General features: G+C 34.8%; 15 protein-coding genes across 15 annotated transcripts; 9 read left to right on the plus strand and 6 right to left on the minus strand.

Moving 5' to 3' along the window:
* Positions 1-180: 180 nt before the first annotated feature.
* Positions 181-550, minus strand: CABS01_12754 (uncharacterized protein; the record flags this gene model as incomplete). Its single annotated transcript, XM_060546106.1, has 2 exons — positions 181-446; positions 508-550. Coding segments are annotated over 2 exons (309 nt in total), but the record flags the coding sequence as incomplete, so codon positions are not given.
* An 865-nt stretch (positions 551-1415) lies between these two features.
* CABS01_12755 (uncharacterized protein) lies at positions 1416-2400 on the plus strand (the record flags this gene model as incomplete). Its single annotated transcript, XM_060546107.1, has 3 exons — positions 1416-1556; positions 1694-2233; positions 2290-2400. The coding sequence occupies 3 exons, from the start codon at positions 1416-1418 to the stop codon at positions 2398-2400; spliced, it is 792 nt and encodes a 263-aa protein (XP_060395496.1).
* A 2732-nt stretch (positions 2401-5132) lies between these two features.
* On the plus strand, positions 5133-5300 carry CABS01_12756 (major facilitator superfamily transporter; the record flags this gene model as incomplete). The annotated part of the gene is made up of 1 exon (XM_060546108.1): positions 5133-5300. The coding sequence occupies one exon, from the start codon at positions 5133-5135 to the stop codon at positions 5298-5300; it is 168 nt and encodes a 55-aa protein (XP_060395497.1).
* A 3530-nt stretch (positions 5301-8830) lies between these two features.
* Positions 8831-9499, plus strand: CABS01_12757 (uncharacterized protein; the record flags this gene model as incomplete). The annotated part of the gene is made up of 2 exons (XM_060546109.1): positions 8831-8902; positions 9038-9499. Coding segments are annotated over 2 exons (534 nt in total), but the record flags the coding sequence as incomplete, so codon positions are not given.
* Positions 9500-12213: 2714 nt separating this feature from the next.
* On the plus strand, positions 12214-14636 carry CABS01_12758 (uncharacterized protein; the record flags this gene model as incomplete). The annotated part of the gene is made up of 2 exons (XM_060546110.1): positions 12214-12731; positions 12800-14636. 2 exons carry the CDS (start codon positions 12214-12216, stop codon positions 14634-14636), a joined length of 2355 nt encoding a protein of 784 aa, XP_060395499.1.
* Positions 14637-15633: 997 nt separating this feature from the next.
* Positions 15634-16403, minus strand: CABS01_12759 (uncharacterized protein; the record flags this gene model as incomplete). The annotated part of the gene is made up of 3 exons (XM_060546111.1): positions 15634-15955; positions 16035-16119; positions 16181-16403. The coding sequence occupies 3 exons, from the start codon at positions 16401-16403 to the stop codon at positions 15634-15636; spliced, it is 630 nt and encodes a 209-aa protein (XP_060395500.1).
* A 3054-nt stretch (positions 16404-19457) lies between these two features.
* CABS01_12760 (major facilitator superfamily transporter) lies at positions 19458-21052 on the plus strand (the record flags this gene model as incomplete). The annotated part of the gene is made up of 6 exons (XM_060546112.1): positions 19458-19504; positions 19569-19658; positions 19736-20004; positions 20055-20247; positions 20299-20845; positions 20900-21052. 6 exons carry the CDS (start codon positions 19458-19460, stop codon positions 21050-21052), a joined length of 1299 nt encoding a protein of 432 aa, XP_060395501.1.
* A 757-nt stretch (positions 21053-21809) lies between these two features.
* CABS01_12761 (uncharacterized protein) lies at positions 21810-22088 on the minus strand (the record flags this gene model as incomplete). Its single annotated transcript, XM_060546113.1, has 1 exon — positions 21810-22088. The coding sequence occupies one exon, from the start codon at positions 22086-22088 to the stop codon at positions 21810-21812; it is 279 nt and encodes a 92-aa protein (XP_060395502.1).
* A 1572-nt stretch (positions 22089-23660) lies between these two features.
* Positions 23661-23903, plus strand: CABS01_12762 (uncharacterized protein; the record flags this gene model as incomplete). The annotated part of the gene is made up of 1 exon (XM_060546114.1): positions 23661-23903. The coding sequence occupies one exon, from the start codon at positions 23661-23663 to the stop codon at positions 23901-23903; it is 243 nt and encodes an 80-aa protein (XP_060395503.1).
* Positions 23904-24198: 295 nt separating this feature from the next.
* On the plus strand, positions 24199-25649 carry CABS01_12763 (uncharacterized protein; the record flags this gene model as incomplete). Its single annotated transcript, XM_060546115.1, has 3 exons — positions 24199-25078; positions 25166-25445; positions 25511-25649. The coding sequence occupies 3 exons, from the start codon at positions 24199-24201 to the stop codon at positions 25647-25649; spliced, it is 1299 nt and encodes a 432-aa protein (XP_060395504.1).
* Positions 25650-29187: 3538 nt separating this feature from the next.
* Positions 29188-29698, plus strand: CABS01_12764 (uncharacterized protein; the record flags this gene model as incomplete). The annotated part of the gene is made up of 2 exons (XM_060546116.1): positions 29188-29245; positions 29334-29698. The coding sequence occupies 2 exons, from the start codon at positions 29188-29190 to the stop codon at positions 29696-29698; spliced, it is 423 nt and encodes a 140-aa protein (XP_060395505.1).
* Positions 29699-29717: 19 nt separating this feature from the next.
* CABS01_12765 (uncharacterized protein) lies at positions 29718-30834 on the plus strand (the record flags this gene model as incomplete). The annotated part of the gene is made up of 4 exons (XM_060546117.1): positions 29718-29861; positions 29910-30193; positions 30303-30493; positions 30527-30834. The coding sequence occupies 4 exons, from the start codon at positions 29718-29720 to the stop codon at positions 30832-30834; spliced, it is 927 nt and encodes a 308-aa protein (XP_060395506.1).
* A 608-nt stretch (positions 30835-31442) lies between these two features.
* CABS01_12766 (ricin B lectin) lies at positions 31443-31970 on the minus strand (the record flags this gene model as incomplete). Its single annotated transcript, XM_060546118.1, has 1 exon — positions 31443-31970. One exon carries the CDS (start codon positions 31968-31970, stop codon positions 31443-31445), a length of 528 nt encoding a protein of 175 aa, XP_060395507.1.
* A 1552-nt stretch (positions 31971-33522) lies between these two features.
* CABS01_12767 (uncharacterized protein) lies at positions 33523-35314 on the minus strand (the record flags this gene model as incomplete). The annotated part of the gene is made up of 2 exons (XM_060546119.1): positions 33523-34696; positions 34812-35314. The coding sequence occupies 2 exons, from the start codon at positions 35312-35314 to the stop codon at positions 33523-33525; spliced, it is 1677 nt and encodes a 558-aa protein (XP_060395508.1).
* Positions 35315-37503: 2189 nt separating this feature from the next.
* Positions 37504-38323, minus strand: CABS01_12768 (uncharacterized protein; the record flags this gene model as incomplete). The annotated part of the gene is made up of 5 exons (XM_060546120.1): positions 37504-37545; positions 37597-37733; positions 37791-37922; positions 37972-38087; positions 38166-38323. 5 exons carry the CDS (start codon positions 38321-38323, stop codon positions 37504-37506), a joined length of 585 nt encoding a protein of 194 aa, XP_060395509.1.
* Between the last annotated feature and the right edge of the window lie 33766 nt (positions 38324-72089).

Here is a 72089-nt window from a genome sequence, read left to right on the forward strand (position 1 = left end):
TAATGAGTGTATGACCCCCTTGTATAAGGTTACCCTTGCTAGCCTTATTCATACTTCTGGTTAAGCATGAGTCATGTCTCTTGAGGCGAAACAAGTACCGTAACGAATGTCCTGGGGCAGTCTGACAGTAAGTTATCTAAGAAGGCCCGATGGTCAGATTTAATGACACAATTCTAAAAGTTATATGACATACCTCGTCTCCGCCGATATGCTAGGCATTGGAAAGGCACTGAAGACCATCGAAGTGACAGTTGGGGCATTTGTCCCATTGGTTGTTGCCGGTGCTGCGATTTTTATAGTGATTGCAGGCACACTGAGTTCCCGCAGTGTCGATCTCTTATTCCGTCCATGAGCCGTAAGTGATGCCGTAGGGAGTCCCATTCCCGGTGCTGCCACGCTGCCTGTTCTTAACGCAGACAGCTGCGTTATGCATCTTTGCAAAAGCGCTGAAGTCGAGTTAGCGATGGGGCATGAATGATTAATTGCCTAACGGCTGTGTGTACATAAACCGTGGCAAAGACGGCAAAAGTCGCAAACGTGGAGATTTGCATCTTGACGTTTGTAAAAGAAATTGAAGTAAGATAATAGTGAGTAATGGACTAAGGGGAACACTCGTTTAACCACAAGTGAAGAATTTGATGAAGAGATTTGCTCTGAGAGTGATTTGATCTCTTTCCAGCACAACAGCAAAACCACAGGTTGAAGTATCTCTGCGGTCTGTTATCCTAGGATGAGGGAGAGTGAATGATGGTGGCTCTCCAAAGATCATGAGGTTGGAATATCGTATATCATGGTCAAATTCCCTTTCCGCCTCAGGGAGTTTGTAATCTATCAGATACTGTCTAGTGAAAGTATTACTCGCTCATCCAGCCGTTGAACTCCACGAATTTGGTCCCCAAGACGAATCGATGTGTAGATGGTTGCTTGATCTATCAGAAAGAAGCTTAGTGGTTGCGGTTTCCTTCTCGTGACGGCTGCTGAGTCGTGTTGTACTGGAAATTGCTAAACTCGATTAAGCAGGTAATTCACCTGTGTATGAGAACAGCACTCCAGCGGTAATTACACGAGACATCACGTCTTGACACCACATGGGTAGGTAAAACTCCACCTGGCCGTTAGGGCACTTAGCAACCATATGTTGGACTAGGCCTACAGGGACCATGCCTGACTAGTGACAGACGTTCGGATGAGCACAACCGCGCTCCCGTGGATTCAACGATCATGATGAGAATGCTGCCAGTAGTTCACCAGCCGATCAGAGAGTATTGCATGAGTCGGTAAGAAGAAGAATACATACCATTCCAAGAATATATATAAAGCCTCGGAATAATCCCACAAAGAGTCATTTGCTATTTCCAACTCTCCTCATGTCCTCATCTACTCGCGTGTGATACTTCTCCGTCGTTTCCCTTAAGATGGTTTCTATATGGATTCCCTTCCTCTCTGCATTGGCTGCCGCAGTCAGCGCTGCGCCAACCGCCATTGCTGACAACAATTATGGTGCCCTTAACATCACCGATACCTTAGATCGCAATCTTCGCAACGGAGAGATTGTCGTTTTTGGAACGAGTGGTCGAATCACGCAACTCAATCTGTGGTAAATAAGGCGTAATTGCCGGCCAGCAATTACGCCTTATTTACCACACAATCTGAATCGTTGATTTACCATGCTAACTTTTCAATTTGTTTTGAGGCTGCCATCATCACCCAGAACACTTGGGAACTCCTGTTGAAGGTCGAGGGTATTGAGGCCGAGACTCCAGACATTGATCATGATTTCCTTAGGTCTGGTGATGAGTTCTCGGAGATATCCGTGAACCACACCAGTCTCGCCCTTGAAAAACGTGACTGCAATAGCAACTATCAGGCCGTAGTTGATCGCACTCAGCGCTTTGTTGACTGGGATGTCCAAATGTCCCCTGTTGTCATCGGTGCTGGCAGTAAGGGTATTGACATTACCATTTCCAAGTCATACTCCATTGCGAACAGTGTCCAGGTTTGCGCTGGCATTGATCTGGGTCTCATCAAGGACCGACTCAAGACTAGCTTTGGGATCAACTACTCGCGTACTTGGACGACGGGCCGGGGCTACCTCATTCGCGGCACCGTTGATGATGGTTACACTGGTGTCGTTATCACTCGCTCCGGGACTAACCGCAAATACGGCCGCACCTTCCAGGGTTGCATTGGAAGCCTCCGACAGACTGGAACTTTTATGGCTGACAGCCACGAGGTGCGCGAATCCTTGCGTTGTAATAGTATTGACCGAGGCTAATTACTCTATCGCAGAATGGCTCCTACGAGGGCGTTACTTGGGTCGCTGGCGCCATTACTGCCTGCATCAAGAGGCAGAGCTCTATCCCATTGTCCCGGTGTAATGGTAGCGGCAACTTCCGATAATCATTTTGGTGCTGTCTTTCGGAAGAGTTACGTTCACTGAACTGGTCTGTGTCGCAGTCACTCAACCTAATGACGTCCTCCACTGTGGTCTGCGTCATGGTGCCTCAAAAAACATACTGGGAGGGATTGATAGATCGTGTCCAATGTACATACACGAAAAGTTCGGGCTGGGCCTTTCGACTTTCATTTGAATGTAACAAACACTGAATTCTGTTGGCTGTTAGTGGATAGCTACTATAATTAGTGCCAACATTGTTTGGCTGGAATGCTTCTATAAACGCACCTACCCTTTGACTAAATGACCTACTTATGATCGGGGGCTTTTAAGAGCCCGTTGTCGGAGTCAACATGGCGTAAGCAGCATTGAAATTTGTAGGGGGCTTCTATACGGCTTGCGCCATCGCGATAAGTAGCTACTCGCAACTTCCCTAACTAATCTACGTAGGTAAGTAAGCCTGGGGTACGTTTATCTGGGAGAAAATCTTGCTCTACATACTCTCGTATCTAACATAGGCAGACTATCGGACGTCTAGTATCTAGGCACTCTCGATGCGTTCATGATACCGGCCTCCTCGAGACGCAGACAAATAACATCGCCCCGGTCTTATCTGAAGCCATCCATTTCATTAAGACGCAAGTCTTAGATGAAAGATCGCGGCATCGTGACATTGTCAGCTGAGGGCGGAGCAAGGTCGAGCAGTCTCTGGTCTTACTACGTAGTTCATCGCTGCATCTTTGCGAATGCTATCAGACCCATACTTGAATCGAACCAGCATTACACCGGCAATGCCTTGTGCCGATGTCAACCGCCCAGAGCTTATCGTAGGACCATGATCGGCAAGCAGGCTGGTCTGAGTCCCGTTTCATTTTGAGGCCACGTACCAATAGCATCGCCATAGGACGCTAGAGACAGTCCATAGATGGGGAACTATCTTTCCGCGGGAAAGTTCGCCGAATGCCGGGTAAGTTGTGCGGGAAACCTTTAATCAGCACATCATCTAATGGTTTCGTCCGGAAAACTCGCACGCCTCAGGAGCCAATTACAGGGGCATGTGGAATATTACATTACAAGGTGATGAAAAAGATTGTCGGAACATGGGGCAATCATTTCGGTTTGTTACGGCAAGAGTAAGGGTGATGAATACGAAGAAATTCACACTAGTAATCTTGCGTGTTAGAGGATTCTGTCTGGCGAATTCTTTAAAAGATGCTATATAGCGGTCATAGAATTGCAACAGTCAAGCTTTCAGGGTTTCAATCTCATTGGGCTTTCTTTGAGTGGCCCTAAACTTTCCTGTCTCGTTTTGTTATTCATCCTATCACATCTTAACATGGCTAAAGCCAGTCCTGTATTTGTCACGGCTGGCTCGGGAAACAACGAGCCGAAAGATAAGTTAACCTACGAAAGCATTAGGCCTTCTCGATCCATTATATTTGATACGTCCGACGAAGAAACCGACACTAAGAAATTGGCAAGAGATTACCTCTGCGTTGGGTATGAGAACAAGTTTAATGGACCGCCCCCCGACGGCGGCGTCAAGGCCTGGACACAGGCTCTCATGGCCCATTTTGTTGTTTTCAATACTTGGGGAACAATTAACTCTTTTGGTATTTTTCAAACATTCTATCGAGATTATCTTTCTCGGTCGGCTTCTGAAATTAGCTGGATTGGTTCTATGCAAGTCTTTTTTCTTTTCGTCGTTAGTGTATTTACCGGGCGTCTCACCGATGCTGGATATTTTCGAGCAGTCTTTGCCTCAGGATCTACGCTGGTGGTACTGGGAAGCTTGACCGCATCGTTCTCGAATCAGTATTGGCAACTATTCTTATCCCAAGGGCTTTGCGTGGGACTTGGCATGGGAGGTTTGTTTTGCCCTGTTATAGCTGTGTTGTTGACATACTTCAGCAGGCGTAGAAACCTCGCTATCGGAGTTGCTATTAGTGGCTTAGCTACTAGAGGGATGATTTATCCCATTATTACACGCTAGCTTTTACCTATGATTAGATTCAGTTGGATAATGCGTGTCATAGCACTGATCTAACTTATCACTCTCTTAATTACTAACTTCTCGATACGATCTAGAATACGACCGAGGCGGTCCGGTTCGGTAATTAAGTTTTCCGCTTTTATAGAGAAGGCTTATCTTCTTTTTACGATTAGTATATTTTTTATAAGTTAATCCTAATTTAATCTTCGTGTATTACTAATATCTTTAGAACTTCTGGGGCGTCTATTTTGCGTTTTATTAGTATATTAGATAGCTAAAGCTGCTTTATCTCCTGTACCTTACTAAAGCTAACAGACTATATAGTATTAGTCTATTTAGTCGTAATAGGCTTTTATTTTCGTATAATAGTTCGATTAATATTCTTATAGTTATAAATAGGGTCGGCGCGATCGGTCGTGTGATTCCTAGCTTACTTATAGACCTCTATTTAGGGCCATTAAATGTTATTATTCCGGCCGCGGCTATTTATATAACTCTTTTATTCTATTAGATAGTAATCCAGAGTTCTACTACCTTATATACTTAGGCTATGTTTTATAGTAAGTTACCCATTCCTTTCTATGTCCACTATTTAAGGATTCTAGACAAACAATCCCCGCTTTAACAAAACTAACTATTCTTTTTACACCTCTAGGTATCTTTAGGGCTATAGTTTAGGGCCTCTTCCCAGCAGCATTGTCATTATTAACAACCGATCTTCAAAAAGCAGGCACAAGGATAGGAATGGTCTATACAATTATTAGTTTCGCAAACTTAACCGGCCCTCCACTAGCCGGACTTCTAATCAAGGCCGGTGAGGGTCGGTATATTTATACGTTTATATTTAGAGGGCTATGTCTGGCTCTAGGTACATCATTCTTAGTCGCCTCTCGTATTACTAAAGGAGGCTAGGGGTTAGCAAAAGTCTAAGTAATTAAAACCGTAGTACATTTTACATAGGGCATATTATTTTTTTATCTTTTAAGAATTTTTAAAATATATAAATCTTAAAGACCCTTTAGGGTCCGGTCCGCCTTATTAGGGGCCATTTTTACTTTTTTAAATAAGCTAGTTTGCCGTTAATCCGTAATTATAAACTTTATAAGAGGGAAAGTTTAAAAAAGTAAAAAATCTAAAAGAAAATAGTCTAACGAGACAGTAGGAGTATTCACTAATACTATGTGTTAATACTATATAGCTAATATTAAGAATCGCCCGAGCAGCTAGTAAAAGTAAAAATAAAAAACAAATAAGCTAGTTTATTAAAGTTAATATTAAGTATTTTTATTATATATTTTAATAAAACTTTATAACTAATTATAACTAGCTATAGCTATTATTAAGTAGCTATTAATACTAACTAAACTTAAAATACTAACGACCTTATTATAATATTATAAATTACTTTCTAAATAACTAATATTACCCCTTACTTTCTCTTTTTATTATATTTAATAATAACCTCTCCTTATTAATATTCCTATTTAATATACTTATTTATACTCTTTTTAAGCTCTTAATTATATTATTAAGTTTAGGCTTATTTATATTATTTTATTATATTAAAAAGGTATTAATAAAAGTAATACTTATTATAATATATTTATTTATTTTTTATAAATTGATATTATTAATATTTAATTTTATATTCTACCTTTACTAATTACTCGGGCGGTTTTCGATATTAATTATATAATATTAATATATAGTATTAATATAGTGGTTTTTTTCCAGCTTTATAAGTACAAAAGATCGACCTTAACAGGATCACGCTTTTAAAAAAAATTATACAATACAGTATACTTTTTAACTATATAATATACGTAATATATCCTTAGTACGCGCTTAACGTAATATAATAATTTCGATATAAAAACCGCTATTTAATTTAGAATAAGTAAGCTACTATAATAGCGCTAGTTAAAAAGATTAATAATAAAGGTCAGCCGTAATAATTAGCTATAATAGTTAGTTATAATAATTAAAAGCGGCCTTTTTTAATTATAAAGGTTCTAAACTTTAATAATAACATAGAGGTTTTTAAAAAAAAAAGGGCTAAATAGGTTAATATTTATTATTTTATCGTACTAAAGCTTATAAAGATTTTTTTTATCCCTATCGCTTCTAATATTACCTAAAGCTACTCTCTATTTAAACTAAATAAATTTACTAAATAAATTTACTAACTAAATCTACTAAATAAATCTACTAAATAAACTTATTAATATATTAACTACTACCTTAATAAGAACCTAAAAACACTTATTAATAAGTCTACCCCTCTTAAACTAGGCGCCCTCTTTAACTAACTTAATATTATAGCTATTATAACTAATATAAATATACTTAAGGATTAGTAAAATACTTTTTAATAATACGGAATTTAACTAAGTAATATTATAAATATTATAAATAACTAGGTTAATATAAATATTAAAATTTAATATATCGATACTAGCCTAGTTATAATAATTATAATAAACGGGCTAGAAGTATATAAAATTAAAATAATAAATTAGTATTTTAAATAGCTCTTATAAAACTCCCTAAATAATAATAATACTTATATAAAAAAATAGATTATATTAGACCTAGCTACTTATATAAGCTAGTATTAAGAGGTTTTATATATATTAAAATAAGTAAAGCTCGCCCTATAAGCGGGCGGTAAAAAGTTAGGAGTTTTAATTAGTAATTAGGTATAGAACGTATTATACCTAGTTTTTCTTAATACGTAATATACGGTACGGCCCCGGTAAATTGCTCTATCGGGGGGAATATAAGCTTTATATTAAAGTAATTATTTATAAATAGTTATGTATTTTATAATATATTAGCTAGGAGCTTAGTAATAAGGTTATACTACTTTTTAAAATTACTAATTTTATAAAATTAGCTAATATTAAGGTAATTACTTTTTAAAAAGGGAGATAATAGTAATTAGCTAAATAATAATAAGAGGCCGTAATTAATTAATAATCGCTTTTATAAAAAGGGAAGTCTTTTCATAAGGGTATTATTTTAAAATTAGCCTTAAAAAACGTTTTTAACTCTAATTATAAAAACTATTATAAATAAATATTATAAATTAAATTTCAAAGCTTAATAATATAACTTAAGTATAAAGGGAGTAAAGAAATAAAAACTTAGGATATTTTATAAGTATTTAATAGAATTTAACTATATTAATATTTTTTTAAACTAATTAAAAAATAAAATAGCAACGCCTATATAAGAGCGATGCTTATATATTAATTTATAACGCCTATATATTAATTCCCTAAAAATATTAGCGTAGTTATAAACTTTATAAAAGGGAAAGTTAAAAAAGTAAAAATTTTAAAAAAAATAGTTTATTAAGATAGTAAGAGTATTTATTAATACTATATATTAATACTATATAACCGATATTAAGAATCGCCCGAGTAGCTAGTAAAGGTAGAATATTAAAATAAATAAAAATATTAGCGGGCTTTTAATTATATTTATAAATTATTATAATTCTTTTATTTTACCTATTTATCTATTTTATTTACTTATTATTTACGTTATAATATATTTAATTTCATTCTTTTTCTTTTAAAAATATTATCATATTACTATATAACTTTCTTTTATTAAAATTTACTTATTTAATAAACATTTTCAAAATCTTTAATTATTTTAAAGACTTTTAAACCCCGAAATATTTTAAAGTTAAGATTTTAAATAAGACCGATATTAACTTATTAAAGCCTTACCCTTAAGCTATATAGAACTTTTTATCGGAATCGACTTTACCTAAAGTCGGTAATTAGGCTTTATTAAATATACTAGAAAATCACTCGTTAATATTCTAGTCGCTAGGTGAATAAGCTCAGGCAGAAAATTCCCACGTCAAGGTATTTAAAATTTCTTAAGATCAAATATACTCTTCATATATTTTATAGGAAATAATCGTCGATTAAGTAGTACAAAGTATTTAGGTCTAGACGTCCTAACGTAACACGTACTCAATATTCTTTAACTAAGTTAAAGTATAACGTAAAGGTAATGCCTAAAGAAGTTCTAAAAGTTTAAGCATTTACTTTAGCATAGAAATTGAAAATCCTGCTCTCAAATATCCGAAGCTTTTTATCTCCCTTATCAAAACAGGTTCGTCCATCTAGTTAATTAGCGAGACGGACCCCTTTAGAACCTTAAATAAATCTTTTTTTCGCTTAACGCCATAAGGTTCGTATCTCGCAGAAGAGTGCGTTATATTACAATACAATAATCGCTAAAATTTCAACACACCCATTCAAGCTTCCGTTATCGACTAGACTAGACGAGAGGTATATTATACCTCCATTACGCGGCGGAACAACAAGCTTAAACTACTAATACGCCGAGACCCCTTCTTAACGTTTATCTTCGCTCCAGATATCTTTTTACCAATACTCTCGCGGAGCCGCTTTATCGCAATAAAGCTTTTCTCACTCTCAAGCCTTCTTTTTGCAACTGTTGTGCTTCGGCCTGTTTTTTATAAAGTAAGTGTCAACTTCCCTAAGACATGACGAACACCTTAGGGAAAAGTACCCGTGCTTACGAATTGTCTTTTGCAGCTTGCGGTATGCAACCATAATGATGTGGAAGCTTCGAAGTTACTATAAGACTCACTATCTACTTAGGGCCATAGCGCGTACGATGTCACGGAAGATGGAAATAAATATTCCGTCTTTACCAATAGTTACGAGAGAGGTCGGATCGCTGTGACTAGGGTCATCATCAAGAAGCCAAAGACACTCGAGATCAAGACGGCATATAACGGCAAGGATACGACCAACTCGAAACTACACCTTAATCAAATTCTGATGGCGCTGTGGACGGAAAAGGGAGGTTTACGAGCTTCGTCTTTAAAACGCGTCAAGTTTCTTGAGGTGGCAAACGACAGTGTCAAGGCTGCCATACAAGCAGCTCGACAAGAATTAGAACTAGAGGATGTTAATAACTTCGAGTTGGACGTAGAAGACGCCAATGAGGATCTCTTGTCTAATTTCCGAAACTCTATGTTTAGTAAGGTCGTCGCCAGATTGTGTGAGGCTTCTGGGCATACACCGGAGTCTATTTCAATTAAGCACACGGCTGGCTAGGACGATATCACCTAGGATCTCGCGTAAGACTCGCCGGCTACCAGTTCTCAGACATTTTCTTTCACTAGTGGCACCTATTCATCATAGACTTTGAGGTCTTAAGTCAACAGTGAATAAATAATAGCTAAGATGCCAGCATCAATAATTTCCAACCGGCATTCAGATATTAACAGAAGCACCCTTATTCTCAAGCCAACCACATCCGTCTATAGCAATACTCAGTAATAACACAGAACTTTCTTTTCCTGTTTTCCTACCAACTACGTCTAACTACCTTCCATAATTTAAAACCTCCAGTCGACTAGCTTCTATTATGATCAAGGTAGGTATATCATATAAAGCATCAACGCAGCCGAGAACTTAGTAAAAGATATTGAACGCAGTTTTATACTTGCCTACGATTGCTCTTAACGTAGTATACAAGTAAAAGGGCCGTTTTCATAGCTTAACTACCGTACAGATTCATAAATCTTCGAACTATGCAATTAAACAGTCTTATCTATGCCATCTTCCGGTGCCAATTATTCTAAATAACGGCAGTCCGAGGGCTTTTGAATAGGCTCGGAGAAGGGCTAATAAAAGCTACCAAAGTTACATTACAGCTTCATACATTCGTTTATCTCGCGGGCGGACCCCAAAACGGACTACGTAGTAGTTTAGCTTAAAAAGTCCCCTCGTAAGTCAGATCACCTCATGTCTCGGTAATCGCTTCAGAATAAACTCCAAAAGAAAGAAAGTTCGATATATTACAGCACATAATCGTTCAAAGTGTTTAAAAAGAAATAGGACCAGTCTCAGATCTCTATAGCTCAGCTAGGGCAGACAACTCATCGGTTTCTCTTCCAATTAATTAGCTCAAGCTAGTATACTCTTTCACTCTCAATTAGAATTTCCCTAAGCATCTTATACTCATGATCCTTACTAATCGATAGAGAAAACATTCTACATCACCACATAAGTACATAGATTAAGCTAAGCAATTTAAGGATAGCTACTACGAGGGCACGACCAGTAGTACAATGCGAGGGAAAAGATAACAAGATATCACTTAAATAAGTTAAATAGCTACTTCATTTACCGTAGCAAAAGGATTTAAAATGCAATATTTATCAGTAAGTAAGCGCGTATAAAAAAGAGAGAGAAGGAAGGGCTTAATATGGGACGCGAGATCTAAAGTATAAGGTCTCAAGTCGACGATCAGTCGAGACATTAAAATACACGCACATAATAAATAGATATCACAAAAATATTTAAACTTTCCCTTTTCCTTCCCAAGAAATACGCAAGTACTTTCCCCTTAGATACCTATTTAGGACGCTCAGAAATTTCGGCAGAAAGATTAGCTAAGCAATTTAGGTAGTACGGCAGATAAGAGTCCTGCTACAGGTTGAATCATCTACTATTCCGCCTTAATTCCTCTAAAGTTATTACGAAAATCGAGTCAGCAAAGCACCGAAGAGCAATAACAACAGCGTGGCCTACAGGAATATGCACATAGTTCACGGTTAGTATACTAACTTATATACGTAACCTAGGGTCAATCTAACTATTCTTCTTACCACATCTAGTAGAAGCCTTACTCATAATAATGAACCTAGGCCATAGAGATAGATCATTGTAGACTTCGACCCAAAAAGCAGCAAGCACAATAGTCTTTCACGCCCAAAACTTCTCATAGGGCTAAATCTAGGCACAACAAGTGGCAGAGTCATGGGCTGCAGCAACCCTCCTCACAGACGGAGAATAAAGAAAGAGATAAAACTAACCAATCAGATCATCTTGATAAAGTGATAAGCCGTCATGCTATCAAACACTGCTTTAAGAAGAGATTCCAGGATGCGGTTTTGGTAGTGCTGCAAACGCTCAAAGCCATGACTGATGTTCTATGGTTTCCTCACTTTTTAGCCTCTTATCAAGCTTTGTTAGGTCGGAAAGCAGGGAATGATGGATTTGTATCTTCATTAAGATGAAAGAAACCTTATTACTCAAGTGGGCATTCATACACCGATGTGCTCTAAGTCCCTGACACTCCACATGACACCTAGCTGCAAGAGCTATTGTCATCACATCTGCAGACCTACTCTAATCAGAGATCTACTCATAGAAGTTCTCCTAAATCGTGATTGTACCTTAACGTCGGCGGTTCCTGATCTTTTGTAGCGAGATGTTTTTCGTCCCCGAGAAATGGCCATTCGCAGAATCACGAACTGGCTTCTACTTCTAGGCGTGGTATTTTTGGATTGGCATCGTAATGAGACGAAAGCCGGCATTATCGTAGTCAGAAACTCTTTTTTTTTCAGGGCGAACCGAGTCAGTAGACATTACCGGACCTCCTGGCGGTCGTGTTTCTTGGCGGTCTGAAGCAAATTGAGTTTCATAGTGTCGCTGTCAATCTCAGTAAGGTTTATCTATGCGCCAAGTGCTTTACTTCATTTAATTGACTTTCTGCTCAGACTTGTGTTCAAACTCTAATCATAACATTTCCGGATCAGCTCGGTTGACTGAAATGAAAGACGAGCGAATTTCAGCGTCTCCAATGAAAGTCTAACAAAGGCCTTTGGGGCATTTGTAAGCCTGTCGTCTCATGTCATTCCCATGTTGAAGGCGGGAAAGTTCAATCACGATCAAATCAGCTCTTGGTCGCATAGGTCCTGCAACTCCATCCGATTGTGATTAGCTTTTTGTCTCAGTCTTGGTTGTCAGCAAAATCGAAAATGGCCAAACAGACCTTTCCTAGAAGTTTCGTCACCCCGAGAGTTCGTCCCAGAACTTTGCTTTTGCTGGCTTTTGCTGGCATTGTCATTCATTTTTGCTTCAAATTGAGAAACGAATCGAGTGTGCAGCTTGTCTCCTGGCACGATGTTACACACGAACCTCCTCCCGAGGGCCTTGTCGACCAACCGCCTGTCTCCTCTATCGAGCAGCCCATTTCACCTATCGACCTGTCCAAGAACAGAGACGAAGAACTGCAACAAGAAAAGGCAAAGGCATCGGAACAAGAGGCTGAGAGCTTGAAACAAGAGGCTGAAGCATTGCAACAAGAGGCGGAGGCATTGAAGAAGGAGGAGGAAGCATTGAAAAAGGAAGAAGAAGCCCTCAAACATGAAGCAGAGGCTGTAAAGCAGACCGAAAAGAAGCAGAAACAGGAAGAAGAAGCAAGGAAGCATAAGGAGGAAGAACACGAACAGAAGCTACGGGACCAGTTTGCTAGGGAATACGACGCGGCTAAGAAGTGAGTATTGTACAAACGTCCTGCCGTCATCGTATACACACACAGAGCTGACTTGACTTTGACACTAGGCTTCCCGGTAGTGGTGCGATCTATGGCAATACCTTGAACTCCCTGGTCGACATAGACAACAGAACAGATCTACATGCGGCGCGATTACGAGAATCCAGCGAGGAAGAACAGCCATATTCAAATCATCGACCTGTCCATTTCAACCCATATCCCGATTATAACGGAGAGGATTGGAAGAAGGAGAAACATCGCCCATATGTACCATGTATCGGTGCTACTGGGGAGCTTGTGGAGGACTTACTTGTGTTCAAGGGCAGGCCTGCTAAGTTTCCGAAGCCGTCCTTTGGCAGCTTCGACATTTTCAACATGGACGGCAATCTCTGCTATGAACGCGAAAGTAGACTGGGACCTTACGGCCACACATTGCAACTCAAAGCGAACAGTCTACCAGTAAATTGGGACAGCGTCGATTGGGGTAGCCTTCAAGAAAACTGCGTCAAGCAAAACGCCGCTCGTTTTGGTACTGGAAAGCCCAATGCATTCGTTGACACCGTTTATGGAACTTCCGGGACCGCTCAGAGACGAGAGGTCAGAGCAGATGGAGGGGTCATGGAGGTCCCGAACAAACTGTCAACAACATCAGCAGGGACTGAGTCCCGAACTGCTGTTCTTCTTCGCACTTTCACTGGCAAACGATATACGGAAAACGATAAACAAGCTATCAGATCGTTGATTTCTGAGCTTTCCCTCCGTTCGGGCGGCGAGTACCAAGTCTTTCTTCTATTGCACGTTCACGACCGTTCAGTCAACCTGAAGGGCGACAAGACAGCGTATCAACATGTTCTAGATGAACACGTGCCTCGAGAGTTCCACGGAATTACCAAACTATGGAACGACCAAATCGTGTGGGACATCTATACAGCTCTCACCGAAGATGACGAGAAAAGTGTTCACCATGCGCAATGGCTATCAGTTCAGAAGTTTAGCATGGATCATCCCGAATTCGATTATATATGGAATTGGGAGATGGATGTACGGGTCGTCGGGCATAACTATGATTTCTTGGAGAGTCTGAGGGGATTCGCGAGGAAGCAACCACGAAGGGGTCTTTGGGAACGCAATGAGCGTTACTACATTCCTGATCATCACGGAACGTGGGCTGAGTTCCGCGACTATGTCGAGAAGCAAACCGCTGGTACCCAGGTTTGGGGTCCACCAAGCGTACCCTTCATCAATCCGGTCGGACCGAAGCCACCTACTGGAGATCCCCGAGATGACCAATATGACTGGGGAGTGAACGAGGAAGCAGATCTGATCACTCTCGGTCCCATTTTCAACCCGATCAATAGTAGCTGGATTTTCGCAGACCACATTTGGGGTTACAAAGATCAACAGCATCCAGCAACGTCGCTACCTCGACGATGTACTATTGTTACACAATCGCGCATATCGAAGCGTCTCCTAGATATCATGCACGTCGAAAATCTTCGTGGTAACCACATCGCCTCGGAAATGACGCCCCAAACGGTTGCACTTCTCCATGGGCTGAAAGCAGTTTTTGCTCCCCATCCCACTTGGTTTGATCGACCTTGGAACGGAAAGTTTCTTGATCATTGGTTCAACCCTGGGCCAAAAGGTGAAAGTGGTGGTCAAGGGAGTGCAATGGGGTACGGGAGAGAACGCAGATACCAAGGGATTACTTGGTACTATCGTGCTGAGCCTCCTTCTAGGTTGTACAACAATTGGATGGGGTATATAGATACCGATATTGGGGGTCGGGACTGGGAAATAACCAACGGCAGACCTTGCTTGCCGCCCATGATTTTACATCCCATCAAGGATGTCAATCCAACCAGCCCGGGGTTCGCGACTAAATTTGAGCTTTTCTACGGCTAGTAACCTCCAACAAAAGAAACCATAGTGTGATGGATCTTAATCATGAATAGAACTCAATTACGAAAGGAGACCCTAGTGCTATATGTGATGAAGAGTTGTTTCCATCCTGCGAAGAACATGGAAATTCGTGGCCGTTAAAAGACCTGTCAGACAGGAAAGGTGATCCAGTAGAAAGCACGCAGAATAAAATTAGGTTTAATATCATCACAGGCTTGACGCCGAGAATCGTAGATTCAAAGGACAGGAAGGATAGATGAAAGATAAAAGATGCTAAATCTTCACTTCCTAAAGTCATATTAGTTAGCCACGTCAAACCTTCTAGTGAGGTCTCCGCTATTTAATCCGCAACTTTTGCAGCACGAATAACCTTTTTTTAACCAGTCTCACGGCCTATGCATGTCAGGAATGTTTTGTTACGACGCTCATTTCATCGAGGAAAGTACAGGTTGACTCCAAAAGGCCATTATGTAGTCCACGGAGTATTTGCTTGGACTATAAGTATTAAAAAGTCATCACGTAATACCAGAAACAGCCGTATAAGTATTTCACACGGTCTGGACCCCAGAGGGACAAAGCCAATGACTGGTAGGTCCACTTCGAGGTCTCATGTTCTAATGCAATATTCTGCCCATGCTTGAAGTCTCAAAGTTGAGATCATTTGCCTTACCAAAATTCCCTAGCTTTATGACCACAAGTAGGAACATTGAGGGCAGATCCTTAACTGGAACTGAGACAACTACGGTAGACTATAGACATAGCACACAGTCAAATCATGAATTTGGACAGCACTCAGACTCCTTTGCACAACAAGGGCCAAGTCAGGGGTTATAGTTGAAACAGTCTTTTTGCTAATCTTCCCACTTTAGTTGTTTCAATGCAGAATCGATCTTGACCATATTGAATAAGAGAAACATCCGTGTTTCTGGTATTAAGGATTGTCATGCTCATAGTGGACGAGTCTTCCTTTGTCTCTGATTGAACGCGAAAATAATGCCCTCTACGGGCACTTCGCAGTGGCCAGCTTAGTTGACTGTTTGACGACACCATCAAGCTCTGTGATAGAGATCTCACCCTCGCCCGGGCCATCACTGCTCATGCTCAAGTAGTTATTGATAATCATAGTGAACTTGCCTCCGTTAGAGTTGCAACCAGACTGGAATTCGGTGGAAAGATTGTTGGTGAACTCGGTTGCAGCATCAATCGGTGCTTTGAAGGGCCATTCCAGGTTGATAGTTCCCCGGCTTCCTTTGAACTTGTATTGGTTCTGGTTCTTGGCCCACGCCCCTTCGGTCAATCTGACGTGTCCCTTATAGGTTCCGCTGCGAATTGTCAGTGTGTCAAACATTTCTAAAACGTTTGGCTACATAAGAGTCGCCATGTGAAGATCTTGATGCATACCTCAAAATAACCAGCTGTCTATCAGCAGCTGTCTGGATGTCGACTTCGATCTGACACTTGACCTTTACTTTGTGGTCTCCAGCCTCTGAGAGAGAGACATTCAGTGGTTAGTATAAGGCGCTTGCATTTATTCTCGAAAAACGTACTGATCGTGGTGTTCAAGGCTTCATATAGCACATCAAAGCTACCACTAGGGTCGAGATTTCCACTCAGGGACCCAACAGGACAGCCCTCTCCAGTGTATCTGATACCAGTGACGGCAAGAGTAGCATTATCTCCAGAAACCTGACGTCCTAGGACGTCACGTGGCGGACTGGCGACAGCAGCACCGGCAAGGAATGAAACTAGGATCGAAGATATATGGACCATGGTTGCGATGCAATCGAAAAATCTGGAAAGCCTAAGATAGTACAATATAGTATATCGTGAGGACACGAAAGATTTAGTCCTCATGAAACAATCGATCCCCAGGTTAGTACTTATAGCTCTTCAAAGAGCCAAGGAGAAATAATAATGTTCAAGGTGGCAGAAACTTAAGTTTCGGGAAGCCCGAATCTCAATTTCATCAAGTGGAGCTGACACGAACAGATCTACATTGGCCGGTTTTCACTTTCAACTACTCTTGCTAGATTCGGGATTTGTCTAATGAATTAACAAATCTTTATACAGATTCTATAGAACATAATGCCTCAGTGAGTTGGACGCCGGTGCGGTCTTAAACGTTTATTATAAAACTCGTATTATTTCTAATTTAGGAGCTAATCCCTAACCTAACACTCCCAAGATAAATATTTTCTCATTTTTACGCTTCTTTTAATTTTACAAAATTACTATTCTATTTTCTAAGACTTACTTTACCGTCGTATTAAGTCCATATCAGTCTTACGTATTAGTAATTTAATAATTAATTTATTAAATTAAAGAAAAACTTCTTTATATACTAACTAAGTTTAATTATAAGAGAATTCTACTTAAATTAATCTTTAAACTAAATAAATAATCTTATTATAACTTAATATAGGCTTTATACTTAAATAACTATATATATTTTTTTTATATTCTATTTTTACTAGCTAGTTAGGTAGTTCTTAATATTAATTATATAGTATAAATAACTATATTTAGATAAGAATTATAAGTATTATAGTCGTTTACGAAATAAAAGTAGGATTTTAATATGGTAGCTAGGCGGGATTTATTCGTAGTCTTTCCTAGCTAAACTAACCCAAATCCGGTGATACTCGAAGGGAGAAGAGCAACATTGATATAAGTGATTTGACCTTGTCTATGTCTCTCTCAAACTTTAATTCAAGTTGCTAAAAAGGATAGCTATAGAGCGATAAAAATATATCTTGAGCTAATGTAACTTGCACGTATCTTCCAAAGTAGTTCCGACACTCTGTGTTGAAATTATTATAATCTAGGTAGGCGTTTGGCTTGCCTGCGCGCCAGTATGTTGCAGCTTGTGCACCATCACTTCCCTCTACCCACAACCCCGAAAGTTTGTGGACTTGACTAAGTCTGCAGGTGGTATAAGGATGACGGTAAGGCACATATATTGGCATCCAGTTGATGTTCTTGCGAAAACAGCAATGTCATTCATTGAACACTTTTGTTGGGGATGCCAGGATATTAGTAAAATCCCTGTGGAGTCGAAGAAACGTCGACTCGCACTTTGAGAAAGGAAGGCAAACGAAATTGGAGCGGACTGCCGAGCCAAGGCTCTGTCAGTGATGTTTGTTTCATTGTTTAACGCCGGTTGCGCCCTTCTATCAGTGATTGCGCCAGCCCGGCGCGACTTGGCCGGTTGGGTCGTTCAGTTCATACGGTTCCGCTTGCCAAGCCATGATCAAGCTTCCCCGTATCATAGCTGTGGCACCACCTCCTACCTACCTAATACATTGATCACCTAGCCTTCGCTGCAGAGGAAATGAGTGAGCAATTATGTAGTATGAATGGCGATGACAACGCAGAGGGATGGTCACGTATTGCAGTAATAGTAGCTGCATCACCTGACGAAATATATTCCCAAAGAATTTTTTTTGAAGAAAGACAAGCTACGGGGCATGTGTGTTGGTTCATTTGAAGAGACCCCGACACAGACCAAAGACATTGCCCATGTTCGCTGATCGGTCAAGTTCGCCGCTCGGCTCGGAGGCTCGGAGATTCGGATGAAACTCCACACATTTAGATTTTAGGTTCGTAAGGTGTGGAGATACTCAATGTGCTTATAGTGAACAAAAGAAAAAGGTGGCAGCTTTCGCACCAACGATTAAATTGCTCTTCGTGTCAATTTGACAGGAGGCATACACCACTGACCAAACAATTAGCAACAGTGAAACAGGGTGAGGATTTCCAACTATTATACATGGTTAAACATCAACCTATTTCTATAATCCACACAGGGTAGTAGTGTTTATGAATCGTTGACCAACGAGTTTTGGCCGCAAAGCTCGTCAGCATGGTCTCCGCCGAGCACGAAAACGGCCACCTCGTGTTCCCGGCCATCTCTCCGATAAGTCAAAACGGCTGGTGGAAACCGTGGATCTGACTCGAATTTATCCCGACTTGACTGTGATTGCAAGGATGTGATGCTCGGTAAAGGTCGCTTATACGACAAGTTCTCCAGATCAGGAAGTCAGCCATCACTAGGTACCTCAGCAAGATTTTCCGTTCGCCTGCGAATCGAATTCTTGGCAAGGCTATCTCGGAGAAAACCCCAGCGAGCATCCTCCCGGGGCGAATTATCAGATTTTCAAGATAATGGCCAATATAGCGGGGACACGGTTAATCATATGATCTCCACGCAAGTCGTGTTGTGATGTGGTCGACTCCCTTTTTCATTCTTCACTCACGTCAACGCCCCAGAAAAGTATCGAAGTGTAGCAATGCTGAAAATAAAGACCTCCGAAATCATGTTGACCAACAAGAGATCCGTCGGAGAGAAAGTCAGAAGTGAGTTGCGTTGCGCTGCGGTGCAGAGCTTACCTTGGAATCAGTCTGACCGGAGTCTTGCAGCTTTCTTCCTTGGAGAAGGGGCCAAAACTAAGGAAGAAAGACGACTCGTACAGAAAATCGGTGAGTCGAAATCTTCCGCTCCATGCGTTCTCTGGCTGCTACTTGATATCTGACTGATTTATCAGACTTTTTTATTTTGGTATTTGCTAGGAAGCTTGCTTGCTTGACTTCGATTGCCTGCTGATCTTCCTGACAGACATACTGTTGTCTAAGTTATTTTTTCAACTTTCTAGGTACGTTCGCTTGTCAAGTCAACCATTCTTAGAGATAATCTTCCGTTGTACTTACTTGCCTACGGATCGAGCCGCCTTTGCCAACGCCTATGTAAGTCAAAGACGTCTTCCTGATCTCTCCAAGGTGTACTGAATTGTTTGACAGGTTGCCGGGCTGCGCGAGGCTCTTCACATGTCAGGACATGATTACAACACTGTTCTTTCGGTCACAACTGCTGGGTAAGTTACTTCATGACAACATGGCATTGGCGATAGCATCTGGCAGTAACTAACATTACGGAAGCATGGCGATTGGTCAAATCCCTCACGGGCTGATTATTCAAAAGGTCCCGCCAAGAATCTGGCTTCCGTCGATGGTTGTAGTTTGGGCTGCGTAAGTGACAACCTGAAGCATCTCACTCAAATTTTACACGTGGAACTTCGAAAATTAGAAGCTGATGTCAATAAAAGGTTGACCATGATCAGCGCTACAGTCAAGACCGTAACACAACTGTGTGTCGTTCGGTTTTTCCTTGGATTAGCTGAAGCTAGCACTTATGCAGGGACTATTTACATCATTGGATCATGGTATACCCCTAGCGAAATTGCAAAGAGAACGGCCATTTTCACTGCTTCTGGTCAAGTCGGGACCATGTTCGCTGGAGTTATGATGGCAGCCATCTACAAAGGCATGGGTGGACTAGGTGGCCTCGGAGGCTGGCAGTGGGTGTTCCTCATTGGTAAGATACTTCCATCAAAGTCAAAGTGAAGCTCGCTAAGTGGCTCCAAGATGGCATTATCACTCTTCCAGTCGCATTCTTCGGTTTTTACTACTTTCCTGATATTCCAGAGAACACTCAGGCATTGTACTTGAGTGACTCAGAGAAGAAGCTGGCGGTCAGCCGCCTCCCGCCTATTAAAGAAGGAGGGCATAGTATCAGTCCCATATCACTGATGAAACGATTGGCTATGTCACCCACTTTGTAAGCTTTGTAAGCGCCATTGCAATTTGAATTCAGCTGACACTGCATAAGCTGGATTCTCTTATTTTGGTCTCCAGTATGCGCCACCTTGGAAGCTTGGGCAGTTCAAAACAACTTTCTCATTTGGCTCAAGTATCAATCGTCCCACTTCTCACAGACCCAGATCAACACGTATCCTCTCGGGGTTCAAGCTGTTGGGATTGTTTCGAACATGTTTGCTGCTTGGCATATGGATGTAACTGGCACTCGCATCCCCATGGCTACTCTGGCCATCGTTCTACAGCTAGTCTGTGCCATCTTACTTATCATACCCAATATTCCTTTTGCTGGCACATTCTTTGCTTTTTATCTTTCCGGTACTGCTTATATGGTCAACCCTCTCATTTTTGGGTGGGCAAGTATCATCCTTCAGAGGAGTGGCGATGACGCTGTGCGCAGCGTCACGGTTTATTGCATGAACGTTGGGAGCTTGACTCTCTATACGTTCTGGGGCATCGTGTTTTATTCTGCCGATGAAGCACCATACTGGCGGAAAGGGTGCATAGTCATGATAGTTTGCTGCTTCGTCATGCTTGGCTACATGTGGGCAGTTTGGAAAGTGAGTTAGACTACAAAAGGCCAGAAATCTCGATACATGCTAACATATGTCTAGCTTGACAAACACACTCTCGAAAAGTTCGCCCAGCCAGTATCTCAAGACGCAGAGGCTGGGACTCCTGTGTCGGAAGTTGTGTCTGGGGTTCCAATGAGTGATAGCAAGGAAATTCAGAAGAGAATTGCCCCAGAAAAGGTACCGAGCATTTGACAACAGCGGTGGCATACTGTACGTGACATCATAGCTAGCCTAGTGAAGGTACTGCGGCTTTGGTGAAGATCATTCTCGTGTATGATTCTGAAGAAAAGAAAGCCGTGCTTCCAATCATATTATGCCAGAAGGGCGGCGTATAGAATGCAATACTCTCTCCCTTTTCAGAGCTATAGTTGGCTCAATCACATGACGTTGCTCATCTCTGCGGCACTTTGCTTGAGCTGTGTTGAACCTAGTCCCGTCTACTGTTTGTACTTATAGGTAGACTGTAGTTATTGGGATCTCAGCATGAATTCTCGACTACTCTATGAAGAAGGACACTGACTCACTTAAGTATTCCTCTACTTAGACGTGGGAAACCTGATTCCTAAACGCTGCTTTGCGAAGCTCTGAATCATGCGTGGCTGATGAGACTCTTTCAAGTGGTTGCCTCGAAAGTTATTCGACATCGAGTAGCAGAAAGGCTAGGGCGTGCAATCTTTTTCAATTTGTTTAAGCCATGAATATGAGGCTGATCTCGCCATGAGAATCCTAGAAAAGCAATATTGTTGACGACTCGTGTCCTGTAGACATGAGTTCTGGGTCAAAGTTTCGTTCATGGGTAAGGACATCGGAGGAGTAATACTATTTGATGGCAGTCTCGAATAACATTACGTTTGTCATACTATCCTAGCTGTGGCACGGGAAGCAAACCCGGGCGCATATCTCGATGTAACGTAGTAGAAAGTGGTTTGTAATCGTATCTGAATGCATGTCATTGCCAACGTGCGTGTTGGTGAAAAGCAATCACAACCCAAGTGAGGGCGGCAGCTGCACAACTGTCAGCCTCACGGCCGTCACTTGCATTCGGCTCTAAGGAACAAAAATCTCTTACATTCCGCTGTCTCACTTCACCCAGGTAGATACTACCTATGTATGCTTTCAAGCGCGGGTTCTGGATGCCATTGCTAGCGATTGGTATGTGCCTTAACCAGCGGATTACGGCGTAGTAGACCCGCATGAGAATCAGGAGGCAAAGTGTCAAAAAGTTCATCCATCAGGTAGCCATGATGCAAACGCGCGGGGCTCCCCTGTGATTGTGTCAAAGGGGGGGGGGGGGGGGGGGGGGGGGGGTTTAACCTAAAAAAAGCACCGCGCTGTGGTTGCCAAAAAAAGGGAGAAATTAAAAGTGGGTGGGGGGAGGGGGGCGAAGCGACCTTTTTTAGGGTTGGGGTGGTGGGGGGGGGGGGGGGGGGGGGGGGGGGGCAGGCAGGATTTAACCTTAAAAGCGACCATGCCTGTTGGTCTCAATCAAGTGAGAATATGTACATGGTTGGATGCAAGGGGCATGCAGAGCAGTCCCTTTATTCTGGTTCAGAGACGGGGTCATGGAGATAACGCCCATGCGAAATGGATGAAGTTCCATCCACTATTCGTAGAGAGCAAACTGAAAACCCCATGGACAGGAATCGTTCTTCGGAAGAGAAGGCTTGGCTTTCTTTTAAGAAGATGTTCATGTGTCTTTGCGCCAAGTTACTTCACCAAACAACCGCGATATGGCCTTTGTGGGCTGAAGGTGTGGGCTGAAGGAGGGGGCTGGTACGGAGTATCCATTCCCAGGACTGTACATAATCACGTGAGTGAAAAGTTCCGAGTCTTGAGGGAAACGAGGAGACAGAGAGGAGGGGGAAGGGGGTGGCGAATGGTACAGGGAAGGGAAAGAGCCACAAGCACAAGGTGAGATAGGTATTGCCAGGACTGCATAGGCGGGACTGAAGTGGAGAGCGAGATCTGAGAGTGAGATTTGGGAGTGAAATTTGAGGGTGAGACTTGAGAGTGAGACTGACAGGAACAAGAAGAGAGGAACTGTTAAGTCCATTGCACCTAAGGCGCCCAAGCTACGTACCCACCGCCACGAAGCAGAAAGGTAAGGAACGTACCTGCCTGAGAAAGGCACGGAGCACATGCCTACTCCGTACACACTCACGGTAAGGTAGGAAAGGTGACTCCAGGCTTCTCATCAGGGTGACAACGGCGGGAAGCCGCAAATTAGCCGTTGAGCGGACCTGGCCGAAATGGACCGAATTAGGGAAGCCAATGAGAAGTCGTTTTCGTCAGCAGACTGAGTGGCTCGTAACCGCCCGGACTTTGATTGGGGGAAATCCCTGCCATTAGGACCGAGAGTGGATCTTCTTGCTGTACGTACCTCGTGTAGGGGAGGTGAGAGGTGGAGAAGGACGCGTCCAGACCGCCGTGAGCCGTCATGCCACGCTGCATCATCCATGTCATTTCTTCCTGTCCACGCTATTACTACTATGGTAGCCGCCAAACAAGGCACAAGAGTCAAAGCTGCTTCGTACATACGGAGAGCCAGTAGTGAATGATACGTACAGCTACAGACTGGAGTTAGGGCTCACAGGTTACGGAAACTGAAGCACATTTTAGAAAGATGTCCATAGCCCCGACTTTTCACCGTCTATGATCTATCTAAAAGAGCACCGGCCAATACCCAAGGTAACTGCCAACTGGCGGTGGTGGTAGTGGTGGTGTTGGTGATTGATGGTGCTCCGCCCCTCGTCACAGTCTCCGGCCCTAGCCTATCCTCGAGCCCACATTCGACAAGCCCATGTCTCCGTCTATTGCTCCAGTCCAGTCCAGCCCAGTCCAATCCAGTTCAGTCCAGTCCAGTCCTGGCAACTGGTTACCGCTGAGGAAAGACACATGGAGAGGAGAGAGAGAAGGAACAAGAGAGAAGAGGAGAGGAGACTGGACTTGCAGAGGAGGCGAGGTGAGGCGAGGCGAAGCCAAGCGAGCGCAGCCAGGCTCATGCGAAAGGAGTGAGTGGGCGCTTAGCTTACGGATGCCTTAGCTTAATTACTGTACGGAGTACGTACGGGTACGAATACAGCAAGGTAATTATGGTTGCTTTGCTCTGCTCTGCTCTGCTTTGCTCTGCTCTGCTCTGCTTTGCTCTGCTCTGCTCTGCCTTTGCTTCGCCTTGCTTGAAAGAGGCTGAAAGTTGGAGCCTCCTCCACGTGTCAAACGCCATCCCGTCTCGTCTCCGCCTCCTTGGGTTTTCCCCTTACTCGCCCGCTCGCGCACCCGGCGGAAGTGTGCAGTGTGTGGACGCGGACGTGGACTGTTGGAACTGGAAGTGAGACACGATGCGGATGCCCGCCAACGCCAACGCCAACGCCAAAGCCGTCGCCGTTGCCGTCACCGTCGCAGCCGACAACCGGCCGGTCGTTGCCGCGGCTGGTGCTGCTGGTGCTGCTGTTGTTTCTTCACCCTCAGAGATTCTTCAGCCTCCTCCTGCTCCTCCGCCTCCACTTCCTCCGCCCTCAGTCCCGTCCATGTCGTTGCCGCTGGCTCGCCCGTCGCGCCATGACACCGCCCACGCTACCGGCCGCCTCGAACCTTATTCCTTCTCTGTCAACCATCCGCCGCCGCCAACCTACTACCGCCGCCTGGCTGCCGGTCCAGCTCCGGCTCCGCTGTCGGGTGTGCCTTCGGCTTCCACGCCGGGTCCTCCCGCTGCAGCCGCTGCAGCCTCCCGTCATGACGCGCTCAGATTTCCTCCATCGCCCTCGCCAACACCCTCGCATCCCGCCACCTTCGGCGTCCTCGGCGGCAGCAACCACGACAGAAATCACAGTAATTCAAGCTTCGTTAGCAATGCCAGCCATGGCTATGCCACTCTTACCCCGCGTTCCGATCCCAAGCCCAGCCGCTGTTCCGTCATGGACCTTCAGAATGTGCTGTGCGACCCGGATGACGATGTGAACATGTCTTCGTCGCGCTCGAGTCACCCCCCTACGCCCCCCCATCTTGCTGATGTACTTAACCCTCCCGCCTCGAGTTCCATGCCCGCCTCTCCAACGTCGGATTCCTTGGAGCCCCTGACATTTGTCGCTCGTCCGAATCCCTCTCACGTCGTCATGACTACGAGGCCTCAATTGCAGACCTCTCAACCCCAGCACGCGGAGCCTGGCTGCAAGACCTGTCAAATTCGTAAGATGCCTTGTGATGAGGGGCGTCCCTCATGTAAGTTTGTACCTCGCTGAATTAGTCGCGTCTATTCGTCGATCAATGGCTTTCGTGGTCCGAGTCTCCGTCTGACAAGCTCAACAGGCCAAAACTGCTCACGCATGGGCATCCATTGCTTGGGCTATATTTCTCCGAGTCATGCCAGCACCCAACAGGCGTCGGACCGTTCCGTGCCCAGCGTTAGTGCCAACGCCAGACGCCAGGATCAGGAAGAGTATCTCTTCTTCCTCCTTGATCATTACCGACACACCAAACGCCACTGCATGTGGGAACTCATCACCCTCGATTTCAATGAGCATTTTTCGTGTAACATGCGTAAGGAGGCTCTACAGATGATCAAACGCCGAAGATTGAAGGACAAGGAGTAAGTCGTTCATGATAACCATGATTTCTGTCCGGGCGCCTATATGTAGCTAATACGATTCTTAGTACTCGGGAAGCTTCACCAAATGATGTCTTGGGCAATGCGCAACGTCACAAGGTTAAGAGAGGCCGCCGACCGAAATCTAACGTCCCTTCTCTGCAGTCAAATAGGGATGGGCACGGCAGCGAGTCTGCCGCCGGGTGAGACAGCAAGACAACTCATCATTCTCGTGACGTCATCTACACTGAATGGCCTATCTCGCCTCTCCTCTTGGCCTCTATCTGCTCTGGGCCAGTCGGTCAACGCACCAATTTGAGTGGCGTATCTAGCGGTTGTCGGCCAGTCAGCTAGAACGCCCACCTATCGAATCTAGATGGGGTTCATTCCGGCATGATCTATCACAAGCCGAGCGTTTCAGAAAGAAGGCTCTCAACACCTGAAGACTGGTCTTAGCTGGATCCAAGATCAAGGTAGCAGACTAGTACAATTATCCAGTCTCTGCAAGTTCTTGTCCAGCAACCTCCGGCAACCTACCTATAAGGACTCGGTCAAGGCAGCGTGAGAGACAGATCTTGCCACTCTGTCGACTCTATTATTCGTTATCCTCCATCATCCACTTGGCTTACAATGCGTCCCACGACGCTGGCTCTCTGAGGGTGCACTGCCAGGAACAATCAGGCGGTGGCCAATTGCAGGATCAAGGGACCTCTCGAGACTGCCATGGGTGCATCGAAGCCAGTTCTGTATTCATTCGCCGAACATTCGCAATGTACGGCAATGTACGGCAATGTTTTAGAGGTGTCACCGAGACCCAAAGCCAATGTCTGCCCGTAGCTAGCTATAGGGTCTGGTCCCCATGGCTTGAGAGATCTACCCGAATGCTCCGCATCTAGAGGTTAGCAGAAGACATGATGCAGACTTGGCTTGGCATTTCTTCAACCCAAGCCGGTGTGCGTTGATTTGCGCCAAGGTTCGGAGGCGACGAGTGCGATACCGACCTCGACCGGTCACCGTAATTCACTGTCAATTCTCATACGATGCCCGCGTAGATCACGGAGGGCTACTGAGAGCACGTAGGCTCGGCTGTTTGGGGTTTTGACTGTCCATATGACATCACCAACACTCGGAAGACCTCTCACTCGCGAATCCAGCCAGCCTTGAGTCGATCACGAGGCATTCAAGGCCACTCATATCCTGCCTTCTTTCTTTGTACATCCCTGTGAGAAAACAGTCCCTCGAACGTCGCAGCCGGGTTGGCGGGCCGCCGTTCCTGCTGGCTACTGACGGGAGAAGGCAGCCTACGATTTTGAACGCCTCTTTAGTCACAGCACCTATGTATGAGATCGACAGTATGTTCTCGAGTTTCTCAAGCGGAGCTGCTTTCGCCCCCGAGACTTCTTGCACAGGGCAGGGGCCAATGGCATCGACAATGATGCCTCACCTTGGTGAACGATGATCTCCTGTCCACCTTGGCGCGAGTTTGACGCAAGGGAGTTCGGGCAACAGTAGAACCTCACACAAGAGAGCATAAATATGTAGTAATGCGATTGTGCTTAGGTGACAAACTCATCACTATGGCAGACTAGATTAGCGAGTTAAATTAGCAGCATAGATTAGCAGCTCACACCATAGTGTGCGCATTAATAAGCTTCGCTTTTGATGCGGCCATCAGGTGGTCGCCCTAGAGGAATATTACTAAACCAGAGATCATGCAGTTGTCTGTCTGTGCCGCGTGCACTTTGTTTTGCATTTTGTCAACTTTCTTGGGCGAATAATCCAAATACTCCTCTCTCTTGCTCTCGATCACGAGTGGATCTTAGTAGAAAGTAATACCTAGATAAGAGTGGCCGTTGAGAAGCACTTATTCACTTCACTTCGTCTCTTTCCTTCTTTTTTTCTTAGACTTTGTCGTTCCCTTGGTTCTATTACCAATTGAACCCATGTAAACTTACGAGAGATTCCGTTATTTTGTGGTCAATAAAAATGGCGTATTCACTTAGTCTCGCGTGCTGTAGGAGCACGATAAGCTGTTGTGTTCACACTGTTGGATATGCCGTAGCGCACCGATCAGCCATTCGGATTTAAGGTACGTCAAGCGATACCGACATTGCTTCAGCCACAAATGATGTATGCTACGATAGACCTTAAACTTGATGCGGCTGTTATATTGGGAAACTTCTAGAAATCAGCTGAGACTTTTAAGAAATACTTCGTCAAAGGGGACATGCAGTCAGTATTATCCAACAGCGCCATGCATAGGGAAGCACGACAGCTGAATCATTGATCATTTCACTTTCCACTCGCAATGAATACGACCAATCAAATTGTGCGTTCGAAAAGCGCACGAAACATTCAATATGAGCATCGCATTCAATTTACAAGCGATGATACAATTTCCAATAGATCTCATAAGTCTTTTTCAGTTTCATCCCCGAACGTGATATTTGACATTATGAGCTAGGATCATAAACGCTTGGCTACTGTCAGGCCTCGCCGGTTAAGGGATAGCTTAAGGGGCATGAGGAGGGGGACCAAGCAACAAAGGAGCAGCTCAGGCATATATAGAGCGCTGGTAGTACACCTCGAGGGAAGGGCAGATTTCAGTAATTCATCTTCTAGACCCTAACAGCAGTTGGCCTCTGTGAGCTTCTTCCCTGTGTCACACACCTATTGACAGTCTACCTACATAGGGAATCGGCTTGATGTGATACCACCCCGTACGGTTCTTATCAATGTAGCCACTGATAGTGGGTGACATAGGTCCCAGTGTACCTAGAACATGGAACCGCTCATCTCAACTCATCTCATGCAATTTTCTAGCACTTACATTTACAGGGTTCTGGTTCCGTCTATTACCTTGTGCAGAGGCATAGTCTCGATAAGAGGGGGAATCGGGGCACCCAGCACACCGGTCAACTAAGTAGGCTACCATAATTTGACGATTGGAACAAGCACTTGATCTGATACCATTGATTTATATTCTGACTACATTGTGGCCATCGCTCAGGAGCTACAGCTAGCGGCATGAGGCGACATGCAGAATACCACTTAGCCATCCACAGTCGTAGTGAAGGATCTCATACAGATCTTTAGGTCGTCTCGTGGACCTAAATTGACATGTTTCCGGCGTCCTTCGACTAATCTCCTGAAGTTCGGTAATGAGAAGGTGCGGGGTAATTATTACGGAATCGATTCACATGCGGGCGGGTGGGTTCCCTTTGTTTCCTAACGTTGGTCTCACTTAACCTCCTTTTTAAGGACTAGCCTGGCTAGCCTGGGATCTCGGGTCTCATTGAAGGAGGCGAGTGGCGTTGAGTCCCAAGAAACATCGAGCATGAAGCCGCCCAACGCAGTTTCTCCTCAAACAACTGATTTCGAGAGAAGAAGTCGCCACCTGAGCAACAATTAAGGAGACTATTCATGTCTAAGATCCCACGTATGATCTATTGTATCTCGCCTTTGCATGACTCAGCCTCAATAATGCTTCAGTTGAGCAACCTAACTCAGAATGGTATCCCGCAAGCCCCGGCCCTATCGACCTAAGATAAGAGGTCGGTACTTCTTCCAGATTCGCCGTCTTATAATACCCATCTAGCTCCTTGAAACTGATCGATATCGGCGGCAGGTTGCTACGAATGCTCGAAGCGTCGGATCAGCTGCGATCGCGCGGAGCCTGAATGTGAGAAGTGCTCCGGGAAAGGGTTAAAGTGCAGCGGTCTAGGGGTTCGACATCGATTCAGCGATGGGGCGGCATCGCGAGGCTTTTGGAGAGGCAAAACCGTTCAGCAAGCCTACGAACAGTGAGTGCAAACACGCAATGTCGTTGGCTGAGAATGTTGGGAAGTAACCACTCAAAAGACCACGAGACCACGAACGGGGCTACCATAGTGTACAAATATGGCGCACAACAAGAAAAAGGCACTTCTCCCCGACTTCAGGTCCGGTCGGCATGGCACAAGGTCTGGGACCAGTTACCGTCTACTCTGGATTATTCCCACCAGCTAATGATGTGCGAGAATTCAGCTGGGCCAGCTCACGTAGAGTCCGACGGTGCTACTATTGTGCCCTCCGAACGGCATGAAAGCACCGTTCGTAATATTATTCTCGAGAGTTTAGACAGGCCTGCTACTCTATGGTCCGAGATGGAAGCCGGTGCCACCCGCTGTTTCACTCATCAACCAACCTCAAGCAACTTGACCCCTTGGGAGACTCATTTGCTGTCGTATTGTAATGACATGATATTCTTTCTGTAACTATAACGCGCTGCTAACAATGACATCTTCAGTCTCAGCCCACATTGCGGTAGAAATGGTGGCCGCGGATGGTCACCATAACGGCTGGCGCCACCTTGTTCTACCTATCGCTCATATGGATCCCTTAGTATTGAAATCCGTGCTCGCCGTTTCTTCGTTTCATTTAAGTAATCAAAGACGTACGGCCGAGTCTGAGGGCAACACGCACCAGGTCACAAGGTCAAGGCTACACAACACGTCGGTGGTTCCGATGCAGCTATACGCAACAACAATTCATGATCTAGGAAGACGACGTGACCTCGAAGCCCATGATCGTTCAAGTAAGATTCGCACATTAGTCGTCATACTTGTCCTACTTGTTTCCGCCATGGTGACAGGATCGGATGACTTCCCGATGTTGTTTCGTCTCCTAGAATCTGCACTGGCAACTATTGGTGGAGAAGACTGTCTGGGACACGATGAGCTTTCAGCCTTTATAATGCGCCAGGTTTACAAGTAAGTGACTTAGATTCGATTATCTTGTGGTAAGGTAGGGAGACCAGGTGCTCGGTGGCACAGCCGGAAGTTTCCCTTTTGAACGGTGAACTAATTTGTGGCCTGGCAGATTACGCGTATATTCAGCTCCTCTTCTGAGCGAGGAGAGTGGCATTCTGACTCTATCTTCACGAAAGCAAGTCACTAGAGCATTCGAATGCATGAAATACTGCTCGCAGCAGCGACCAGAGCATTCGGAGACAGTATCGCGCATTATGAATCTAGTTCAGCAGTCGCACAATATCTATCTCCACAGAGCAGGTACTAATGTGATGATATCACAGTCTGCCGTAATCAGTCTTGATAATCACATGAAGAAATCTGTCGAGAGAGTGCAATTGTTTATCGAAACTTTCCAATCATTCCCCGCTGACTCACCAGGAAGAGAAGTGTTGGTTTGGGCATTCTTTGTGGCAGCTTCAGGATGCATGACGGATGAGCATAAGGACTTTTTCAGAATCACTCTACGTGAATGTCACCAGAAGAGTCGTTTTGAGAACATCTTAAAGGCTCTTAATCATCTAGAAAGAATCTGGGATCGTCAGCTCTTTGGACTTCGCTGGGCTTCTCAGCTCCCTGAAGCTCGTTTGCTCATCATGTAAGGAAGCTATTTGACTGTCTGGACAAGTCAAGTAAGGTGTGGGACGAGGCAGAGGATTGCATAGCTTGAGGTATTTTGGAGGAGGTGTATATGATGTTTGGAACTTACATTCTAAATGGGGTTTACGGCCTAGTAATACGCACAACATACACGGGAATAATGATTTTTTGGAGTATATCGATGGCTTTTTCGCGATAGGCAGTGCAAATATTGAAACTAGAATAGCTAGAAGTATACTCCTTGTTCAAGGGCTGACGCAGCTTATTCCCCGTTATCAGTAGGAGGCTAATCTCTTATTCTACTTCTGTGCGTGACTAGGTAATTTGAAAAATGCAAATACAGAGAACAAAGGCATCATTGATCTAATTTCCCGTGCCTCAGAACGCCTGATTGCACTTGTTAATACTGTTGACCCATAGCCATAGCTCATTTTCGATCGAGTAAATAGGTAGAATATTCGGTCATTTGATTCTAATGTCACTTGGATTTCATACTAAGCCCCAGAAAATCCAATGATACAAGACGCGTCGGCGAAGAAAACGATAGCTGCAGACAAGGATGTCTTCGACAGTTTAGACCAAACTCCTTCGTCAAATACGCTAACACCAGCTACATGCCATCCCGTATCATAGCATTTATGAGTTGGACATGGCGGTTGGCGTTTGTCTCACTCCACTCAGTATCGTAGTTCAGCCCATAAGGCCAAATGTGCGAACCACCACAGTTGATAACTGCTCCTGAGCCATCCCACGACCGTAGTAATGGCAGCGCAGTGGCCCAATCTCCAGCAGCGCACTTCCGATCGAACGCAGCAGTTTGACCAACTCCCAGAGTATGAGAGACCTCATGAAGGGCCGTTCTCTCATTCATATATGCTCGGTTTGAGCCAAATCTGACGTCGCCGTTGTAATTTGCCTCCGCAGTTGGTACGCCAGGAGTATAGTAAACGCGCAAGTTCTTTGTTGCGCTTCCGAGGCGAGAATGACGGGCAACAGCAAGACGCATTGCAGCTTCGATTTTGTTATAGGCGTCTGTCTGATCCGCCGTAGGGCTTGCGGCCTTCTCGAGGCTCCAAGTGATTGCGCTCTGCACAGCTGCGGCGTAAGTTGCAGCTGTCATGAGAAGAGACAGCTTCATGGTGGTAAGTTTGTGACAAAGTTTCTCTCCAATGATTGGCAGTGTATGTTGACCGATGCTCTACAAGAAGGAGGAGTGACCCCAAGTTGTGTGGTTATGAGCGCCACTCGGAAGAGTGAAAATGACATCTTCTTATACCTCTTCAGTTTTGCGGGCTCGGCTCTCATCTCGGACTTGATTGCAAGAGTCCCAGGTAGTTTTTCGTAAGGAAAAGCTGATTTGCAGATTTCGGTGCCGTGGACTGGCGACAATGCTAGCCTCGCTTCGCATCCCTGGATGGTGTGATTCGACGCACATGGGAAAGGTCCCGGATTTGAATCACCCGGCGAGTATGACACCGAGCGCCCAATAGAGATACTTGGCCCGAGAAAGGCCCCTCAATTGTGACATATTTAACCCATTTCCCCGCAGGCGTCAAGCTCAACTGCCGTTCCAAGACTATGTTTCCGGCGAGCCATCTAGGATCGTCGCCGGGCTTTAATATAACCTTATCTTCCACCAACCTGCTCTCCAAAATCGACATGGCGCTAAAACAATTCTGGCGAGCCTGTACGACAAATTGAGGATCCTGCGTAGCAGTTCGGGGGCGAAAATGGAAGGTCATAAACCCAATTTGATCCACAGACTAGTACTGATCATACCGCGGAAATTAAGAAGATAGATGATGAACAGGCTTGTTTTGTGAACGTGTACTTCTCGTCGATTGGCCTTTCTAATATCAAGTCCCAGCTCCTCTTTGTTTGTATTGCCTGGGGCTGTCTAGGTACGTATACACTCTGGGAATGTGCAAGCTTTACTCGGCGCCGGCTGTGTGATCACTTACGTAGTAGATGCCGTCATCGATGAACGATACCTTATATGTAGAGAATGACCAGCCACTAGTTTTTGCTCATCTCAATTCTAAGCTTCCCAGTTATAATCGTGGCGACGCAAAGTCTCGATCCTGGTTTTGCAGCAAGTTACAGCGTACGCTGTGCTGCTGAGAGCCTGGAAATGTGGATCTGACTCTCAAGATAGACATCATTTACATCGGGATTTGGAAGCGGTCAGATAGGGGAATCTCGAATCGCAGCCACCTCGCGCATCCTTCAAATCTGCTTGGAGTGTCTAATGGCCTTTAATAACAGATGAAAGATTGTTATACAGTTCATGACGGCCACGTAAAGTGGGACTCTCCGGCCAGCACTCTGCTTTGTCCTTAAGAACTGCAATGGTGAGTCTTTCTATGCCAATTCTCTTTTCAGATTCTAGTCAGTTTCTGTGGATCTTGTGGTCTCTGGGTTGTGCTCCATCTGAGCAATATCCCCTGCCACCCTCTTTTCCAGGCTCACGGCCAATCAGGCGTGGCAGGCCAGTAGAGCAAAGTCATGCGCATAGCGAACGACACAATCAGTATCAGCTCAAAGTGCTACAAGCTTTTCCAAGCCGATGGCAAAAGCATGAATGAATTAATATATGGGGTCTTAGTACGTTAAGGTATCTTGTACGAAATTTGTTGTGAGAGAGGGTTATTAAACCTTACAATGTCAGCTTCTCTTGGTCCATAGAGGGATTAACGAAAGCCTACTTTGTTTCTTCTGAGTCCAATCATTTGCGCCATTTCAGTCCAAAAGCCAACTGGCGGATCAACCAGGGAATCTTCATAGGCTTCGATCAAAGGCCGCTCCCAAACAAGATCGACCTCGTGAGGTCTTATGTATCTGGTCTTCTTAAAAAGCTTCCATCCACAAAACAGAACGACAGCTAGTATCTGCATAGTGTAGCTCTGGAAGAACAGCTCTACTGACCATGGGCGGAACGCGTAGTAACCGTACACCAAGAGAATGAGTAGCTGAAATCCCAAAGCAATATATGCACCGTAAGGCTGGAAATATCCATAGTAGGGTCGGGTTTTGCGGTCAACTCCCTGAGCGACACAGGCCTTATGATAGTTGATAAACGTGATCGACATGATGATGAAGCTGATCAGCCCGCCTCCCGTGATAAGCGCAGTCAGCCACGTAATAACAACGGCAGAACTGCTGCTAACTTGGAGGAAAGACAGCATCGGGAATAGCATAACAATGGCAAAACAGTAAATGGGAGTTCCATTCTTGTTACAGCGACGTAGGAAACGAGGCGCTCGTCCTTCGAGGGATAGCGAGTAGAGCGCTCTAGTGGCACAGTAGGTGTAGGTATTGCCAGCCGAGAAGATAGATGTAAGGATGAGTGCGTTAACGATGTGAGGAAGCACGCCAATGCCGAGGGTCTCCATGGCAATCACATACGGAGAAGCCGCAGCAGTACCGCCACCACCGTCCCCAAAGTAGAGATCGACTAGGGTCGGGTGATTGTACGGAACTACGATGCCAACAGCCAGTGCGCCAATGATGAAGAAGATACAGAACCGGTAGTAGACGGTAATGAATGCTGATTTGATATAGATGCTTGGGCGTTGGGCTTCAGCAGATACCATGGAGATGTACTCAGGACCGACGACGGTGAAGGAGGCACTGAAAAGTGCGGCGAGAAACCCTTCGAAACGACCCAGGTCGCCGCCCGATAGATATGTTGCAAATGAGCCGGGGTTTGTAAAGTGGCGGAAGCCGTATGCATCACGTTGAGGGTTGCCGCCGACCATAGTCACAAATGTGAAAGCGAAAAGCATGAAGATCAATATCAGCTTGCCTCCGGAAAGCCAGAACTCAGCTTCGCCATAACCCCGTACCGCTAGAACGTTGATCAACCTGTGGACAAAGGTAAGTGTTACATTGCGTTTATGTTTTCAGCAGGTCTCCCCTTCATAAAAGGGGGTAAGAGATAGAAGCAGAGGGGGCCTGCAAATTAGAACGTTTTTCTTACCCATAAAGAATGATCACAGCAGCACAAATCCCCGCTGTCGGTCCTGGTTTAACGACCTCGTCACTCCAAAACGAAATGACGATGTTGAGAGCAGTAATCTCAAAGGGAATCAAGATGGCTTCGTAGAGGAAAAAGTTCCATCCAGCAAGAAATCCAAGTGCGTCATCGACCCAATACCCAGCGAGACGGACAAAGCCACCTGCGACGGGCATATACGTGTTCATCTCAGCAACAGAATTGTTGACGAGAGCGAGAATCAGGGTGTAAATGGTGTAAGCAATCAGCAAGCTGCCGGGACCACCTTTGGCGAGACCACCGCCGATGCTAATGAAGAGTGCCGTTCCAATGGATCCACCTGCTGCGATGAGCTGGATTTGGCGATTGTTGAGCCTCCGATGCAGGTGACCCATCTTGTCTTCCGAGTCGACATTCCGGATGCTACCGAGCTCGGCGGTCATTGCGTCGCCGGAGCTCGGGTGCTTCTCTGTATGCGACTCCTTCATTGTGGTAGCACCGGATGAAAGGGAAATGAAGGCCGCAGCCGTTAAGCGGTACCACAAGAATGAACCAAGAACGGGTGGGATTAAAAGATTCAATCACAGCAGCATGTAAAGTTTGCGACACATGAAGTCTGGCAGGCTTTGCGGAACGAAGGAAAGGGGAGTGAGGAAGAAGATCAGCGTCAGGATGAGTGGGAAAGATGTCGCTTTTGTTAAACGACTAGCAACAATAGGCTTGTCGACTGTTATCGGGCTGAATGGTTGGTATCTCCAGAAACCGAGACTCCAGACACAGACTAGCTCCACACCGGCCAAGGCATACCTGTAAAGCGAAGGGAACGGCAAAGTGGGTTGGCAACGGCACAAACAGTCCAACACCGACGTTGCCTAGAAAATAGCACGGAATCCTCTTCCATGTCGTATCGCGACAGGGCCTACAGTATGTACATAGATGATAAGGGAACAGGGACCAAGATTCTTGGCCCCATACTAGTTAAATTTGGGCTTGTATAATTGGTTGCACCCCGCGTCCGGCGTTCATTTCTTGAATCATCCTAGCACTTGGCACGCTTCCCAGATAGAGTGCTACGTCAGCCCAGCTGTCTAGCCCTGGTCGATACGGATCAGCAATCAGTCGCTGTCTGAGTACCTTGTTATCGAAGAAAATAAATTCTTTGTGAGTCACAAATACGAGGATACAGTTTTGATAAAATAGTGTAGTGCTCATCCAGCACTTGAATTGATATGCTTCTTCAAGCTTGCCATGAGAGAGATGGCTGTACAATCAGTCGCTGTCAGACGACACGGATATATATATTCGTACGGAGTACGGAGTACATGCAGGTGAGCATCTGGGGCTGTTTTTGATAAGATGGCTTGCACCCCCCTGCCATAGACCCCACAACTATCAACAGGCGGAGTTACGGACGCCTGGGGTACCCGGGGGAACCATGCAGTCACGATAGGTAACTTTGTCCTTTGCGACGATGGCCGCCATCGTCCGGTCGAAGTGTCTGGGCGCCTAGGGGAAGTATTTTCCGTACGTAGTACAGGCTGGGTTACCCAAGCACGCTAACAAAGGTAGCTTCACTGCCAGGGTCTTGGTTTGATCACCTGGTCCGCCAAGCCCCTACTCTTCACAATTGGCCCCGATAAGCAAAAGTGAAGCGTCGCAATGTTGCCCGCAGGCCTATTCAGCAGGTTTTGAGCTATATGAATACGCCGTCACAAGGCCTACGGGGTCAATCAATACACAAAGACCAATAAGCAGCGGTATCGACTCGCCTTTATTAGGAAAAGAACATGACCTAGTCTCCTCTTACTTATAGTCATCCTCATAGAGTAAGATGTAGCCAACCGACTAGGCACTCGTACTATGGATATTGTCTAGATCCTATCAGTTTCAAAATTTTCCTTGATCCTCGAAGAAAGTATGTGTGCTAGCTGTCACGACTGCCTACTTATGTATGTGTCTCCTTAGCAACAGCGGATATCTTTCATAATTCTCGGTGGCTCCCAATTCACTTCAGTGCGCGTTATTCAATCAGGATAATGCTGCCCAGGTCCAGATGCTGACGCCTTTGCCGGGCTGGGCATCTATGTATCAATACAGTGCTAGACCTTTCAAGCGGCCACAGTCGAAGCCTTCAAGCATTGCTATATATACGATCGTCAGATGTATATAGGCTTCCGCATACTCATAACTCGATACCTCTTGTTCCCCAGTGGCGACGCTGGCAGTTGTATCGACGTTTTCTTGTCTTGCCAGTCATATCTGTGGCCATGGTGAATCGACACTATGTAACTTTTTTCGTGTTTTTCTGGGCTAAGACACCTGACACTGAGCTCTTCGTAGTTCTCTATTGGTCACACAGGAAGAACACGAAGTTCGTTTAGACAACCCATGCTTCTTTCCAGTAAAATTCGATGCGCGAAGGGAATCCGGAGAAAAATGCAGCCCGAACCTAGCGGATTGCGGTGCGCAAGGCTCTGAATACACATTCATGCCCATTGATACAACCTTGCTCGATTTCGGATTTTCAATTATTTTGGCTCAATCTGTAGCCCAGAAATTACAGCTACTAGAGAATTTCCCAACACAACGTCAACATACTATTCATTTTACACAGCGAAAAACGATGTAGTCCTTAGACCATCTCTGGGACAGTGTCGTCCCCTTAAATCCCCCACTGCTAAGCCGAAGGAGAGCAGGCACGACAACGGATCGCAATACCCTTTTTCTCTGGTAAGTTAGAAAAACATCAGATCGTGGGTGATTGTCCTACCATATCAGTTCCGTTGGTGTTTGAGCATTCTGCAGAGAGTGGGTAGTACTGTTGAATTGACCAGAGAGACGTGATAGGGGAATAGTTGAATAGAATCCTAGCCCGAGGCACTTCATCGCGATATAGTTGCACAATATCTATAGGTTTAGCAAGTTAGTACACGACACAATGCCTAACCCAGAGGAAAAGCAAACCCATGAGACGGCGCGTGATCACTGGCGTCGGATTCCCCCGAACCCCGAAACCAACACCCGTTCCGATCCAGTCCACACCCTTCAGTTCACCAGAAAGAAAGTCCAAGCCATCTTCAGGACCAAGAAGAACAGCTACGATCGAATTAGTGTATGGAAGCACAGTAATAGGAAAGTAGTAAACCCTTGATGTTATAGCCGGCCTTTATAATTGCTGCCATGTCTGCCCGGATGCCGGCCTCCACCTGCTTGGGGGTATATCCACTTGCTGCGACAGCAGGATGATTCCAAGGCAGACCTCTATAAAGCGATTGTGTCAGTATGTGTAGGGGAGTGACGGGGCTACAGCGTCTCTAGTTTCTGATTCTAGGTGCCTACGTGAAAATAAAATTGCGTTTGCCGCAATCTGATGAGCATCGGCCGGTGTTAGAAGAACCGGATCTTGGGGCAATTGAGGTCGTAGCGTTTGGTTTGATTGGTGAAGCCGCAATCATAGACCAGAGTCCAAATGCGATAATTGCCCAATAATTGACCATGATGTTGTTCAGTTGAGGGAAGCAGTTGGACGATGAAGTGTCCAAAGGGTGGCTAAGAATGATGAAGATGGTGACTGGTATACCCAGACCGAGGCTCCTGGTAGAGCATGATTACCGTAGCTGCAAGGCTTTTGAAACAAATGTCAATTCCTCCTTTGTCTTCACGAGGGGGAATGCTTGTAAGGCCCCCCTCCATAGTGACTTTGCACGGACGATCAAGACGAGGCGGTCGACTTTAGTTTATTTCGAAACCCCGCATCTGATAGCACGAGTCAGTTACTTTCCGGCCCTACTTTACCTTGATTAGTTACTCCTTTATATAGCGATCTAGCGGACATAGGAACATCTATTAACCCGGCTGGCTCAGCTATTTACCTCGCCTTTTATATTCTAATAATTTATTTTAAATATTTATTTTTATATATATCGCTATTAATAATCCGTAGTTAAAAACTTTATAAGAGGGAAAGTTAAAAAAGTAGAAAATCTAAAAAAATAGTTTATTAAAATAGTAGGAGTATTTATTAATACTATATATTAATACTATATAATCGATATTAAGAATTGCCTAAGTAGTTAATAAAGTTAGAAATAAAAAAAATAAAATAAATTTATTTTTATATTCTACTTTTACTAGTTATTCGGGCGGTTTTTAATATTATTTATATAAAAGTAATATATAAATTAAAAAATATACTTCTTATTTTATTTTTTAATATTATTTTCTTAATTTATTTTTATTTTTTATTTTTATTAATTACTTAGGTAGTTTTTAATATTATTTATATAATATTAATATTTATTTTTTATTTCTATTTTTACTAGCTACTCGGGCGATTTTTAATATTATTTATATAGTATTAATATACGGTATTAGTAAATACTTATACTATCTTACTAAACTATTTTTTTAAATTTTCTAACTTTTTAACTTTCCCTCTTATAAAGTTTATAACTATAGATTATTAATGATAATAATAAGCGCTATTATTTTATAAGCCCGCGTACTTAGTTAAGTTAGCTACTTTTTTAAGTAATAGTAACTTATAACGGTAGTATTAGAGATACCCTCGTCGCTATCGTTAAGAATAATACTAACTTTATAATATCTACCCTAGTACTTTTAACTTTACTCGTATATATATATATATTCGTTACTTTATTTCTTTTATCGAAGTCGAAAAACGCTGCTTCTCTCGCTGTTATTCTAAAGTTATTAAATAAGGCAGAAAGTAAGGGGTGGTTTTTGGCTATTCGGAGGGCGATTAATATGTTACGGCGGGATCGTTAGTATTCGGTAACGGCTATGGCCGGCTATTATTAGTTATAAAGTTTGTTATATAATAAAGATACTCGATATTAACCCTAATAAACTAGCTTACCCGTAAAGGCGAAGATGGCCCCTAATAAGGCGGACCGGACCCTAAAGGGATATAATATTAATATATAATATTAATATAGTTTATTAAGCCCCCCGACGGAGCAATTTACCGGGGCCGTACTATATATTACGTATTAAGGAAAACTAAGTATATTGCGCACTATACTTAACTATTAGGCGCCTATTGCTATTTATAATCCGTAGTTATAAACTTCGCAAGAGGGAAATAAGTTAGAAAATCTAAAAAAATAGTTTAGCGAGATAGTGTAAGTATTTACTAATACCGTGTATTAATACTATGTAACCGATATTGAGAATCGCCCGAGTAGCTAGCAAAGGCAGAATATTAAAACAAATACTTAACTATTAATTAAAATAGCTCCTAACCTTTTACTATATAAAGTCCTCTTAGGTTCTAGCTACTTATAGAGCGAGCTTTACTTCTTTTAATATATATAGAACCTCTTAATACTAGCTTATATAAGTAATTAAGTTTAATATAATCTCTTTTTTTATATAAATATTATTATCGTCGGGCGCCTAACGTCGCCGTTAATAATCCGTAGTTATGAACTTTATAAAAATATTAAAAAGGTAGAAAATCTAAAGAAAATAGTCTATCGAGAGAGTGGGAGTATCTATTAATACTATGTATTAATACTATATAATTAATATTAAGAATTGCCTAAGTAGCTAGTAAAAGTAGAAATAAAAAAATAAATAAATATTATTATTACCTAGGGGGTCTTATAAAAACTATTTAAAATACTAACTTATTATTTTAACTTTATATATTTTTAACCTATTTATTATAATTATTATAACTAAGTTAATATTAATATATTAGATCCTAATATTCGTATTAACCTAGCTATTTATAGTATTTATAATGTTATTTAACTAAATTCCGTACTATTAAAAAGTACTTTATTACTTTTTAAGTATATTTATATTAATTATAATAGCTATAGTATTAAACTAGCTAAAAAGGGTACCTGGCCCGAGAGGGGTAGACTTATTAATAGGTATTTTTAACTTATTAATTACTAACTATATACTAAAAGTAGAGTAAGTTCTTATTAAAGTAATAGTTTATATATTAATAAGTTTATTTAGTAGATTTATTTAGTAAATTTATTTAGTAAATTTATTTAGTTTAAATAGAGCTTTGGGCGATATTAAAAACGATAAAGATAAAAAGAATTTTTATAAGCTCTAATATAAAAAGTAATAAATATTAACCTATTTAGCCCTTTTTTAAAAAACCTCTATATTATTATTAAAGTTTAAAACCTCTATAGTTAAGGGCTATTTCTAATTATTATAGCCGATTATTATAGCTAATTATTATAACTAACTTTTATTATTAACCTTTCCGGCCGGCGCTACTATAGGGCAGCTTATTTATCCTAAATTATATAATAGCTTTTATATTAAAATTACTATATTACGTTAAGTACGTACTTAGGGCATATTATATATATTATATAATTAAAAAGTATAGTCTATTGAGATAGTGGGAGTATTTATTAATACTATATATTAATACCGTGTAATTAATATTAAGAATCGCCCGAGTAGCTAGTAAAGGCAGAAATAAAAAATAAATAATTTCTTTTAAAAGCGTAATTCCGTTAAGGTCGATTTTTTACGCTTATAAAGCCGGAAAGAAACTACTATATAGTCTATTAAAATAGTAAGAGTATAAATTAATATTATATATTAATATTATATAATCGATATTAAGAACCGCCCGAGTAGCTAGTAAAGGCAGAATATAAAAATAAATATAATATTAATATTTATTTATATTTTCTACTTTTACTAGTTACTTAGGTAGTTCTTAATATCGATTATTTACTTTTATATTTTACTTTTATTAGCTACTCGGGCAGTTCTTAATATTACTTTTATAATATTAATATCTAATATCGCCGTTAATAATCCGTGGTTATTAACTTTATAGGAGGGAAAGTTAAAAAGTTAGAAAATCTAAAAAAAATAGTCTATCGAGATAGTAGGAGTATCTATTAATACTATATATTAATATTATATAATTAATATTAAGAACTGCCCGAGTAACTAATAAAGGTAGAATAAAAAAAAACAAATAATATTAATATATAGTATTAGTAAATACTTATACTATTTTAATAAACTATTTTTTTAAATTTCTTTTTTCTTTTTTATCTTTTTTTTTATAAAGTTTATAACTACGGATTATTAATAATAATATTATCGTAATAGCTTTAACGATTTAGAACCTTATTATACGTTATATAATAGTTTTTTTCCGGCTTTATAAGCGCGAAAGATCGACCTTAATAAGATTACGCTTTTAAAAAAATCTTACGATATAGTATACTTTTTAACTATATAATATATATAATATACCCTAAGTACGTACTTAACGTAATATAATAATTTTAATATAAAAACTACTATATAATTTAGGATAAGTAAGTTACTTTATTACTTATTAATAATAAGTTAAGTAATATATTTACGTAGTAATACTAGCTAAAAAAGTTAATAATAGAGGTCGGTTATAAAAGTTAGAAGCGGCCCTTAACTATAAAGGTTCTAAACTTTAATAGCGACGTAGAGGTTTTTAAAAAAAGGCTAAAAGGGCTAATATTTAGCTACTTATACTAGAGCTTATAAATATTCTTTTTATCCTTATTACTTTTAATATTATTTAAAGCTCTATTTAAACTAAATAAATCTACTAAATAAACTTATTAAACGAACTTATTAATATATAAACTACTACTCGTTAAGAACTAAAAATACCCCTCGATAGGTCCCCCCCTCTAGGGCTTAATAAATTAGGCCCCCTCGACGCCCTAGCTATCGTAGTTAATATAAGTATACTTAAGGAGTAATATAGTACTTTTTAATAATATAAAATCTAGCTAAGTAATAATACGAATACTATAAATAGCTAGGCTAATACGGATATTAAAATCTAGTATATTAATATTAACTTAGAAATTATATTTTATAAAACTAAAAATCCTTTTAATATAAACTATATTATAAATATAAGAGAATATATCCCTTTGGGGTCCGGTCCGCCTCATTGGGGGCCATCTTTACCTTTACGGGCAAGCTAGTTTATTAGGGTTAATATCGAGTATTTTTATTATATAATAAAACTTTATAACTAACTATAGCCGGCCGCAGCCGTTACTAAATAGGACACTAACTAAACTCAAGATACTAACGACCCCGCTACCGTAATATATTAATTACCTTTTTAATAACTAAATACTAACCCTTACTTTCTCCCTTTATCTTATTTAATAATAACCTCTCCTTATTAATATTCTTATTTAATACGCTTATTTATACTCTTTTTAAGCTCTTAATTATATTATTAAGTCTAGGTTTATTTATATTACTTTATTATATTAAAAAGGTATTAATAAGAGTAATACTTATTATAATATATTTATCCGTTTTTTATAAATTAATATTATTAATATAATATTTATTAAAGTAATCTCTCTATAGCTCGGGGTTATTTAATATAATATTTATAAAATTAAATAACTTTTAATTATTAAAAAAGCCCTAAGGGTTAACGAGTTATTAATAACGTTTTAGTATTTTAATAAAGTATATTTAAAATAAATAGTTAAATAGTAATAGTAATAGTAATAGTAACGGCGAGGGAAGCGTCTTTAATTTTAATAAAAGAAACGAGGTAACGAATATATATATATATATATATAAATAAAGTTAAAATAGGGTAGATATTATACTTATAGAGGTTAGTATTATTCTTAATAATAGCAACGAGGGCATCTCTAATACTATATTATTATAAGCTATTATTACTTAAAAAAATAGCTAACTTAGCTAAGTACGTAGGCTTATAAAGTAGTAGCATCGGGTACTTAATATTACTATTAATAATTTATAGTTATAAACTTTATAAGAGGGAAAGTTAAAAAGGTAGAAAATCTAAAACAAAATAGTCTATTAAGATAGTAAGAATATTTATTAGTATTATATATTAATATTATATAATTAGTATTAAGAATCGCCCGAGTAGCTAGTAAAAGTAGAATATTAAAATAAATAAGAGAATATATAAAAGGTTTTTTAATTTTTAATAAAAAAGAATATATAATATAAGATCTAACTACTTACGTAAGCTAGTACTAAGAGGTTTTATATATATTAAAATAAGTATAGCTCGCCCTCTAAATAATTAAAACTTAGAGGACTTAACGTAGCGGAAAGTTAAGAATTATTAATAAAAAAGAGATAACGGTCGAGTTAGTTAACTACTATTTTAATTAGTAGTTAGGTATAGAGCGTAATTTACTTAGTTTTTCTTAATACGTAATATATAGTACGGCCCTAGCGGATTGCTCTATTAGGGGGTTATTATACGTTATATAACCTCGGTTATATAATTACTAAAGCCTACTTTCCTTATACCCTCTATATTAGAGCGAGCTTTATACCTATTTCTTATTTTTAATAAATAACTATTCTTTTTATTTATATTAATACCCTTATAATAACTATATAATAATTATAAACTTAGCTCTAATTTAGACCTATATACCTCTGTTAAAAAGTTATTTTCTAGGGATTATAGTTTACTATATCCTTTTTTATAATATTATTTAACCTCTATTATATTTATTAACCTTACTCCTAAACAAATTAATATTTTTTAAAAAGACTACTAATATTACTAAGTAAAAGCTTAATTACTAACGAGACTAGCTAAAATAGTACTTTATTTTATAAATTAAGGCTTGGTTAAGTAACGTCTAAGACTTATTAAACTTAAATAACCGTATTTTTTTATTAAATCTATTATTTTTTATTAAGTTTATTTCTTTAATTAAGGAGTACGTTAAGATGAAAAATAGTACTTAAAATTAAGTATATTAGGTAGCCTTAACTAGATTTTCTAGTACGTATAGCTTTAACGAGGTAATGCGGGATATTCTTTTAAAAGAATATAGAAAGTAAACATTTATATAAGAATAAGAATATATAAATATAAGGGGAAAAAGTATATATAAAAGAGGTTTATATAATAAAGAGAGTAATATAGTTAAATTATTATATAAGAAGTTACTTACTTAACGAAAGGTTAAGATAGGTGAATAGACGCTTATATATAGGTATAAAAACCACCTACTAAAATATTCCATAGCTTATTAATTATAATATAATTAATAAGCGTATATATAAGTAAAGACGTAATCGTAGTACGTAATTCCGTCTAGAGAGAATTCTAGCTTATTTAGTTACTTTTTAGTACTTTCTATTACTAACGTAAGCTTACGTAAGTAGTATTGCTTATATAATTAATACTTATAATAATTAATAGAAATTATAGATTAATATAGTATATAGTTTACTTACCCCTTTAGGGTCCGGTCCGCCTTATTAAGGGCCATTTTTACTTTTATAAATAAGCTAGTTTATTAAAATTAATATTAAGTTCTTATTACGTACTTTAATAAGACTTTATATAGTGGTTTTTTTCTAGCTTTATAAGCGCAAAAGATCGACCTTAACGGGATTACGCTTTTAAAAAAATTTATATAATATAGTATACTTTTTAATTATATAATATATATAATATACCTTAAGTACGTACTTAACGTAATATAGTAATTTCGATACGAAAACTATTATATAATTCGGGATAGGTAAGCTGCCCTCTTTAGCTATTTATTAATAATAAGCTAAGTAATATACTTACGTAATAGCGCTAACTAAAAAGGTTAATAATAAAGGTTAGCCGTAATAATTAGCCGTAATAGTTAGCTATAATAGTTAAAGGCGGCCCTTAATTATAAAGGTTCTAAACTTTAATAGTAATATAGAGGTTTTTAAAAAAAGGGCTAAATAAGTTAATATTATATTAAAGCTCGTAAAGATTCTTTTTATCCTTATCGCTTTTAATATTAGTTAAAGCTACTCTCTATTTAAACTAAATAAATTTACTAAATAAATTTACTAAATAAACTTATTAATATATAAACTACTACCTTAACGAGAACCTACTTTAAAAATACTTATTAATAAGTTTACCCCTCTTAGGCTAGGCACCCTCTTTAGCTAGCTCGACGCTATAGCTATTATAATTAATATAAGTATACTTAAGGATTAATAAAGTACTTTTTAATAATATAGAATTTAGCTAAATAATAGTATAAATATTATAAATAGCTAGACTAATATAAATATTAAGATCCGGTATATTAATATTAATTTAAAAATTATATTTTATAGAGTTAAAAATCCTTTTAATACGGGCTATATTATAAATATAACGGAATATATAAGGGGCCCCCTAACCCTTAATAAGAAGGAGTATATAATATAAGATCTAGCTACTTATATAAGCTAGTACTAAGAGGTTTTATATACGTTAAAGTAGGTATAGCTCGCCCTTTAGACGGGCGGCAAAAGCTTAGGAGCTATTTTTAATAAAAAGAAAATAACGGTTAAGTTAATTAATTACTATTTTAATTAGTAATTAAGTATAGAGCGTAATATACCTAGTTTTCCCTAATACGTAATATATAGTACGGCCCCGGCGGATTACTCCGTCGGGGGGTAATAAGACTTTATAACTAATAATAACTAGCTATAGCTAGTATAGCTATTATTAATTATTAATACTAACTAAACTTAAAATATTAATAACCCTATTATAATAATATATAAATTACTTTTTTAATAATTAAATACTACCTCTTACTTTCTCTTTTTATTTTATTTAATAATAACCTCTCTTTAATATTTCTATTTAATATACTTAACTACGCTCTTTTTAAGTTCTTAATTATATTATTAAGTTTAAGCTTATTTATATTATCTTATTATATTAAAAGGGCGTTAATAAGGGTAACGTTTATCATAATATATTTATTTATTTTCCATAAGTTAATATTATAAATATAATATTTATTAAAGTAGTCTTTTTATAACTCGGGGTCGTTTAGTATAATACTTATAGGATTAAATAACTTTTAATTATTAAAAAAGCCCTAAGGGTCGACGAGTTATTAATTATAAAAGATTAGGTTATAAGTACTTAACTAGTAAGGCTATAATATAAGTATAAGTATATTATAAAACTAAAGCTTATAGAGTCCTTTATATAAGCTCTATTTTTTTAAAAGCTCTTTTATAATACGATCCGTATACTAATTACTAAGTTATTAATATCTTCTTATTAACTATATTTCGAATTTATTATAATTACTTTCTTTTTATATAACTTTAGTCCCTAGAATTATTACGTAATATCTTTTTTTAATATTAATAATAAAATTATAAACGTCGTTATTTATAATAGATTTTTTAAAATATTAATAATATCTTTTTATATATAAGAATAAGGTATTATTCTTATTTTACTATTTAACGAATACTTTATTATTATTATTTAATAATAGTGCGCCGACCGGTTACTAAGTTAGTAATACGTATTTATAATAAATATTCCGATTATTATAATATATAAAAGCTTACTTAACCTCGTAGTTATTATTATTACTAGGTTATTTAATAAAATAAAAGATTTTTTTTATTACTAATTATGTATTTACTTTTTTTTTTCCCTTTTTATTTAGTAACCGTTTTACGAATTCTTTCTTATATAACTATACTTTTTCTTTTTATAATATTCTAATTCCGTATCGTTTCTTAATTACGATTCTCTTATTATACTATTACTAAGTATTTACTAAAATATTTACTATTTTACGTATTTAAAATATACTTAATATAGAGTATAATCCTAAAAAGGGCTTCTATAGTTTCTATAATAATACTCCTTATATATACTACTTAGTTAATATATATTATAATATTAACGAGCTTATTTATATTACTAATACTTACGTTACTAAGTATATTATTTATTAAGTTAATAAGAAGAAATATTTTATTATAAGTCGTCGAGTCCTTATTAATCCGTTATTAACGTATTAGGTTAATAATATTTTTTAAGTTCTTAAAGAGTTATATAGTACTACTTAGTTTACTTAGAATAAATACCCTTATAAAGTTTTATAATACTAAAGAGTAGGGTAACCTTAACTTTTATAAGCACGGCTACGTTTTTTATATTTTTAGTTATATTACTAATATATAAAAAAAGGTCGCTACTTATATTACTAACTTATTAGTAAGTAATAAAAGAAAAAGGGTCTATTTTGAATAAGCTACTCTTTAAGAGCTCGCTACTAACTATAAGTATTTAAACTTATTAATCTTAATTATAATAAATCGTTAATAATCGTTTAATAAATTTTTTTTTTTTACTAACTTAGATTTCTTTTCTTAAACTAGTATTACTAATATTAATAATAAGGCTAAGATTATCTCTTACTTTAGTTATTTTTAACTAGCTTATTTTTATAATAATAACTATATAATTACTTTATAAAATAACCTTAATACTTTAGCTTAATATTATAAAAAAACTCCCTAGGGTATTATTATTATATATATTTAAAAGTTTCTTAATTTTCTTATTTTTTATAAGCACGTTACTAAGTACTTAATAAATAAAATACTTATTCATATTATTATTATATATAACGTTACCTCTATTTCTTATAGTCTTAAGACTCGGACTTTTATTAAAAAGCGTACTCTTATTACTAATTATATTTTTAATAATAAAAATAAGTAGAACGATTTTAAATTTAAGTTTAATAAGTCTTAATACGAGGGTATCGAATTTAAAAAGCTTAATAACGATTTAAAAAATTCTTTTTTTTAGTATTATAATAAGCGTTATTATTTTAATATTAATAACTTATTAACTCTTACTTATACTACTCTTTTTAATATAAATAAAGGTTCCCTAGCCCTAAGTCGTATTATTTTAAATTTTAATAAAGCTAGTATTACGTTTTTTTTTTATTTTAAATAAAGTCTTTATAATAACTTAATAAAGCTATTACTTAAACTAAGGCTAAAGCTACGGATTATAATAAGTAATTTAATATTAATAAGTTTTTTATAAATATTAACGTTACTAAGGTCCCTTAGCTTAACTAGGACTATGATAGTATTATTTTAAATAATATCCCCCGTCCTTAACTTATTATTAATAATAATAATATTATACCCCCTATTTTACTTCTTATTCCGCTTTTTATTATAGCTCCTATTATATTTCTTATTATAACTCTCGTTATACTTCTTATTATAGCTCTTATTATACTTTTTATTATAGTTTTTAATAATAACTAAGTAGTAAACGCTTTATAAACTACTATTATTAATATATATAATACTCTACATAACTTTAATTACTTCCCTCTTATTTATTATAATATTAATAAGGTTAATAGCTTTATTTTAAATAGTTAGCTAAGTACGTATATAAAGCCTCCTTACTTTTTATTTATTAAGCAGACTATTATTACTAATTATTATATTTTAAAAGTATATACTAGAGCTACTATTACTATTACTAATATTATATAAGTTACTCTTTTTATATAATTAAATCTTAGTAATTTTTTAGTAATATATTACTAAGGGTTATAATACTATATTTTTTTTAAAAAAATTGCGCTAACTAGATAAAAAGGGTTTTATAAAGTATTATTAATTAATTTATTTTTAATAACTTTTTATTACGAACTTAACGTTTATTATCCTATTTTATATATACCCTTTTTTTTATAATATTCGAATTTTTTAACTACTTTTACTACCTTTTTAAAATACTTAATAAGCTTTTATATATTATATTTAATAAGCTACTTAGCCTATTTAATAAAATATTATAAGTTTCTTTTTTTATTTTACTTCGTAACGATTTTTCTAACTTTTTAAACGTATTACTTATTCTCTAACTCTAAGAGATTTATTATTTAATTATTAACTATTTAGTAATTTCTTTATAGTTTAAGTTAGGAAACTAGGAAAATATTATATATTTTTTAATATTATTCTAATAAATATACTTAATAAGCCTATTTACTTACCCTTTTAGCTATTATTATTTTAATATATCTTAGTACTAGTTTATTATTTTTAAATCGTATATTTTTCGTTAATAAGCTAACGACCTTTTTATAATTAAACCTTTTTAAAGTATATTTTTTATTATAATAAGCTACTTAGTTTTTAAAAACTTATACTTATACTTACGTAGCCTAGGCCCTAATTTTTTAAATTTTTTAGACCCTTTTTTAAACCCCTTAGACTATAGCTTTATAATTAAGTATTTATTTAAAATACTTAAAGTAGTAATTATATAATACTATATACGGGGATACTTTTATAATAGAATATTAGTTATTATTATATATAAACTCGGCCTTTTTTAACTATATTACTTACTTATTTAGCAAGCCCTTAGTATAAATCTTTAAATACTTTTTTAATATTTAATAAGTCCGCTCTTTTTAACTATTTATTTATAAATAATATATAATAAATAATTAATAACGTATTACCCGTTTTTTAGCAAACTCTTTTTAAAATACGCTTATAAAAAGCTTATTTCTATCTATAATAATACTTTTTAGTATATTAAACTTATATTTAACCCCTTAATATAAAATACTTATTATATATATTACGTTAAGTATTTTAATAATAAGTAAGAACTTTACGAACTTTATTATATAATAAATAATAACTAAGATATAATTATATTTAGCGCCGTTATTATAAGCGCTTAGTAATAGCTTTATAATAAAGTTTATAAATATTTTTTAAAATAACTATAAGAGTAGTAGTAATAACTATAGCTACTTATACAGCTTATATTTTAAGGTTATAATCCCTAAATAATACTTATAGTTCTTAATGTATTCTTAAATATTTTATTAAATATTTATTTAATAAAACTTTTTCTAAATTAGCTTAAGAGTTTTTATAATTCTTATATAACTTATTTTATAATTATTATAATATTAATAAAAGATCCCTATTTAAAAAGACTTTACTTAAAGAATAACGAGTTTTTTTTAAAAAAAATAGTATACCCTATTTATTAAGTAAATATGCTCTTAGCTCGCTATTAATAATACGAACTCTTATTAATTATAATATATAAAACTCGTTCTTAATTTATAATTCTTTAATAAGTTCTTTAGTTTTTAATAAAAAACGAGAAGTAAATACTATTTTACTTCTTATAAGCTCTTTTATAACGGGATATAAAATATACTATTTTAATATAATAACCCTAGCTCTATCTAACTCCTTTTTATTTTTATTAAACTATTAACGAGCGTTTATTAATAAATTTTTTATTTTCTTATTTTAAATTATTATAATAATAACTATTATTACTTTATTAATACGCTTTATAATATGTTATGAATATAAGAGAGAGGATTCCCTATTTTTAAAGCTAATTAATATTTAGCTAGGATTATAAAAAGAGGCCTTAATTACTTAAATATATACCTTAGTAATATTTCTTTAAGCTAATTATTTTTTACTAAACGTTAAGTAGTAGTTCGTTAATAAAACATAGTTTCTAAGCTAGTATAGGGAGGACGTTTTTATAAAACACTTCCCCTTTTATATAATTTAGCCTCTTAAATAAACCGTTTATTAAGTTTATTTTCTTTAGCTAGTGTTTTAAATAAAGGTTAATTATTAATAGTTTATATACTTATTTTACGAGCCTTTTTTAAAAGTCCCGCGTTAATATATTAATTATTTTCTTAAGTACTTAATAATCTATTAGAACTATAAATTTTTATAAAAAACCTTAGAAATAATAAGCTTAGTACTCTAGCTTTTTTATTATAATAAGTAATTCTTATTAACCTATAGCCTATTATTATTCTATATTCGAGAGCTTTTATAATTAATAAATAACGGGTTATTACTTTTTATTAACTTATTATAATAAGATTATTATAATAGTTTTAACTAAAGTATTCGTTTTTATTTATATAATATATTATAAGTTTTAAAATATAAGTACGGTTACCGAGGTAAAAGCGACCTTTAGCTAATTAAATACCTTATTTACTTCTTTAGTTTATTAAAAATCCTTTGTTTACTACTTTTTTTATTTTTAATAATATTATTATTTGTTTTTTTTTTTTTCGACCTTTGCTAGCTACTCGGGCGGTTCTTAATATCGTTTCTATAATATTACTATATAGTATTAGTAAATACTTATACTATCTTACTAGACTATTTTTTTAGATTTTCCTTAATTTCCCTCTTATAAAGTTTATAACTACGGATTATTAACGGTAATAAGTACTTAATACTACTACCTTATAAGCCCGCGCACTTAGCTAAGTTAGCTACCGTTCTAAGTATAGTAGCTTATAATAATAGTATCGGAAATGCCCTTATTACTATTATTAAATAATATTAACCTTATAATATTTACTACGCTTTTAACTTTAACTCGTATATATATATATTCGTTATCTCGTTTCTTTTATTAAAATTAAAAACGCTACTTCCTTTATTATTATTATTATTATTACTATTTAACTATTTACCTTAAGTATATTTTATTAAAATATTAAGACGCTATTAATAACTCGTCGACCCTTAGGGCTTCTTTAATAACTAGAAGTTCGATCTTATAAGTATTATACTAAACGACCCCGAGTTATAAAAAGACTATTTTAATAAATACTATATTAATAATATTAACTTATAAAAAATAAATAAATATATTATAATAAGCGTCGCTCTTATTAATACTTTTTTAATATAATAAAATAATATAAATAAGCCTAAACTTAATAATATAATTAAGAGTTTAAAAAGAGTATAAGTAAGTATATTAAATAGGAATATTAAAAAGAGGTTATTATTAAATAAGATAAAGGGAGAAAATAAGGAGTAGTATTTAGTTATTAAAAAGGCGATTAATATACTATAGTAGCGGGGTTATTAATATCTTAAGTTTAGTTAGTATTAATAGCTATAGCTAGCTATTATTAGTTATAAAGCTTATTACGTAATAAAAACTCGATATTAACCCTAATAAACTAGCTTGTCCATAAAGGCGAAGATAGCCCCTAATGAGGCGGACCGGGCCCTAAAGGGATAATATTATTATTAATATAATAATACCCGAGTATTTAGTAATAAACTTCTAATAGAAGTTATAAACCTTAAGAATACTTAAATATCTTTAATAAACTTCAGTACTTTTTAATTAGTAATCGTTTATATTTATAACGAGTTAATGTTAATTTTTTTAATATAATAATATAACTTAGGAACTCGACCCTTTTTTAATAAAATAAGTACTTTAATAGTTTAGTAAAAAGCTTATATAATTATAAATATTAGAGGACCTTCTTAATATCCTCCGTATACTATTCTTTTATTATTAAGTAAATTATTAAATTATTTATATATATTATATAATAAGTATTTAGTAAGTTAGCGAGCGCTTAGTAAATATATACTTAGAACGTTATAAGTACGTTTATTAGCTTAAAAAGTATAATAATATACTTAAAATAACCGTATTAGCTCTAGAACGCTATTTTTTATCGGGTTTTTTTTTAATTTAAATATGGTAATAGGTATCCTTAATATTTATTTTTAAAATCTATTTTACTTTACGAAGCCTATTTAGGAGCTTATTAACAAGTAATAATAAGTATTAATTTATTATAATTACTTTATTTAGCTTATAGTAGTTTATATAGAGGTATAGCGTACTATCCTTTTTTAATATAAAGAGGATCGGTACCCTAGCCTTATTAATTAAAACTATAATACGACCGTTTATTAGGTTTTTGATAATATATATTTAAAGCTTATTAAGTTATTTCTTATTTAATAAATAAATAGGGCTATATAGTAGTTTAGTACTTAGAATTAAGTTAATTAAGTATTTTACCTTATTATATAACTACGGTCCCTTTACTAATTACTTATTAAACGTCTCTATTTCTAATTAAAGTTCTAATAATAGACCTCTTTATAATTTAATCTCCGTTATTTTTATAATACTTTTTATAATAGTAATATATAATATATAAGCCCTCTCGTAATTTTAATAATATTACGAGCTATTATTTTTAATTTAGTAATAAAAATAAGCTCGTATAATTATATATTCGTTATAATATTAATATGAATACCCTCTTAGCTTATTAATAATTATAATAAAAAGAGGTTTATTATTCTTTTATTTTTATTAATTATAATAAATAGTTATTAAATTTTCTTTAGCTATTTATAATAGTTAATAAAGAAGAGCGTTAATTAATAAGCTTTTCCTTAGCCTACGGCTTTATTTTAAAAATCCTTTAATAAGGGAGCTATAGTAGTAACTAGGGTTAATCCTAAGTAGGTTACGAGCTTAGTATTAATAATATTTATCTCGGAGTATATATTTATATTAACTTTTATTAGCTTTTTAATAACCTCTCGTAAGACTATTACTCTATTTTTTATAATTATTCTTTTTAGTACTTTCTTAATACTTAATATAAGTATTTGTTTTTGTTTTTTATTTCTACCTTTGCTAGCTGCTCGGGCGATTCTCGATGTCGTTTACACGGTATTAATACACAGTATCAGTGGATACTCACACTGTCTCGCTAGACTACTTAATATAAGTATATTAAGTATATTACTTATATTTATTTATTTTTTAATAAATTAACTTTTATAACTCTTAGTTTAGTAATAACTTATTAAATAGTTATTAATATTAGCTTCGATTAGGGGTATATTAGCTTATTATTCCCTTTATTTCTTAACTTATTCTTTTAGTACTTACTAAATATATAGCCTATTTTATTATATATAAAGTATTTAATATTACTATTATAACGCTTTTATAATAGCTCGGTACGAGTACTCTTATTATATAGCTTTTATAATATTATTCTTAGTAAGTTCTTAAAGCCTAGCCCTTTAGAGTTTTCCTTATTCTTTTTTTTATAAAAAGGGGATATTTAACGTAATTATTTTAATAACGGATATAGCCTCTTTTTATGATTTTTTATAACTAATTACCGCCCTTTTATTAATTTAATAACTATTTATTTTATTTTTATATTTTACCTTTACTAGCTACTCGGGCAATTCTTAATATCGTTTATATAATATCAATATATAGTATTAGTAAATACTCCCACTATCTCATTAGACTATTTTTTTTTAAACTTTCTATTTTTTTAAATTTTCCCTCTTATAAAGTTTATAATTATAGATTAATAGTAATATTAGGCGTAATATTACTACTTTATAAGCCGTTTACTTAGCTAAGTTTATAGCCCTCTAGGTAATAGTAGTTTATAATAATAGTATCGGAGATACTATCGTTACCGTTATTAAGAATAGTTAGTGCCGACTTTACGTCTGCCCTAATACTTTTAACTTCACTTACTTTATAAGCTATATTACGTACTTTTTTAATTAAAACTTTATAATAAATTAAATCGTCCTATAACTAAGATAATAGTTTAAAAAAAAAAACTAATATACTTCTACTTTTCCTTTGCGGTCCGGTCCGCCTTATTAGGGGCTATCTTCGCCTTTATAAATAAGCTAGTCTATTAAAGTTAATATTAAGTATTTTTATTACGTATTTTAATAAAACTTTATAACTAATTATAGCTAGCCGTAGCCGTTATTAATTATTAATACTAACTAAACTTAAAATATTAACGACCTTGCTATTATAGTATATTAATCGCCCTCTAAATAGCTAAAAACTACCCCCTACTTTTTGCCTTTTCTAATAGTACTAGATTTTTTTTAATCCTTCTTAATTTATTCCTATATAGCGATTTTAGAGTCTTAATAACACTTAGGAGTTAGTTAAGTATTAATAAGGGTAATACCTATATTAATATACGTATTTCGGATCTTTAAGTTAATAATATTTAATCCGTATTCCTTAAAACGACCTTATTATAGTTCGGGGTCCTCTAGTATAATATTTATAAAATCGAACTTCTAGCCCTTAAAGTATTTTTATAAATCGATAAGTTAGCGTCTTAGTATTTTAATAATATATATTTAAAGTAGATAATTTAATAGTAATAATAATAGTAATAGTAATAGTGATAGTATAATAATAATAAGTAGTAAGGGAAGTAGTATTTTTCGATTTTAATAAAGGAAACGAGGTAACGAATATATATATATATATGAGTCGAAGTTAAAAGCGTAGTAAATATTAATAAGGTTAGTATTATACTTAATAATAGTAACGAGGGTATTTCTAATATTATACTATTATGAGCTATTATTACTTAGAGAGTAGTAAACTTAGCTAAGTAAGTATAGGTTTATAAGGTAGTAGTATCGGGCGCTTAATATTATTATTAATCTATAATTATAAACTTTATAAGAAAGAAAGTTTAAAAAAATAGAAAATTAAAAAAAAATAGTCTAACGAGATAGTATAAGTATCTACTAATACTGTATATTAATACCGTATAACTGATATTAAGAATTACCTAAGCAGCTAGTAAAGGTAGAAATAAAAAATAAATACTTCTACTTTCCCTTTAGGGTCCGGTCCGCCTTATTAGGGGCCATCTTCGCCTTTATAGGTAAGCTAGTTTATTAGGGTTAATATTGAGTTTTTATTACGTACTTTAATAAGACTTTATAACTAATTATAACTAGCTATAGCCGTTATTAATAGCTATTAATACTAACTAAACTTAAGATACTAACGATCCCGCTATAATATATTAATCGCCCTCCTAATAGCTAAAACCTACCTCCTATTTTCTAACTTATTTCATAACTTTAAAATATCCTTTTTAGTTTTTCTAAACCTCTTATTCTATTACTACGAAATTAAGGTATTAATTATATTTTATAGTTAATTATATATTTCGTTAAGGCTATATTATATTAGTTAGGTATTAATAAGGGTAATACTTATTTTAATATACGTATTTCGGATTATTAAGTTAATAATATTTAATTTATATTCCTTAAGATAACTTTACTATAGTTCGGGGTCCTTTAGTATAATATTTCTAAGATCGAACTTCTAGCCCTTAAGGTATCCCTATAGATCGATAAGTTAGCGTCTTAGTATTTTAATAATATATATTTAAAATAAATAATTTAATAGTAATAGTAATAATAATAGCGTAATAATAATAAATAGTAAGGGAAGTAGCGTTTTTCGATTTTAATAAAAGAAATAAAGTAACGAATATATATATATATATATATATATATATATATATATATAAGTAAAGTTAAAATAGGGTAGACGTAAGGTCGGCGCTAGCTATTCTTAATAATAGTATTTCTAATATTATTATTATAAGTTACTATTACTTAGAGGGCTATAAACTTAGCTAAATAAACGGCTTATAAAGTAGTAGTATTGCGCTTAATATCGCCGTTAATCCGTAATTATAAACTTTATAAAAAGAAAAGTTCAAAAAAGTAAAAAATCTAAAAGACAGTTTAATGAGATAGTAAGAGTATTTATTAATACTATATATTAATACTATATAACCGATATTGAGAATTACCTGAGTAGCTAGTAATGGTAGAAATAAAAAAATAAATACTTTTATTTTCGAATTCTTTATATTTTTTATATTTAAGTTATAATAGATTACTAACTACTTAGTAAGGGACTAAGTAAGGGTTTAGCCCTTTTTTAAGTTTTTTATCCTTAGCTCTTTATAATATTCTTATTTTTAAGTCTCGGGGTCTACGTATTATTAATAAACGAATACTAAGAAGTCGTTTTAAAAAAGGGGATTTTAAAAGCTCTTTTTATAATTACGTTATTATATTTATAATAATAAGAATATTTTAAATAGGGCCTATTTAATATACTATTCTATAATACTTTCTATTTGTTTTTTATTTCTACCTTTACTAGCTGCTCGGGCGATTCTCAATATCGAATATACAGTATTAATACACAGTATCGATAGATACTCCCACTATCTCGATAGACTATTTTTTTTAAATTTTCTACCTTTTTAACTTTCCCTCCTATAAAGTTCATAACCACGGATAATACTTTCTATATAAAAATTATTACTTACCTCTATAATAATAATCTAATCTACTACTTAAGTACTTATAGACTCTTTTCTAATTAGTTTATAATAATAAAAAAAAGGCTTTTTATTTTTTTATTAACCTAAACGCGTCGCTAGCCGCTTCGTAAGTTATTAAATAAGCTTTTTATATTAACGTCGTTCTTAGTTTTGATTTTTAATTATTATTTTTATTTTTTATAAAAGTAGGTTATTATTAAGCTTATAGGGTTTATTAAACTAGCTATTTTAATACTATTTATGCCTTTATATATACTTTAACCTTATATATTTAATAATTAGTCGTTAGTAAACGCCCTATTTATAATAAATAGGGTCCTTAGGGTATTAATAAGGTAACTATCCTATAAGGGTAATTTACCCCGATTATTTTCTTTATTTAGCTTATTTATAAACGCTAGTATTTAAATAGGACTTGTTTTATAATAGGCTTATTTCCCCGGACGGAATAAAGTTAAGTAGTTAATTTTAAATAACTATAGCTTACTAATACTAATAGCTTTTTATTAATAACTAAGTATTATTTTATTAATATTCCGTTCGTTTTTATAATTTATTATTACTTATATTAGTTATTTTATAAAAATAAAAGCTTTAGAATTATAAGAAACTATACTATAAGTACTTTATTAATAAGGTTATAATATAAGTATAAGTATATTATAAAACTAAAGCTTATAAATATAAAGTCTTTTATATAGGCTTTACTTTTTAAAAAGTTTTTTTATAATACGATCCGTATACCGGTTACTAAGTTATTAGCGTCCTATTACTAGCCGCATCCCGAATTTATTATATTAATAATATCTTAGTATTTTACCCTTTAGAGTCCGGTCCGCCTCATTAGGGGTTATCTTCGCCTTTATAAACAAGCTAGTCTAGAAAGTAAGGGGCAGTATTTAGTTATTAAAAGGGTAATTAATATATTATAGTAGCGGGGTCGTAAGTATTTTAAGTTTAGTTAGTATTAATAATGAGTAATAACTACGGCTAGCTATAATTAGTTATAAAGTCTTATTAAGTACGTAATCAAAACTTAATATTAACCCTAATAAACTAGCTTAGTTATAAAAGCGAAGATAGCCCCTAATGAGGCGGACCGGACCCTAAAGGGAAATCCTATATTATATACTGTTTTTTATTAGAAGTTAGGGGACTTTTTATATATTCCTTTATATTTATAATATAGCCCGTATTAGAGGGATTTTTAGCTTTATAAAATATAATTTTTAAGTTAGTATTAATATATTAAATCTTAATGTCCGTATTAGCCTGGTTATTTATAATATTCGTATTATTATTTAATTAGATTCCGTATTATTAAAAAGTATTATATTATTTTTAAAGTATATTTATATTAATTATAATAGCTAGGGCGTCGAGGCGGCCTAAGAATTTATTAAGCCCTAGAGAGGGGGACCTATTAAAGGGCATTTTTAAAAGGTCCTAGCCCGCTAATTACTAATTATATACTAACAGTAGAGTAGGTTCTTAACGAGGTAATAGTTTATATATTAATTAGTTTATTTAATAAGTTTATTTAATAAATTTATTTAGTTTAAATAGAGCTTTAGGTAATATTTAAAGTAATAAGGATAAAAAGAATCTTTATAAGCTCTAATATAAAGAGTAGCTAAATATTAGCCCTTTGAGCCCTTTTTTTAAAAACCTCTACGTTATTATTAAAGTTTAGAACCTCTATAATTAAGGAAGGCTACTTCTAACTTTTATAGCCGACCTCTATTATTAACCTTTTTAGCCGGCGCTATTACGTAAAGGGTAGCTTATTTATCCCAAATTATATAGCGGTTTTTATATTAAAATTACTATATTATATTAAGCATATACTTAGGGTATATTACGTATATTATATAATTAAAAAGTATACTATATTATATAATTTCTTTTAAAAACGCGATCCCGTTAAGGTCGATCTTTTATGCTTATAAAGTCGGAAAAAAAACTACTATATATTTTCGTTACCTCGCTTTTTTTATTCGAACTTAGACACGCTTTTCTTACTATTTATCGTTATTATATTATTACTATCGCTATTATTATTATTATTATTATTATTATTAAATTACTTTTAATATATATTATTAAAATATTAAGACGCTAATTTATTAATTTATAAGGATGCTTTAAGAGCTAGAAGTTTAATTTTATAAATATTATACTAAAAGACCCCGAACTAGAATAAGGTCGTCTTAAGGAATATAAATTAAATATTATTAACTTAAAGATCTAAAATACGTATTTATTTTTGTTTTCTACCTTTATTAGCTACTCGGGTAGTTCTTAATATTGATTATTTGTTTTTTTTTATTCTACTTTTACTAGTTACTTAGGTAGTTCTTAATATCGATTATATAGTATTAATACATAGTATTAATAAATACTCCTACTATCTTAATAAACTAGTTTTTTTAGATTTTCTAACTTTTTAACTTTCCCTCTTATAAAGTTCATAACTACGGATTATCAACGGCGATCTAGGTAGGATATATCCTACTTTTTTTAATTAATAAGAGGATTACGCTTTTTTTAGCTAACTATAGTAAGTAATTATACTCCTCTAATTACGTAGGGGTAATTAAGTTAATTAGGTTAATTAGGTTAATTAGGTTAATTAGGTTAATTAGGTTAATTAGGTTAATCAGGTTAATTAGTAGTTCTTTTATTAAAAAGTCGTAATAACTTTACTTTTCGTAGGTAGTAATAGCGAGGTTAAAGTAAGTAAGTAGAAGTAAGTAATTAGTAATAGTAAAAAGCGGTTAGAATAATCCCTGGCCTCTTATTAATTAAATTAGGTTAGGAAAAGTAGGATATAGCCCGCCTAGCTAACTAATACAGCCCCCCTAATAGAACTCAATATAATATAAGAATTTTAATATGAGAACCGCTATTTAATTTAGGATAAGTAAGTTACCTTTTTTATTACGTAATAGCGCTAGTTAAAAAGGTTAACGATAGAGGTTAGTTATAATAGTTAATTATAACAATTAGCTATAATAGTTAAAAGCGGCCTTTTTTAACTATAGAGGTTTTAAACTTTAATAGCGGCGTTAAGGTTTTTTAAAAAAAGGGCTAAATAAGCTAATATTTATTACTTATACTAAAGCTTATCCTTTTAGGGTCTAGTCCGCCTCATTAGGGGCCATCTTCGCCTTTACGGGCAAGCTAGTCTATTAGGGTTAATATCGAGTATTTTTATTACGTAATAAACTTCATAACTAATAATAGCCAGCCGTAGCTATTATTAAATAAATACTAACGATCCTGCTATAATATATTAATTACCCTTTAAATAGCTAAAAACTACCCCCTATTTTCCGCCTTATTTAATAACTTTAAAATATCCTTTTTAGTCTTTCTTAACTTACTCCTATACTACGTTTTTAAAATATTAATAATATTTTAAAATTAGTTAGGTATTTTAAGGTTATTATATTATATAAGCTAGGTACTTATTAAAATAATAGCTATATTAATATATATTTTTCCGATTTTTAAGTTAATAATATTTAATCCGTATTCTTTAAAATAGTTATATTATAGTTCGGGGTCTTTTAGTATAATATTTATAAAATCGAACTTCTAGTTATTAAAGAAGCCCTAGGGGTTAATAATAACTACGTATCTTAGTATTTTAATAATATATATTTAAGAATAGGTAGATAATTTAATAATAATAATAATAGTAATAGTAGTAGGGTAATAGTAATAGGGCAATAGTAATAGGGTAATAGTAATAAATAGTAAGGGAAGCGTTTTTTAATTTTAATAAAAGAAACGAGGTAATGAATATATATATATATATATATACGAGTTAAAGTTAAAAGCGTATATTAGTAATAAGAAGGTCAGTATTATTCTTAATAATAATAACAAGGGTATCTCTAATATTATACTATTATAAGCTATTATTACTTAGAGGGTAGTAAACTTAGCTATGTAGGCGGCTTATAAAGTAGTAGCGTCGGGTGCTTAATATTACTATTAATAATCCGTAGTTATAAACTTTATAAAAGGGAAAGTTAAAAAGTTAAAAAATCCAAAAAAATAGTTTATTAAAATAGTAGGAGTATTTATTAATACTATATATTAATATTATATAATTAATATTAAGAACCGCCCGAGCAACTAGTAAAAATAGAATAAAAAAAACAAATACTAAAGCTTATAAGAATTCGTTTTATACTTATCGCTTTTAATATTACCTAAAGCTACTCTTTATTTAAACTAAATAAATCTATTATATAAGTTTACTAAATAAATCTACTAAATAAACTTATTAATATATAAACTGCTGCTTTAAAAATACTTATTAATAAGTTTACCCCTCTTAAGCTAAGTATACTTAGCTAACTTAACACTATAGCTATTATAACTAATATAAATATACTTAAAAAATAGTAAAGTACTTTTTAATAATATAGAATTTAGCTAAGGAATATTATTGATTTTTTATGTTCTGCCTTTACTAGCTACTTAGGCAATTCTTAGTATCGTTTATATAGTACTAATATATAATATTAGTACATACTCTTACTATTTTAAAAGACTATTCTTTTTTAAATTCTTTATTTTTCTAACTTTCCCTTTTATAAAGTTTAAAATTATTAACGGTAATACTAAGCGCCTAACGCTATTACTTATAAGAGATTAGGCTATGAGTACTTAACTAGCGAGGCTATAATATAGGTATAGGTATATTATAAGACTAAAGCTTATAAAGTCCTTCGTAAGGGCTCTACCTCTTAAAAGTTCTTTTATAATACGAACTATATACTAGTTATTAAGTTATTAACGTCCTATTACCGGCCGTATCCTAAATTTATCATAATTACTCCCTCCTTACGTAACTTTAGTCCCTAAAGTTATTACGTAATATCTTTTTTTAATATTAATAATAAAGCTATTAACGTCGTTATTTATAATAAATTCCGTAAGGCGTTAATAATATCTTTTCTTACTTAAGAATAAGGTATTGCTCCTATCTCTTTATTTAACGGATACTTTATTATTATTATTTAGTAATAGCGTACTAACTAGTTATTAAGTTAGTAATATATATTCGTAATAAAGTATTCTAATTGTTATAATATATAAGAGCTTACTTAGCCTCGTAGTTATTATTATTATTAGGCTATTAAGTATAATAAAAGATTTTTTTTTTATTACTAGTTACGTATTTACTTTTTTTTTCTCTCTTTTATTTAGTAACCGTTCTATAACTTTTTTCTTATATAACTATATTTTTCTTTTTACGATATTCTAATTCTATATTATTTCCTAGTTACGACTCTCTTATTATACTATTACTAAGTATTTACTAAAATATCTACTATTTTACGTATTTAAAACATACTTAATATAGAGTATAATCTTAAGAAGGGCTTTTACGGTTTCTATAATAGTACTCTTTATATACGCTACTTAGTTAGTATATATTACGATATTAACGAGCTCGTCTATATTACCGGCGCTTATATTATTAAGTATATTATTTATTAAATTAATAAAAAGAAGTATTCTACTATAAGTTATTAAATCTTTATTAATCCGTTATTAAAATATTAGTTAACGATATTTCTTAGGTTCTTAAGGAGCTATATAGTACTACTTAGTTTACTTAGAATACCTTTATAGAGTTTTATAATACTAAGGAATAGGATAGCCTTAATTTTTATAAGCACGGCTACGTTCTCTATACTTTTAGCTATATTACTAATATATAAAAAAAAGTTATTACTTATATTACTAACTTATTAATAAGTAATAAGATAAAAAAGGTCCACTTTAAATAAGCTACTCTCTAAGAGCTCGCTATTAACTACGAGTATTTAAACTTATTAATTTTAATTATAATAAGTCGTTAATAATCGTTTAGCGAATTTTCTTTTTATTAACTTAGATTTCTTTTTTTAAGCTAGTATCCTTAATATTAATAATAAAATTAAGATTATCTCTTACTTTAGTTATTTCTAACTAGCTTATTTTTATAATAATAGCTATATAACCGCTTTATAAAGTAATTTTAACGCTCTAATTTAGTATTATAAAGAGACTCCTAAGGGCGTTATTATTATATATATTTAAGAGTTTTTTACTTTTTTTATTTTTTATAAACGCGTTACTAAGTTCTTAATAAATAAAGTACTTACTTATATTATTATTATATATAGTACTATTTTTATTTTTTATAATCCCGAGACTCGGACTCTTACTAAGAAGTATACTCTTATTACTAACTATATTCTTAATAATAATAATAAGTAAAACGATTTTAAGTTTAAGTTTAATAAGCCCTAGCATAAGGATACTAAATTTAAAAAGCTCGGTAATAACTTAGAGAATTCTCTTTTTTAGTATTATAATAAGTACTACTACTTTAATATTAATAACTTATTAACCCCTATTTACGACGCTCTTTTTAATATAAACGAGGGTACCCTAGCCCTTAGTTATATTACTTTAGATCTTAATAAGGCTAATATTATACTCCTCTCGCTCTAAATAAAGGCTTTATAATAGCTTAATAAGGCTATTATTTATATTAAAGTTAAAGTTATAGGTCGTAATAAGTAGTTCGACGTTAATATATTCTTTATAAATATTAATATTACTAAGGTCCCTTAGTTTAATTAGGACTATGAGAGCGTTATTTTAAATAACGTCCCCCTTCTCTAACCTATTACTAATAATAATAGCGTTATACCCCCTACTTTACTTCTTACTCTTATTATACTTCCTATTATAGCTCCCGTTATACTTCTTATTATAGCTCTTATTATACTTCTTATTATAGCTCTTATTATACTTCTTATTATAGCTCTTATTATACCTCTTATTATAACCTTTAATAATAACTAAGTAGCGAACGCTCTACGAACCGCTATTATTAATATATATAATACTTTATATAATTTTAACTACCTCCCTCTTACTTATCGTAATATTAATAAGGTTAACGGCCTTATTCTAAGTAATTAACTAAGTATACGTACGAAGCCTCTTTGCTTCTTATTTATTAAGTAGACTACTATTACTAATTATTAAGTTTTAGAAATATATACTAGAGCTATTACTACTACTACTAGTCTTATATAAATTATTCCCCTTATATAGCTAAATCTTATTAATCTCTTAATAACGTATTACTAAGGGTTATAATATTATATTTTTTTCTTAAGAATTACGCTAGGTTAAATAAAAAGGGTTTTATAAAGTATTATTAATTAACTTATCTTTAGTAATTTTTTGCTACGAACTTAACGTTTATTATCCTATTTTATATATACCCTTTTTTTATAATATTCGAATTTTTTAATTACTTCTATTACCCTTTTAAAATACTTAATAAGCTTTTATATATTATACTTAGTAAGCTACTTAGCTTATTTAACGAGATATTATAAGTTTCTTCTCTTATTTTATATTATAACGATTTTTTTAACTTCTTAAACGTCTTACTTATTCTCTAACTCTAAGAGATTTACTATTTAGTTACTAACCGTTTAGTAATTTCTTTATAGTTTAAGCTAAGAAATTAGGAAAATATTATATATTTTTTAATATTACTCTAATAAATATACTTAGTAAGCCTATTTTCTTACCCTTTTAGCTATTACTATTTTAATATATCTTAGCGCTAGTTTATTATTTTTAAATTATATATTTTTTATTAATAAGCTAACGACCTCTTTATAATTAAACTCCTTTAGGGTATATCTTTTATTATAATAAGCTACTTAGCTCTTAAAGGCTTATACTTACGCTCGCGTAGCCTAAGCCCTAATCTCCTTAATTTTTTAAACCCTTTTTTAAACCCCCTAAATTATAACTTTATAATTAAGTATATATTTAACGTACTTAGAGTAATAGCTATATAGTACTATATATAAGGATACTTTTATAATAAAGTATTAGTTATTATTATATATAAACTCGGCCTTTTTTAACTACGTTACCTACTTATTTAGCGAGCTCTTAGTATAAATCCTTAAATACTTTTCTAATATTTAATAAGTCCGCTCTATTTAGCTATCTATTTATAAATAATACGTAGTAAATAGTTAATAATATATTACCCGTTCTTTAGTAAACTCTTTTTAAAATGCGCTTATAAAGAGCTTATTTCTATTTATAATAATACTTTTTAGTATATTAAACCTATATTCGACCTCTTAATATAAGATATTTATTATTTATACTACGTTAAGTATTTTAATAATAAGTAAGAACTTTACGAACTTTATTATATAATAAATAATAACTAAGATATTATTATACTTTACGTTATTATTACGAGCGCTTAGTAATAGCCCCGTAATAAAGTCTATAGATATTTTTTAAAATAGATATAAGGGTAATAGTAATAATTATAACTACCCATATAGCTTATATCTTAGGGTTATAACTCCTAAATAATATTTATAGTTCTTAATATATTCTTAGATATCTTATTAAATATCTTCTTAATAAAACTTCTTTTAAATTAGCTCGAGAGTTTTTATAGTTCTTATATAACCTACCCTATAATTATTATAATATTAATAAAAGATCTCTATTTAAAAAGACTCTACCTAAAGAATAATAAGTCTTTTTTTAAAAAATAGTATACCCTATTTATTAAGTAAATATATTTTTAGCTCGCTAGTTATAGTATAAACTCTTATTAATTATAATATATAGAACTCGTTTTTAGCTTATAATCTTTTAATAAGCTCCTTAGTTTTTAATAAAAAACGGGAAGTAAATACTATTTTACTTCTTATAAACTTTTTTATAATAAGACGTAAGATATACTATTTTAGTATAATAACCCTAGTTCTATTTAACTCCTCTTTATTTTTATAGAACTATTAACGAGCGTTCGTTAATAACTCTCTTACTTTTTTATTTCGAGTTATTATAATAATAACTATTACTATTTTATTAATACGCCCTATAGTATGCTATTAATATAAGGGAAAGGGTTTTTTATTTTTAGAATTAGCTAATATTTAGCTAGGATTATAAAAAGAGGTCTTAATTACTTAAACGTATACTTTAGTAGTATTATTTTATTTTATTAGGCTAATTATCCTTTATTAGACGTTAGGTAGTAGTTTATTAATAAGATATAGCTTTTAGGTTAGTATAGAGAGGACGTCTTTATAAAGTACTTCTCCTTTTATATAATTTAGCCTCTTAAATAGACCGTCCGCTAGGTTCGTTTTCCCTAGTTAGTATTCTAAGTTAAAATTAAATATTAATAATTTATATACCTACTTTACGAGCTTTTCCTAAAGGTCCCGTACTAATATACTAATTACTCCCTTAAGTACTTAGTAATTTATTAAAACTATAAACTTTTATAAAAGGCCTTAAAAGTAATAAGCCTAGTACTCTAGCCCTTTTATTATAATAAGTAGTTTTTATTAGCCTATAGCCTATTATTACTTTATATCCGAGAGCTTTTATAATTAATAAGTAACGGGTTACTATTTTTTATTAACTTATTATAATAAGATTATTATAATAGCTTTAATTAAAGTATCGGTTTTTACTTATATAATACGTTATAAGTTCTAGTATATAAGTACGGTTACTAAGATAAAAACGACCTTTAGCTAATTAAATACCTCGTTTACTTCTTTAGTTTACTAAAAATCCTTTATCTACCCCTTTTTTATTTTTAATAATACTATTATTAATATAACGATGCCCGAGTATTTAGTAATAAACTTCTAATAAAAGTTATAGAACCCTAGGAATACTTAGATATCCTTAATAAACTTTAGCGCTTTTTAGTTAATAATCGTTCGTACTTATAACGAGTTAATTTCGATTCTTTTTAATATAATAATATAATTTAAGAACTTAACCTTTTTTTAATAAAATAAGTATTTTAATAGTTTAGTAAAAAGCCTATATAATTATAAACGTTAGAGGACCTTTTTAATATCCTCTATATACTACTCCTTTATTATTAAGTAGATTATTAAATCGTTTATATATACTATATAATAAGTATTTAATAAATCGGCGAGCGCTTAGTAAATATATATTTAGAACGTTGCGAGTACGTTTATTAGTTTAAAAAGTATAATAATATATTTAAAGTAATTATATTAGCTCTAGAACGCTATTTTTTATTAATCTTTTTTTTTAATTTAGATATAGTAATAAGTATTCTTAATATCTATTTTTAAGATCTATTTTATTTTATAAAGCTTATTTAGGAGCTTATTAATAAGTAATAGTAAGTATTAATTCTTTATAGTTATTTTATTTAGCTCGTAATAGTTTATATAAAGGCGTAGCGTACTATCCTTTTTTAATATAAAGAGGATTAGTACCCCCGCCTTATTAACTAAAAATATAATATAACCGTTTACTAAGTTCTTAGTAATATACGTACGAAGCTTATTAAGTTATTTCTTATTTAATAAATAAATAGGACTATATAGTAGTTTAGTACTTAGAACTAGGTTAATTAAGTATTCTATCCTATTATATAGCTACGGTCTTTTTACTAATTACTTATTAAATATCTCTACTTCTAATTAAAGTTTTAGTAATAGACCCCCTTATAGTTTAGTTTCTATTACCCCTATAATACTTCCTATAATAATAATATATAGTACGTACGCCCTTTTATAATTCTTAATAATATTACGAGCTATTACTTCTAGTTTAATAACTAAGATAGGCTCGTATAACTATATATTCGTTATTATATTAATATAAATACCCTCTTAGCTTATTAATAGTTATAATAATAAGAGGTTTACTATTTTTTTATTTTTATTAATTACGGTAAATAGTTACTAAATCTTCCTTAGTTACTTATAGTAGTTAATAAAAAAAAGCGTTAATTAATAAGCTTTCCCTTAGCCTACGGTTTTATTTTAAAAGTCCCTTAATAAGGGAGCTATAGTAATAGCCGGGGTTAACCTTAAGTAGGTTACGAGCCTAGTATTAATAATATCTATCTCGGAGTATATATTTATATTAATTTTTATTAGCTTTTTAGTAATACTTCGTAGAACTATCGCCCTACCCTTCGTAATTATTCTTATTAATACTTTTTTAATACTTAGTATAAGTATATAGGGTATATTACCTATATTTACTCGTTTTTTAATAAGTTAACCTCTATAACTCTTAGCTTAGGAATAACCCGTTAAATAGTTATTAATATTAGCTTCGATTAGAAGTACGTTAGCTTATTATTACCCCTACCTCCTAACTTATTCTTTTAATACTTACTAAATATATAATCTATTTTATTATATATAAAGTACTTAATATTACTATTACGACGTTTCTATAATAGCTCGGTATGAGTACTTTTATTATATAGTTTTTATAATATTACTCCCGGTAAGTCCCTAGAGCTTAGCCCCTTAGAGCTCTCCCTACTCTTTTTTTTATAAAAGGGGGATATTTAACGCGGTTATTTTAATAATAAATATAGCCTTTTTTTACTATTTTTTTATAATTAGTTATTACTTTTTTATTAATTTAATAACTATAGTTTATTAGCCTCGTAAGCTATATTATATACTCTTTTAATTAAAACCCTATAATAAATTAAATCGTCCTATAATTAAAATAGTAGTTTAAAAAAGAATTAGTATACCTCTATTTTCGAATTTTTTATATTTTCTATACCTAGGTTATAATAAATTACTAATTATTTAGTAAGGAACTAAGTAAGGGTCTAGCCTTCTTTTAGCCTCTTTATCCTTAGCTCTTTATAATATTCCTATTCTTAAGTCTTAGGGTCTACGTATTATTAATAAATAAATACTAAGAAGTTACCCTAGGAAAGGGGATTTTAAAAGCTTTTCTTATAATTACGCTATTACGTTTATAAAAATAGGGATATTTTAAATAGGGCTTATTTAATATACTATTTTATAGTACTTTTTATATAAAGCTTATTACTTACTTTTATAATAATAATTTAGTTTACTACCTAGGTACTTATAGACTTTTTTTTAATCGGTTTATAGTTATAAAAAGGAGGTTTTTTATATTTTTATTAACTTAGATACGTTACTAGCCGCTTAGTAAGTTATTAAACGAGCTTTTTATATTAACGCCGTTCTTAGTTTTAATCTTTAATTATTATTTCTATTATTTTATAAAAATAGGTTATTATTAGGTTTATAGGGTTTATTAAACTAGCTATTCTAGTACTATTTACGCTTTTATACGCGCTTTAACCTCGTATATTTAGTAATTAGTTATTAATAAACGCCCCGTTTATAACGAATAGGGTCCTCGGGGTATTAACGGGGTAACTAGCTTATAAAAGTAATCTACCCCGATTATCTTTTTTATTTAGCTCTTTTATAAACGCTAGTATTTAAGTAGGACTTACCCTATAGTAAGCTCGTTTTCTTAAATAGAATAGGGTTAAGTAATTAATTTTAAATAGCTATAGCTCGTTAGTATTAACGGCTTTTTATTAATAGCTAAGTATCGTTTTATTAACGTTCCGTTCGTTTCCGTAATTTATTATTACTTATATTAATTATTTTATAGAAATAGAAGTTTTAAAATTATAAAAGATTAGGCTATAAGTACTTAACTAACGAGGTTATAATATAAATATAAGTATATTATAAAACTAAAGCTTATAGAGTCCTTTATAAAAGCTCTACTTCTTAGAAGTTCTTTTATAATACGAACCGTATACTAGTTACTAAGTTATTAACGTCCTATTACTAGCCGTATCCCGAATCTATTATACTACTTTATAAGCTTATTACGTACTTAGCTAAGTTTATTACCTCTTTAAGTAATAATAGCCTATAATAATATAGTATTAGAGATACCCTTATTACCGTTATTATAAATAATACTAACCTTATTAATATTTTTAACTTTACTTATATATATATATATATATTTATTACCTCGTTTCCTTTATTAAAATTAAAAAACGCTATTTCCCTTGCCGTCTATTACTATTACCCTATTACTATTACCTTATTACTATTATTAATACTACTAAACTATCTACCTACTCTTAAGAATATTTAGAATACTAAAACGCTAACTCGTTAACTTATAAGGATACCTTAAGGGCTAGTAGTTCGATTTTATTAGTATTATACTTAATAATCCCGATTTATAAAAGGATCGTTTAAAAGAGTATAAACTAACTATTATTAACTTAAAGATCTGAAAAAACGTATATATTTTTATAAGTATTACTATTATTAATACTTAGCTTATATAATATAATAACCTCGAAATACTTAACTAACTCCTAAGTATTATTAATACTCTAGTATTATTATAATAAAATAAGAAATTTAAAGAGACTAAGAAAAAGAATCTAGAGCTATTAAAAAAGGTAGAAAGTAGGGGGTAGTTTTTGGTTATTTAGAGGGTAATTAATATATTATAGTAGCGGGGTTATTAATACTTTAAGTTTAGTTAGTATTAATAGTTAATATCGGCTATAGCCGGCTATAGCTAGCTATAGTTAGTTCTGAAATCTTATTAAAGTAAATACGTAATAAAAACTTAATATTAACCCTAATAAACTAGCTTACTTATAAAGGCGAAGATGGCCCCTAATAAGGCGGACCGGACCCCAATGGGCTAAGTAATATTATAAATACTATAAATAGCCGGGTTAATACGAATATTAAGATTTAGTATATTAATACTAACGTAGCTATAATAGCTATAATAAACGGGGTAGAACTATATAGGGTTAATATAATAAATTAGTACTTTAAATAGTTTTTTAAAAACCCCTTAGGTAATAATAATACTTATATAAAAAAGAGATTATATTAGACCTAGCTATTTATATAAGCTAGTAATAAGAGGTCCTATATACGTTAAAATAAGTAAAGCTCGCCCTATAAATAGCTAGAAGCGGTAGAAGGTTAGGAGTTAATAAAAGGGAGATAATAGTTAACTTAGTTAATTCCTATTTTAGTTAGTAGTTAGGTATAGAGCGTATTATACTTAGGTTTCTTTAATACGTAATATACGGTACGGCCCTAGCGAATTGCTCCGTTGGGGGGGTTAGGTACTTAATATTATTATTAATAATCCGTAGTTATTTATTTTTATTTCTACCTCTGCTAGCTGCTCGGGCGGTTCTCGATATCGATTATATAGTATTAATATACGGTATTAGTAAATACTTATGCTGTCTCGATAGACTTTATTTTTGGATTTTCTACTTTTTTAACTTTCCCTCTTGCAAAGCTCACAACCACGACTTTACTTTTTATAATATTACTTTTATTACGAACTTTTATATAAATATTATATTAAGAGAATTAAGATATAAGCGTTATAAATTAATATATAGGCGTCGCTCTTATATAAG

Source organism: Colletotrichum abscissum (assembly GCF_030869225.1).
Source record: "Colletotrichum abscissum strain IMI 504890 chromosome Unknown Scaffold_40.1, whole genome shotgun sequence".
NCBI classification, from domain to species: Eukaryota; Fungi; Ascomycota; class Sordariomycetes; order Glomerellales; family Glomerellaceae; genus Colletotrichum; species Colletotrichum abscissum.